Genomic DNA, 72,089 nt, shown 5'->3' on the forward strand with positions numbered 1-72,089 from the left:
GCGTTCAAAATACCAAGTGCGACAGACCCTATGCGTAGCTAGACTGGCAAGTGGTGTGAAGTGGGCTGTCATGGACGTATGTGTACCCTAATGATATGTTATACAATGCTTGCCACATTCGGAAAATAGTTTTTGATGACACTGAACTGAAGTCAATGTATTGGCTTTCATAAACTGATTGGTAAACTTTTATGAACTAATCATGTGTATGGTCAATCTTGACCTTAGTGTGCCACAAAAACCCACAGTTTACGATGATGTAAAATTTGTCTGAAAAGCATAGAGGATTGACCAATTATTCCTTTCTGTCTTTTAGTCAATTCCATATTACATGAAAACATACATAAAGCCAATCCGTGTTCTTTATATAAGCATTGTTTTAATTTAAATACAAAATCTGAAAAATATTATTTCAGATTTGTTTTTAAGAGTTCAATGATTGGTAGAAACATTGTGAGAATCAATTGATATCCACATTTATGTTTCAGATCCAAAATATATGAATTAAATTAGATTATCTTGATTGATTTAACTAATCTTCCAATGCATGATGTCCATGTGAAATTTTAATTAATCATAACTTCCTCATTAGAGAAAGGCTTATATGTTCACCCTTTACGATGCAACTTCATTTATATGCATGCCTAAAAATTAATTTATTTTCTAGAAGTTTCATAACTTCCCCTACAAATTTGAAGCCATCATGAAAATAAAAGACCAAGCATAGTACCACAACTTTCTTTGTTTAAAAAGTGATCTACTTATAATTGTCGCTAGCTCTCCCTTGCAAAAAAATAATTTCTTGTTCCATGTATTCTAAGTCAGAGGTTTTAGACCTTACCCTCCAGATAATAAAAATTTTAATACAGCTTTGAGTATGACATTTATCTCCAAAATTTTCACAAAGTACACAAACAACTGAACATTCCCCTTGGATATTGATGCTAATAAGTGATTAAATGCCTTTGTATTTTTCTCTGTCTTTAAGCCTCTAAGAGCTCCTGATTTGGATCATACGGGTATCCTTGCAAGCGTTACTCTGTGTTCCAAGCACCACCACCTTGTCTATATTGAAGGAGAAATAGATTCAGCTCTAAAGCCCTCACATTATTCAAAGCTCCATTCAAGGGGTGAGTCAAGGAACATATTGTGTAGGACTCTTCTGACCTCCAAGGACTAAATAAATACCACTCTAGTTCCCATTGTTGTACACGAGTTCTTCATTACTTTGTTTCCACATCTTACGTCCAGGTCTTTAAAAGCCAGAACAGTAATAATTAAAGGATAGACTGAGTTTCAAACAAAAGGAAGACATGAAGATTCATTCTTTAAAAAACAATCCATGTACACATTTCCACTTATAAGTTTCATAAGTTTTAAGCATCCACTTCAGTACTTGACCAAGTGATAAAATAGAAAATCATGAAACTTTGGTGACTCAAAAGGATATTAAAGGAGTGATTATCAATCTTCCTTTGAAGAGGAAAAGTTCTTCATTAAATATACATTTGATGAGATAGTTTTTAGGGACTTGTTTATGATATTTGAGAAAACATTGGCAGAAGAAAGTCATGGATTCACAAGAATGACATTTATGGGCTTTTTATACTGAATTTAGTGTGACCGATAGAAAGTGGACATTGGGGTAGTTCAAAAGGGCCAAAATAGATTGTATTAGAAGGCAATCTTGAGGATATAAAATAAACATATCACGGAAAATATAAATAGATAGTTACTGGAAATGTTTGAGGATTAAGTCGGGAAACCTCATTATACTTCTTGTGATCTACCTCTTGATCCTAGTGGGTTGTCATTAGAAAAGATTATTATACTATTTTAAGGAATACTTTGTGATCCACGTCACAGGATTTTTTTAAACATAGCGATCTTATTCAGAAATCTTAATTTAACTTAGGAGAGTTAAAAAAGGGAAACTCAGTGGGCCATTTCTGACATCTCATTGGTATTATGTGAAAATAGGAAGAAATTGTAAGGAATAAATCTAATAGTTGTGATAATTTAATTGAGCTGTTGTCGTAAACTTAAACTTCGCAAAGTTGCAGAGCGAAAGATCGAAAGGAAAATCATAGCCTGGACTTGATTATAGCATAAAATGCTAGTTGAGTAAATTTATTGTTTTGAACTCATATCTTTATATTTGTTTTTGTTTTTTATTTGTTATATAACGTTGAGTGGTTTAAATATAGCATAAAAATTTTGTGTTCTAGGCCAAGGGCCATGCTTTAGAAACCTGTGTGGTCAATAAAAAAATTGTAGTAACCTCATTCATGTTGGCTAAGTGGGGCAAGTGAACTTACCTAAATGGTCCACGGAAGAGGACACTAAATAGATGCATATCACTTGAGGCCAAAGAGAACAAGGACTGAAATTATGTTCATGAACTTTTCTTTTATTTAATATTCTATTGAAATCCCACTAAAAATAAATTGGTTGCGGGTTTTCAGCTCAAAATAGTCGTTTATAGAACTCAAGTCTCGGATGCCCCTGCGATAAGACTAAGGGTCTAGCCCATTGCTCCAGCCTCTACTACCTCCAAAATTACTTTTGAAGACAAAACTAATTATTTAACATGTAATTCGCCGCCTTATTAGGTATAAACATATCCACATAAATCAACACGGCAGATCATATGTTTACCATTGCAAGAAGCAAGTGCTAATTGAGACTTGCCCTGTAAGCAATATATATTTTTCTTATTATTTTTGTTTTAAATATAATACAAATACAAAATTAAATTCTGAAACAGTCTGATGATTTCATAATCAAATCTGAATTTCCCTCCAAATTTGAATATTAATCTAATTTACTTTTGTAGATTAGGATGGAGTGATATTTTCAGCAACCTTTTTTCTAATTTTTAGTGCTCTTTTGCCGGACAAATACTGTATTACAAAGACAGTGATGAACTAATCTGAAAATAGAGCCAAAGACGACACTAGGGTGTAGAATTTTTGGCTTAAGCTTCTCAGCACTACAATGTTCTTTGTGGTTGGTTTGACATCATCCTGTCAAATACTATGAACTGAATAATATAAATTACTTTATGATATTGTGATCTTATAATATTGGTAGTAAGTTTTAGATGATGCTATGGCGGTAGGGTATCTAAGCGCCTAAACTTTTTCTTTGGATAGTCCATAAATAGTTGGAAATGAATAGAAGATATAATGGGATAAACAACGCACAAATAGAACAAAGAATGATCCATCTAAACGCTTGGACCATGGAATTCCCTCACCTAGGAACTTCAATACAACAGACAAATCAACTATTTTGATGTGGTGGGTTAAATTATCATCCACGCCCCAGATTCAAAGAACAAATGTTCACACATTCTTTTAGGAATCTCAGCTTTAACATCTATCACCGAACCACCTTTTTTCTCAGTATGAAAACATATTTATTTTAAACAATAATAGTTGATGATGAATGTAAGGATTTAGAGGAAGGTAAGGAGTTGATAATTCATCTATTTTTTATGTTTTTTTAACATATGGTAATAGAAATTTACCCAAGCTTATAAGCGAACAAAATTCAAACTTATGGATGAAATAAATTGAAAATCAACTGCAGTGGGATAGAATTTGATCCAAGGCCAGCTCTCACTTTAGTAAAATGTATGAAGAAGCACCTAAAAAGGAAAGAGGGGGAGAAAATTAGGAATTTATACACGGCGTTGCACAATTATACTTTTGCCTCTAGGTTTTCCTTAGTTTTATTTATTTCTGGGATTATACTCAACAATCCATCTCTATTGATGGAAAGAGCTAAATCGAACAGCCCTACATTTATATGTCAAAATTAAAATACTATCCTGTTCAATCTTGTGGTCCATTTAAGGAATTCTTTCATAATATTGTTGGGTTATCTCTTGGTGAATTCAACCTCACAAATTTATTTTGGAGTAATATTGGGTTCAAATGTCACGACGATAACTGTATTATTCAAGTAATGAAAAGCAATTTGATAAGGTGTTATCGAAGATGATTAAACATTTTTCAAGTGATAAAGTTAATAAACATTGCATACTTATTTTTTGTATCTGCATAGATTTCATCCATTTCAACCATGCTAGACTCTCACATGGACAACATATACATGTTTTATTCATAATCTGAAAATATTTGCATAAAATTAATTCTCCATAAATCAAAAATTTTACTTTCAGAATCTGCTAGAGTTTCATTCATCACAATTAGATCTTTTAGTTGTATATTGGTATTTCAGACATGCTTTAAAAAATGGCTTTGTATCCTAGAAGAAAGCCACAAAGAAAACTCCATTTTCAAGAACCCTATTGCTAAGACTAAAATTGGGTAAGAAAATTCAGTTAATAATGTCGTTAGAATGAGGCTTATGCAATACAATTTCTACTATTTATCCTTTATCACAATTTTCATAATATAGGATGAGAAAGGGGTCGAACTATAATGAGGCACTTTCACAAGGATTTTTCATTCTATGTTTTCTGAATTTATTTCAAGAATAAGTTGACTGTATACTTAGTGAGCCCTCATTATGCTTAATTTTGTTCTCTAATTACTTAAAGGTACTTAGAATATTTATCTTTGTATTTATATTTTTAGTCAGAACACAGTAAATATGATGATTTTCTTGCCTTTGTTAAAACAATTGAAATACTTGAATGCAATGAAATGTGATTTATCAATAAGCAAATTTTTATGTATTTAATTGGTATTATGCTAAGTTATTGATTTAAAAATTGGATTTCAAGATGGGCAAATATTTTGGTGTATTTTTTGATTTAGGTATTTTAGGCAAGAAACTAAATTTGGCAGGAATTGATTTCCAAATATAGGGAGAGAAAGAAGCATAAAGTGCGGAAAATTGGGGCCAATTAGTTGTAGGTGAAATTCAACTTTGATATGTGGATCTAAAATGTAAGATAATATGTGAAACAGTTTAGAAATAGAAATTTAAACTCGGATTTTGAATCAAAACCAAAATGTAGTGCTAATGAAAATTCAGTTCACCTCCAAGGGCATGTATACTTTGCTGAAGCTTTGGCATTTTCAAATCATTCAAGAAGTTGTTTAAATAGTAAAGAAGAAGCTTACAATTGCGATCCGTGAAACAAGAAATATGGACTTCGGATGCAGTTCATGTGTCCTTACTGGCCAAACAAGTTGGAGAAGACCTTCCTTAGTGTTATTCCTCATTCTCCCAACATCTATTTTATAATCCAACCGTCAATATCCTACACAGTTAAAAGGCAAACCTACCCTCAAAATTTGGGCACAATTAGACGATTAGATCTCAGGATACCATCATTTTCCTGTCGATTAATCTATGCACTTGATTATTTTATCTCTCTTCGACATAGGCGGCAGCAAGGAGAAACAATGTGACCTTTGATGCATACAAGCGCCTTCCTTATTTTCTTTACACTCAAATCACATGCTGTCACATCATTGCTCACTCAAAAAGATGAATTAGCTATCCTAAAAAGAGAAAGAAAATATACCTTGTGCAAAGATGGTAGCATGCCACGTCACCCGATCTGCGTCACCCTGCGTCATTTTTAATAAAAAATATTACTTTTAATATAATGAATGCACGTGTCTACGATTTTCTGGATGAATTTTATGTGCAGAAAAGACAAAGAAGAATCTCCTAAAGCCCACTGCGCCGCACGATAACGAGAACCATTATTGGATAATTATGTCACCGCACGTCATGATGCCATATTTATCTGATTGCAAATGATTGGGAAACCCATTCATTCACCATATTTTTTGGGCGGAATGATATGAAAAACCCACTTGATTTAGCTAAAATCATTGTTAAATGCAAATAAATCATAAAATTTATGCTACTAACTTAAAAAAAAAATCTTGGCTAAATACTGGTTAGACAATTATCAACAAATATGGATAAATTCCAAAACAATTAGTAAATGCCTTAACAGCCTCTAGCCGAGTATATTATGCCCTATAAAAAATAAATATTTACTGCGCTAGGATCAAGATGCCATGTAAAAATACCAAAAATTAAAAACAAATCATGAAACGATATGCCCATTTAGTTTATGTCCAAATCATGAAACTATATGTGCAAGCTATTTATTCCCATATAATTCTGCTAACATGTAAATATGGCCAATAGAATACATATATTTATGTAATATTGATCAATTTTATAGTATAACTTGCAAGTTATTATATCCCCCCCTTAAATCGTTGCTAGTCCCCTTAACAATGTACCATTGTTTTTGTTAGGTTACCTCTTTATCCATCAATCCTAGTGCATTTGCATGAAGTGTTATAGATATGAATAACATGCTTGAAAGGAAACTCCCATTGATATTTTGGATTCCACCTTTTGAGGAATGAAATGAGGTAGAAGGGTGTGCTTCTCTTCAGATTTTACATTATGATCTGAAGGTTCCACACTACACGCTTTACGCGGTGGTCCTTTTACCTCTCATATCAAGGTCACTCTCATGCGGGTAGGGGCTACCTGATGCTAAAATTCTTTACTAACCTTCCTCCTATCTTTATGATAAAATCTAGACATTCTATGCCCCCTCATTTAGCACAGAATATAAAAAATGTGGTGCAAATTAGATATGTGCGATGAGGTTGACTCCAGAAAAGATAGCGTGGGTAAGAGAACAATAGAAAAAAAGGAATGCTCAAAACAAAATGAGATGACGCTGGTTTGTATGGTTTTGTACAGGAGACAACATTTTAGGTTGCCTTTGCCCAATACATAGAAGAACTAGCTGAAAAATAATGATGGTGTACGATGCTCTCACTAGATTCTATGAAAAATCATTTATAGGCAGATTGATACGGTAAACTTCTTATCAAAAATAGAACCCCATATTTCAAATGATGAAAAGTCATTTTTTTAACTCCTCAGATTTTGCCTAAATTGAGCACCCTTTCCCCTTTGTTCTTCATCGTTTTTTTTGTGTGGGGGTAAAGAACATGAAACTAAGTAGGAATGATATTTGAGAAGAGGGTGATAATCAAATATAGCGAGGGCATTAGGCAAACTCAAGGGAGAGAATAGAAGGTGTTGAGAAGTTGATTTGCTAAATTAAACAGTGGTGGTGACAGAGATGGGATATCATCATGATCTCGTAGAAATGGAGATAGAATGACTTGGGGGATAGCTACCATCCATGATAGGCTCTGGTTAGAGAAAGGTTCATTAGAATGGAATGGCAAGTGTATGGCGAATGGAAGTAGGTATATATTTTTTTGAGAAACAAGTAAAGAGGGAAATTATGTGCTACAAAACATGGAGAAAAGCCCATCTTCCACCCCATAGTATGATTCATTTAGGGAGGGAACAGAACATTCAAGTAGGATCGACTCGATGAAATAGCGGCGTAAGGGGGGTCCTTAGATCACTCAGCTCTCTACCTTTTTGATTCATAATAATTCAATCCGTTGATTTTCTTACCCCTACAGACCCACTAGATACCCTAGCCGCTTGGAAATTGACTCCCACATTATTCCAAAATATAGGTGTGTTTCACCTTTTCATGGTAATGTGCGCAATAAAGCCAAAGTCCATATTTGAAAATGGAATTTATGAGACAAAGACCAAAATGATTAGATTAGTACAACATGATTAAAAATGCTTGCGATTCTAAAAAGAACATGAAATCTTCCCTCCCCCCCCCATACTGAAACATGCAATATCCTAAATGAATATATAGGATGATAAACATGATTTAGAGGTTCAGAATTATAAACCCGGGTAGGCGTGATCCTTGATTTTTGCAGAGCTAACTAATGTTGAGCTGCCGTCTCATTGTTGGTAGTAGTTATGTAGAAATTTGTACTTGTTCTCGTTTATTCCTGGAAATAAATGGTGAACGCAAACCCAAAAAAATGGAAAGCTAGGAAAATATATTAGTTTCCATTATATTACGGAAGTAAAATGCTTAATAAAAAATATAATCCAAGTCCTACAATGGTATTTTATGTTCAGTATTTGCGGTTGGATTTTGCAAAGTAATGTTGTAGATGGTGGCAATTTCTCAGATTCTATATAAGTAGCGACATTGTCTATATGGAAACCTTGGATACCTCCACATAGACAGTATGACATAGAAACCTTGAATGACTTAGATGGTGGTACACCACTCATCTTTGGTGAGTCACCTGTCGCCAAACTACTACAAATATGAGTTATCACCTGATCTTAATACAGTTCAGCCCGATTGGGTAAATTTAATCCACCTAGTTGACCAGGTTGATCAACTTTAACGAGTTTAATCAATCGATTGGGTTGAATCAATTGATTTGACTTAAACCGACCAGGTAGAACCCATGTCAGCCAAAGTTGTCGATCTGCACCCTATTGGTCTGGCCACTCAACCGGGATCAAATCAGATCAAACCAATCAATCAATTATTTACTGATCCAGTTGATATGGAGTTGACTGGCCTAGTAGATTGATGTGTAATGTATCAGATTAAATTTATGGATGACGATTAGATCAATCAATCTGACCAAGCTCTAATCGCTCTAATTGATAAGGATACAAAGGTCCCGAGCGATGGTAATCCTTCTAATGCTGTCACCACTGTCATTGTACTTTTGGGTCTTCGTGACTTGACTATAGACTTCTCGCCGACAAGAACCACAACTACTAAGGACAGCATTGCCACACGCGGCTATAGAGTTGACCTTGCTCGCTCACCATATAATGTGCATGCTATCTCACTTGTATGTAAGCCAATGTCTCTGCCGTCAACTTCTACTACCACTTGTCATGTTGATCCCCCATGATGGCTTAGCCCGCAAGAGTCATTGGCTTACCAAGGCCTATAGTTCAGGGATCCCAAAGGATCACACTCCATCATGCTTATTACTTCCATCCTGATGCGTGGTTTTTATGGAATCCGACTAAGTTGACTTTTTCGCATTTTCCAATGAGGATATTACATAGATGGATGTACCTTGAAATATACCTTGGTGGGTAGATTTGCCACCAATCATCCTCCTATGCAGGACACAATGAAGATGAATTTGGCACCTGGTAATTTCAGCAAACCTGTGGTCACAGGTGCCTACCACCAACACAACATTTTTTATCAGATTTTATATCAAGGAGGATTTTGGGAAGGCACGGAGATGCTTTATGTGAATGGTTTTTTATACACCTGATGAGCACCCACACTTTGTCGTAAAATGTATTGGGTTCCCAGGCCTTCGTTCACATCTCTTTACGCCCTCTACACTAAACTATTGTTAAATGCTATTAGCCATTATACGTTGTACAATTATACAAGGAATGAGGACACACACTGTATAGGAAATTACCACTGTTTTGTACACACTACACTCTTCTTTGGTGTGCAGTATATATTTTTCGCCACATGGCACCCTAGGTTGCACAATTTAGGACTCCCCTCTTTCTTCACCCTCGCCCTATGTTATGCATATTGAATAAGCAAGGCGCAAAACACAAGGGCTTTGCCAAAATAAGCGTCTTCAACCTACCACACAATAATATCCTACGCTGAAATGTGCGATGAGCTGCCCACCAGACGCACCCCCTCTACTTTCGCTACAGGTTGTCACTTCCCCTTCCTTACCATCATATGTAGCTCATCAATGGCGAAGAGATATTACCTCCTGGCCCACCCTTGGCTAAGGGCAAATAGATTATGACCCCCACACTAACATCAAGTGAGTTTTCTCTCTTAGACACATCAGACGGATGTCACACTAGTGGATGTATCAACGTAGACAAGGGTCAATATAGTCAAGCATCCCTCCGCCCTGCTAGAGATACTGTTTGCTTCCCCTTTAACCTTCTCACGTCTGTTCAGCTCTTACCCGAACATCCCTTCCAGTCAGCCCCCCCAAGCCATACACACTTGCCTTCACCTATATCTTCTACTTCAATATCATCTCCCGCCCCCACTTGCCTGATACTCCTTACTCTCTATATGTTATCTTTATAGATAGGACAACCTTCTCTACTCCCTTATGCCCTCCACCCTTCTCCACATCTTCCATCACGCCCCACCTCTAACCCAATAACATGACCCCCTCATCTCCTCAATTGATCTTCTAACATCTCTTACTTCCTCAACTAGCAAGGATACTTACGCGGATACTACAAGACTAGAATCCACACATGAAGAAGACGATGATGTATATATATTTGAGCACTCAGATGCTGATATGATCTGCCATATTGGTCATTCCTCACACAGCCCTCCACTATGTCGCATCTACAACACCTGATCACGAGTGCGTCTCTCGATCAGATAGCATAATGATTCCAAACACCTTCTCGGATTGTAGAGGGCTTTGTAACCTTCTCACTCATATCACATATATTTTCATTCATCAATAATTCTAAGCCAGAAATACAGGGGCATGTTGAACCTATGATTACATCAAACACTATCCATTTCATCACGAGGAAACTCACTATGTAAGTCTATGATGAACCTGTTTGACTGCCACTATTCGAATAATATTTAGTTATTCTGGATCACATATTATTCCTTTGAACACCTTAACGAAGAGAATCATATGAAATTGTTACTATACCATGAAGCCCACAGTCGTCCACACTCACAATCATTTGTGCATCACATTGCTACTCGATGTACTAGGCCCTACGGAGGGAATGGACACAACATTTTCAGAAGTACCGTTGGTCGTAGAGCTTCCTTGGGTTTCAGGTATACATTACAATACATCTGTGTAGTCAAAGAACAGCAAGGAGGATAACCCTCTTAGATACAGTCCATGCAGGTGCTCAATGACTTTATCCACCAGACATTGCTAGTTGAGCCGCTTACTCGGAAAACAAATTGGACTTGGTGCAATGAACACGTACCTAGTCCTTGGATCTATGAGAGTATTAATTGTTGTTTTACTAACAACATTACACTATGGTAATGCGCCATCACACTCACAGTTCTTCCATGTCATTACTATCATCAATCTTAGATTGTCCTCATCGACACAAGATCTAGCATTCATATACCTCATTTTTGGTTTTAGACCACGTGGATTCAGCATGAGGCCTTTAAGAACATTCTCAAACACTACTGACATGGGGAGATATCTACCTCACAAACTGAGAACATCAATTATCGGCTAAGGAATCTCAAATTCCTCTTCAAATGATGAAATATTCATCTTTTTAGGGACTTGAATGCATAGGTTGATACGCTAAAGATGGAAATTTATGTGGAAAATCAGCAACTTCAAAATTCATGGACTAACGCATATTTATACCAAAACATCATGACTGAAAAGCAGCTTGCCAAGGCCTTTTGACGATAAAAAATATTTTAGCTCCAGAAATCGTGTACCAAGTAGCTTTGTGCAGGTGGTAGAAACTCAAGTTTCTTTCATGCCTCAATCTGACATAGATCTATGTCGATTTATGCATCCCTACTAGAGACATACAATCAGGTTCTTGACTAATTTGTAGTTAGTGGCATTGACTATTTTCATACTTAGCTCACCACTCAAGTAATAGACCTGACTAAGGATATCCTCTCCTCCATCCCACATTTGTTGAGTGATCAGGAAAACACTATTATTATCATTGTCCCAATTTGAATATAGATCAGGGATGTGGTTTTATTACTCAGTAGGAAGAAGACCCGGGGGAAGACAGATTTTTCGTTAAGTTCTATATAGCTTGCTGTTATATCATTGGCACAGACTAAGTAAAGTTTATCATAGAGGCCTTCATCCATAAAGTCTGTCCTAGAGGTTGGAAATCCACTTTCCTTATGCTTGTTGCAAAAATGGGTAACCTAGCTTATTTTCACAAATTTTTACCCATTCACCTCTGTGCTGTATGCTATAAAGTAGAATCTAAATTCTTTGCAGACCACCTGTGGAACTTTCTTCATATACTCATCTCCTTTGAGTAGTGTGGCTTTGATAAAGACCGTAGGATCTTTGATAATATCATGCTAGTTCAGGAGTTAGCACAGTCATTCGACTATCATATTCCTGCATCGAATGTCATCATCCAACTCAAAATGGTGAAGGCTTTGATAGAGTCAAATGGAATTCCCTTAATAGAGTGTTATGAGTCTTAAGTTTTGGCATTGCCTTCATAGGCCTCTTGAGGCACAGCTTAGAAATAACAATTTCTTGATCTTGATAGATGAGAATCCCACTCTCTTCTTCATTGGTACACACAAATTATCACAGTGTGATCCTAAATAATCGCAGCCTTAGTCTCTCGAGAGTAGTCCCTGATAATGGTGGAAGAGGTCCTTGGTATCTCACTCGCATGAGCAATTGCTTGAGCTCTCATACGACCATTGATGGAGGACCATCCGGAAGACCAAGCCCAAGCATGTCAACAGCTACATCATGGAGCTCAAGCCCACGTGAAGAACCAAAATTTTCAATATCAGGTTTGATGACAGCTTCCTAGTGTTGTTTAGTTCTTGCACATGTAATTTCCCTTTGACTTTATTGAGACCCCCCCCCCCCCCCCCCCCCCCCCCTGATGTGTACGAGCCTCCACACATTTGTGTTTTGTGTGTGTTTGGTTATAATCAGGTCCTTAGGGGGGAATCCTTGTTTGTACATCTCCCCAAGATGGCTTATTAGGGCACCGACATCCCCCCCCCCCACTATAAATGGGAAGAGTGATCGTAGGTTTTCTTTTAGAGATTTAATGGATAAAAACTAAACCTATTGCTTTTCAATGGGTCTTTTCATTTTCCTCCCTTTCAAGGGGGCTATTTATCATTTCTGGTTTACGTTATCACATGAGAAGTGCCAGCATTGTGGCTACCATCTCGGAGGAGGTCTCTGCCACTGGCTCACCGTTGAGCCACCCTCGAAGTTGCCTGACAAGCTGTTGCTGCTACCACTGCCAGGATCCGACCTCGTCCATCCCAAGGACATGAAGCCTGCCACCCACCTCCCCTTGCCCAACCTTATCGACCTAGATTTTGCAGCCCGAGACACCTACATCGAGGCCTTGTCAACTCCCGACGTGAGCACTGCCCTCCCTCTAACAATCTTCTCGCTCTCGCTCATGTTGTCACTCCACGACGCCGGTCAGCTTCCACGTGCATAACTACACCAACTACCATACACTTCTACCTCGACTGCAAATTGTTTCACCATTGACTACGGGTGACCGACTAGCGCTGACTACAACCTGCTAGTCCACCCCATTGCCTGAATCTGTGACCGCTCTGCGGCGATCAGCATGAGACTCTAGAGTCTCTCAAATCACTTGGTCCCATGCCAGCCACCTGCTCCTCCCTTCCTGCCTGAGTAAGCCCTCTAACCCCATTGATCGAAGCATCATGCTTATGTACCTTGTTCTCACTAACTACAACCCTTTCAGCCAAGGTGGTGCTTGCAGTGGCTGGTTGTCTTCTTCCGCCTCCACCTAATCATCTGAACTCAAGTCAACTGCTGATTACGAGCCTTCTCGCCCGACTGGTTGTGGGCTCATCACTATAGAATCACTTCTGATCTTGTACTCATATTCTCGCCTACTCTCAAGCTTCCTTTCTGCCTTGTCGAGCACAACCATTTATGTCAACCTCGTTAACTTGGCATTGGGCAGAAATCACAGATGTTGCAAGCTTCTTGGGGCCTGGCCCACAGGTCACACATCCCTTCCCCTTATATTTAGTTTTACTGTCTTCATTAATGTCATCCTCGTCTACTCCTCTAATATAATTTTCTAGTCGAAGGATTAGCATTGAGCTTGTGTCAACGATTTTATTCTCAGTGTCAGACTTGTATCGCTCTCGGTGACGATCGTGGACGCTCACGGACAGTGGCTGTTCCCCCTCTCGATTATCCATCAAGCTGATCACTCGGGTTATTGGGAGCATGTCTGTTGCCAAGAGCTTTAGTGTCGATGACCTAGACTACAATTTTGAGGAAGTAGTTATTCCGTAGTCCTCTTTTTTTTTTTCCTTCAAACGGCGCATCATATTCTTTAACGTTGGTTTATGCATTATTTCTCACTCCCTATGGTGTGACACGAGTCCTTCGATCATGGCACTTCATGTCACATCAACCATACTTTTTAAAGAGGGGTTACTGGTCATCTCACATTCTCTATTTGCAGATCATGCAATCCTTGATGGCTCAAAAAATTCCATTAACGGTACTTGGTATGTATGAGAGAACACCAGGCGAGCTCATTAATGGCTTAATGATAAGCTTTATGGTAGCTTCATCTACCACTATTAATTTCTCACACATTATTTAAGTGCTCACATATTACATGTTTGTGATGAGTACGGTGAACTTGTCGCAATGAACACAACATGAAATTGGACAAAAAAACACAGAGAATTAAAACACGAGTTCATGTGTCGATGTGTATTACCTAGGATAGAAACCTGGGCATCTTCATAAACGCTTTGCCGTGCTGGTCGGGCTGGACACAATTCGGCGGTGATGCTGATGTCAGGGAGGAGGGCTCCAATGACGTTTCGTCGATGTCATTTTGGAATGCTCCATCGTAATTAGCTTGGATTTAATGGAAAATAGTATTTCCCCTTAATATGTTTCATTTTCAAGTTCATAAGCAAAATAAAAATATCTTTGGTGAGTTTTGGTTTAAGTCATTTAACTATGGGTATTAAATCTATTATTATTCAAAGAGGTTTCTTGACCCCAGGACTGTTAGTCCACAGCTACATCTTGATGCGAGTTCTTATATTTAGGCACTAACTTTTGATGTCACCCGCCGCAATTATTCCTCAAATGGTCTATTTTCATGTGGTGGTCCTTGTATGGTTCAGCAGCTGAAGTAATTTTGGCCAACAGAATTATTTTTTATTATCACATGAGGCTTTGCAAACCTTGTCCTCTAAAGTGTTGCCTTACAGAAAATTGTGATGGAGGAGATTTCAACCATGCAAGAGCGCACTCATATTTCATTGCAATTTTCTCCAAGGGTTAAGTGGAGCTCGTTCTGATATTTTGGATCTAATTTAATGGGCCTGATTATCTTATTCATCTATTTTCCTTAATGTCCTTTATGGCAGAATTTCAAAACCAGCCTTTTCTGAAAGCAAATTTATGGGTGATTCTCATAATTATTTCCTTTATTTGAGGGCCTCTAATGGCTTAAAAATAGGTTTTTCATTTATCCACCCTCTTCCCATGGTGCAGCCTTTGACCCTCATATATTTTGACTCATTCATGCTGTGGGTTAGGATATTATTTATATCCAATTTATTTAAAGGAATCATTATTTTTATTCACCTAATATTTATTTTACATAAAATGAAAAAATTAATGATAAAACTTCTATTTGAATCTAATATTTCAATTAACGTGTCTCTTATTTAAGTTTAAATCGTGAATACTACATATTTCAGTTGACTCACGTTGATGTTTTCAGTACATCCCTACTCTTATCTGTTGCTTTGACTGCCGCAGTATCTACTTATATTATTTTTATCATGTATTTTAAATAATGTGTGTGATTGTTATATAGATTTTGATAGATTAGGTTTTGAAATGATAAACATTTGCAACATTCTTGTACATATCTTTTTTAAAAATGAATTTACTGCAAAAAAGTAAACAATCTTTCAATAAACTAGAATTTCACATTTTCAATTTGTATTATAAATTGATTCTATTATTTCTTTTGCTGTGCATGTAAGGATGTTGATATATATTGTTTCATGAGCAAGAGAAGCGAAAAAATACATTTAACCTCAATTTCAAATCGACGCAATCATAAAAAAATTGGCCATTTATTATGGGGTCCGTACTGGTTAATAATATTATGATTCTCATAGTAATGGAAGCCCACAGACAATACTTTGAGACTTTTATGGCTAAAGGACTGTCAAACCAATTTATTGTAAGATATACACTTATTTATCGCTGGCATGTCCTAAAAGACCACTTCATTGTAATTACGGTACTCTACACACTCGATTATAATTACTATGCTAATTTTATTATCTTAGTCTGATAATGAACATTACAAAATAATGATATTTGTGATTCATGATTGAAATCTTTGTAACGTAACATCATATATTATTTAGTGGATATTAAAAAATTAAAAGTACAATCAGTGACATTGAAAATGTGTACATACCTCGCTGTCATCACAGATTTCAAAATTACTGTATCATTACCGATGACCATTCAACTTACGTAATCCACCAAATAACGAGTTGAGAACAGAGATGGAAAGAGTTAGATGATATGTGACTAAAGCCAAAAAATGATTGGAAACACAGTTTGAATGAAGAAAACAAATGAAACTTTAATGTGGGGCATAGAACATAAAGGGTATGAGATTCATATATGTACGTTTCCTGTTGAGTTCTCCATATTCTTATTACAGATCAACTAGGGTTTGTGAAGAATGGCAAAAATAGGTGTAAACTTAATTTACTCCATAAATTATTAGAATATAATTTACATTGAAACCCAAATTCGCATCAGAATAGCATATCCTCGCTTTATCGAGACTCCATGTGAGTATTCAAGATGAAAAATCTTCATCGACTGGTCTTTCATGACTAAATGACTCACTTCGGGGTTGGTCATTTAATATTTAACACAGATCACAGTTAGGCCATATAACAAAAAAATCCACAACATGCTCCACTCAACGAAAACTCCAATGACTAGAAGACGCAACAAAGTGACATTTAGTGAACAGGTTTCCTTATGTTCTTTCTAAATCGATATCTTTTGATTTTGTAACTTTCAGTGCTTCTGAAAACTTCCTATTTCTCTTTCGTAGAAACAAAAAGGAAGAAGGGTGGGCTTTAGTCTTATTTAAGGCCCATCCGGACGTTGCCCATGTGAACTGGCCTGCATTTTAAACCGCCTTTCTCTTTCCAACATATGGCAGGCTATATTTTTGTTACTTTCAGGGCCAGTCTAGGTGAAAGCTGTTAAAGCACTTAATGCTCAGAATTCTCGAGAGATCCCCACTGTCTCACCTTGAGCGCCTCCCTGTGACAAAGGACATGCTACGAAGACATAAAATCATAATTGGAAACTGACATATTCGTCAGTCGTACAAGTGACGGCTCCCTCGAATGTTGGAACGCCCCCAGGTGTACAGCAAGCGGCTACCACGACATCGATCTCCTGCAATAATTACCGTTGAACCAGCAGGGGGCCTTGGGCAACATCTGACCCAATCCAAGGACCCAACTGAAGGTCCGAGTGCCTCAATCCAAGGAGCTGTTGTGACACAAAATCTAGTGCCTAACTGGTCTTCTCCTCCACCTCGTCAGCATATGGTCACTCCAGTCAACCTTCCTCATCCCGCTCCAGGGATGACCATCAAATTGACGAAGCACAAATATTTTCTATGGAAGATTCAGATCGTGCCGATAATCAAGTCACAAGGCCTTGGGCAACATCTGACGCACCGACCACCGCCTGAAGAAATCGACAATGATGATGAGAATATGCCGTGGAAACGCAATGATCAGCAGGTACTCTCCACTATCATATCCTCAATGAGCACTGAACTTCTGCCCTTAGTCTCAGGCTATCTCACTGCTCGGGAAGCCTAGGAAAAGCTTATGACAGAATTGTCGTCTGCATCGAAATCCCAAATCATGGAATTAACCACACAGTTCCATTATTTTAAAAAGGGAAACTGATCGCTTGATGACTATATATCTGAGTTCAAGACGATAATGGCGGAACTGATCATTGCGGGAGAACATGTGGCTGAACGTACTGCAAAATTCGTGTTCATCCGAGGACTCAGATCCAAATTCCGTTCTTTCAGAACATGTATTACAACCAGAAATGAAAATCCATCCTTTGATGATACAGTGGCTGCTCTCCTCTCTGAAGTCACCTTGGATAATTTTGGAAGTGATGACGAGCGATTGGACCCAGCAACGACACCAATGGCAAATCAAGTATAAACTGCTCCGGTAAATCCAGCTCTGAACTCTAATTCCAATTTCAATTATTATGCTTCCCACAACCGTTGACAATGATACTATGGAAGAACTGTCGATAGGAGGGGCCGCTATGGTCGTGGTGGTCGCTTTGTTCCTAGATGCCAGTTATGCCTTAAGCAAGGCCATCGAGCACCCGAATGTCGATCTGTTCTATAGAATCAACAACTTCACTATCCTGGAGCACCCAAGCAAACACCACCACCATTTTCTCCAGCCATGTCACCTCATCCTCATCCACATCCGCAAGGCTATATGGCTCAACATGGAAGTTTCAGAGGTCCCTTTGCTCCTCCTCAAGCTCATCAGACTCCTATGTCCTGGTATCCTGATAGCGGGCCCACGCATCATGTCACATCCAACATACACAATATCTACAGAACATCTCCATATGCCGGATCCGATCGTCTCTACGTCGGAGACGGTACAGGTTTGGCTATTTCCTCTTTTGGATTTTCTTCTATTTTGTCACATAACAAAAATTGCTCACTTGAGCTTTGTAATGTTCTTCACGTTCCACAAATAGCTAAAAATTTGTTGTCTATTCAAAAACTTACTTCTGATAATCATATCTATGTTGAGTTTCATCGAAATATTTGTTACATTAAGGATCGCATGACGGGGGAGCTTCTTCTCACGGGACAGGGGGGTGATGGTCTCTACTGTATCGAACCTAATCAAGCAAAGGCATTTTTTGGCGAAAGACAAACTGCCGATGTGTGGCATCTTCGATTAGGACATCCAGCATTTCGTGTTTTAAAAGAACAATTGCACGTTTTGGGTTACTTTATCACAAAACTTATCTCTTTCTTCATGTTCTGGATGTTGTTTAAGTAAGGCACACAAGTTGCCCTTTTCTTTACATCAAAACTCTTATGTTCGATCTCTTCAAATCATACATTCTGATTTGCGGGGACCTTCACCGATGAAATCTTATCTCGGATACACATATTATGTTACTTTCATTGACGAGTATAGCAGGTATACATGGCTGTATCCGTTAAAGGCTAAAAGTGACGTCCTGTCTGCATTCATCAACTTCCAATAGTTAGTGGAACGTCAGCATTCTACAAAGATCCAGGTATTTGGCTCAGATTGGGGTAGGGAGTTTCAATCACTTTTAAAATATTTTCAGACATACGGTATTAAGCATGAAGTTTCATGTCCACACACCCCTGAGCAAAATGGAAGCGCGGAGCGTAAGCATTGACATATAATAGAAACTGCGTTATGCATGTTACAACAAGCATCCATCCCTAACAACTATTGGGATAAGGCTGTCGCTACTGCAACTTTTCTTATCGATCGAATGATTTCACCCCTCTTAGGTAACAAGTCACCCTTTGAAAAGCTTCACTCCAAGGTACCTGGTTATAAGTTTCTGAAAGTATTCGGTACCCTTTGTTTTCCAAATCTCCCCTGTTATGCTAAAAATAAGCTTTCACCTCGTTCGGAAAGATGTGTGTTTGTAGGTTATAGTCCCTTGCATAAAGGTCATCGACGTCTCTCCCTAAGCACTAGTTGCCTCTATATTTTGCAAGATGTAATTTTTGATGAAGCAGTGTTTCCGTTCTCCTCAGAGTTCAATTCGTCTCGAGCATCAAATGGAATTCTTGGAGTCAGACCAGTTGAATGCTTGATTATTAATCCACTTAATAGTTCAAAATTAGTCTCAACTAATGAGTCTCTATCATCATCAAATTCTACAGCTGTTTCGACCGAACCCTTGCGAAGGGAAATGTCTCCCCCAATCTCCTTGCCTACTACACCCTTGCTCTCATCACAAGTTGAAGAACCAAATGTCTCCTTCTCGCCTGAATCTTCACCGCAGTGTACTCCTCCTCGCAAAACACGCGCACTCTATGAGCTGCTAGAAGTACCATCAGCATCAAAGGAATGGAAAAGACTTCTCAAAACCATGAATGCATATCAAGCCCAGGTACGACCAGCCTTCTCTGATCACTTGAACCAACATCTGTATCGCAGGCCCTTCGACTGCCCGGGTGGAAGCAGGCCATGGAAGAAGAAACGAGTGCGCTGCATCGGAATCAAACATGGTTGCTAACTACTCCACCACCAAGTGCCAACATTTTCGGCTCAAAATGGGTATTTAAAACTAAACTTCATGCTGATGGCACCATAGAACGATTTAAAGCTCGGGTATTGGCTCAAGGATTTAGTCAATCACCAGGTCTAGATTATCATGATACATTTAGTCATGTCATTAAAATGACTACAATTCATCTTTTATTATCCATCGCTGTCTCTAAAAACTGGGGTATCTACCAATTAGACATCTCCAATGCATTTCTTCATGGTGATATTCTTGAAACAATCTATATGAAACAGCCACCTGGTTTTACTGATTCTAGATATTCCAATCATGTTTGTTTGCTCAAGAAATCCATATACGAGTTAAAGCAAGCACCTAGCATGTGGCATCAAAAAGTTTCGGCCTTTCTAGACACGTTAAATATTCAAAGTTCCAAAACTGATGCTTCATTATTTTATAAAACCACATCGCATTCTCATTTATTTATTCTTGTCTACATTGATGATATTCTCATTTTAGGTTCCAATCAAAGTGAAGTTCATTCAACCATTCATACTTTAAAAGGTGCATTTCCTGTTCGTGACATAGGACCGGCAAAATATATTCTTGGAATTGAACTTGTTAAGTCTCCGAATGGTGTTCAATTATCTCAAAAAAAATATCTTAATCAAATATTAGCTACTGCAAAAATGGACACATGTAATCCCAAAGCTACACCATTTAGCATTTCCTCATCATCATGAAGTTGTTTAGATTCTCCACAGCCTACAATGTATAGGAAAGTAGTTGGTAGTTTACAATACCTCACACTTACTCGTCCGGATATTACATATGCTATTAATCAGGCCTGCCAACATATGCATGCCCCAACAGGTAACCATTGGGTCGCGGTAAAACACCTTCTCAGATACTTAAAGGTACATCTGATCTATCTTTATCTTTTACTAAGTCAACAAATATGAGCCTCAATGTTTTCTCAGATTCTGGCTGGGCTGGAGATTCCACTGATCGTCGTTCGCAACAAGGGTACCTGGTGTATCTTGGACCTAATCTGGTAAGTTGGTCGTCCAAGAAACAAGCTATAGTGTCTCTCTCCAGCACCGAGGCCGAATATAAATCTGTTGCTCATGCTATAGTAGAGTTCATTTGGATCGAATCCTTACTTTCCAAGGTTAATTTACATCCAAAATCATCACCTACCTTGTGATATGATAATCTTGGGGCAGCTTATCTAATAAAAAATCCTGTCTTTCATTCACGCACAATACATATTGAAATTGCCTTTCATTTTGTTCGTGAACGTGTTGCTACTGGCTTACTAAATGTTTCCTTCTTATCTACTCATGATCAACTTGCAGATTTATTGACTAAGCTTTATCCACGCCACGGTTTCAATGGATATGCTCAAAACTGAGTGTGCTTCCCACCTTCGTTTTGCGGGGGGTTGTTGAAGCACTAGTTGCTCAGAATTCTCGAGAGATCCCCACTGTCTCACCTCGAGTGCTTGTCTCACCTCGAGCGCCTCCCTCTGACAAAGGACATGCTACGAAGACACAAAATTTTCATTTGAAACTTACATATCTGTTAGCCGTACAAGTGACGCCTCCCTCGAATGTTGGAATGCTGCTAGGTGTACAGCAAGCGGCTACCACGACATCAATCATCTGCAATGATTATTGTTGAACCAGCAGGCGGCGGAGCAGTCATGATGACATAGCAGCTATGCGTGTCATCATGACTATGGCAGCCATGGTGTCATTAAACGGCTAGCCACCTAACAGCTCTTTTCTTATCTCTATAAATGCCCACCCAATCACTCACTGTATTTTATGGGATTTTCTTCTAGTCCCTCTTCTCTTCAAGTCTATGCTTATCTCTTCTTTCCATAAGTTGTTCCTCTCTTCTCTACTACGTTCTTAAACTTTGTCAATAGCAACCTCATTAGAGGGCCCCTCACGTGTACGATGCGCCCTGAGATACCCCTGAATTACGCAAAATCGGAGTGTCTCTCAGTCATTTTTTCATCTCTCTCTGATCACTTCTCATTACTCTCGTGTTCCTCATCTTTATATCAAACCTCTCATGGCTCACCTCCCCAATTTATTCTCCATCTCTTTCTTCGCTCCCCTTTATCTCATTGCTCGTCTCTATCCGGCGATTTCTCGCCTCACCGCAGAAGGGATTTGACGCGGTCATACTCCGCCACCATCTCTCGGACAAATACAACTTCACTGACACCGCTAAACATTGGAAAATGCAGTGAAACCGCTGCTGTGGCCAAATACGAAGAGTGCTGTGGAGAAAAGCCTGACAGCTATTCCTGTTGGACTTGTCATTGTCTGCATGCCGCATCGCCTATGAAATAAAACCATCTACGCTTTACAGCAGATGGGCAATGATCCCTACGGGGCCCTTTTTCCCTCTCTTAAGAAAATAGGGTAAATATATAATTCTGCACATATAAAAGATTATGAGGATCTTGATAAGGAGTTCTACTCGCCACATCAACACGGGGTTTGGATCTTAATTCTACGCCATCACCACATTAGAACGGGGTTCGAGCTCCACATCAGCAAAATGGGGTCTAGAGGATCAAAGTCACTATTACGTGGCCCAACAGGGACTTTAATAAAGAGTAGCTAGTAATAAATGAACACGTACCCCATATACTCGTTACAGAATTAGATATAGGATTGAATATAAGTTTAAACATTGCATACGATTAAATATATATAGGAATACACATGGATATGATTACACGTAGATAGGAATACACATAGATAGGCCTCACATTGATCGCCAAGTATACATCTGGGACGGGGACGGGACAAAGTTTTTGTCCCGGGACAAAATTTTCGTCCCGTCCAGCGGTCCGGACGAAATCCCGGACGAAATTTCGTCCGGGGTATTGCGGACGAGACAATTTTTCATCCAGTAGGACGGAAAGTTCGTTCGTCCGGGGTGTTCGGACGGTGGACGACCGACCTGGACGATGTTTTTTTTAATTGTGAGAATGACGGTGAAATAATTCAAACATCCTCTTTTTACATCGATGGGTACATCAACAGATAGATAGATAGAAAGATCTTCAGATAGATACATAGATAGATAGAACATTAGACAGACAGATCGATAGAAAAATCCGCAAGAAAGATCGACACATACGTACCTTGCCGGCGGCGCGCTTTTGCTTCTCTGTCACGAGCTCGCTCGAGGTTGAAGACGATGACACCGATTTGGAAGAAAGAAAGAAAACCAAGAGTCCAGCGTGATACTTCAACTCTCCAAGGGAAGAATCGTGCTCCCCCCGATTTGCTTTCAATGGACTAGGGCTGGCGCCGTGTTTCTCTCTTTAATTTCGTCCCTAGGGGACGGAATTTTGTCCCTGAGCCTTTGGACGGGCCGAAACTTCGTCCAGGATATGTTGGACGGGACGGCCCCGGATGACATATCGTCCCGTCCTTCGTCCCGGGGGAATTGCTGGACGTTTGCCGGGACGAAGTTCGTCCCGTCTCGTCCAGCGTCCTCGTCCGGGACGATCCGGATGTATATCGCCAAGTTCCAACCGCTCTTATTTGTTGTAAACTAGCCGTTATAGCTTGTTATAACGGCTACGATTATAACAAACTAACTATATACGTTATAACCATAATCATCTAAAATATAAATACGAACCAACTAATAATGTACTTCTTGAGGATTAAACAACGATCTACCACATTGTGTCTTGCCTGTGTCTTAATCTTCTTCTCTCTCTTTCTCTCTCATTATTTTATCTTCTCTTTGTTGGATAGAGCTCCATGAGACAACACAAGGGCCCCTTCTCACTCACACAGAAAAAAAGAAAGGAAAACACTTGTTGCTGTATTTCATCTTTGATCCACATACGTATTTATACAACTCAGGGGGCTACCACCTTGGTAGGACACTTAACTACCATTCAGTTAGAGTCACATACCTGTGATTATCTCAGCCATCCATTCAGAAACAGAAAACCTATCTTGAAACAGAAACAACAACAAAAACAAACTGTTCTTGTAACAGATTCCTTCTAGATTACCTCCTTCAATCTCCCCCTTAATCTTGAAGACTAATCACATTCTGGACTCCAAGTCTTGTTCTTCTCTGATGGCTTACAAGTGAGCAGATACATGCCCCTGTCCTGTATCCATTAGATTGGCCCTTCCATCTTGCTTGTCTTCGGCGTCATCACTGAGACAGTCCGCCATCTTCGGGTTCTTGTACTCTCGCTTCAACACATGAATGCGAGCTTGCTTTACTCGGTCAACACCGATGTTCATCACTCGAAGAGTCTCCCACGTCTCATTCGAGCTTTTGTCTTCGTCAAGCTGAAGCTGAAGATCTTCGGATATCGTTCCAAAAATGGTCGCCATAGCAAGACGATCCTTCGTTCTTGGCACATCATCCTCGATGACGGCGCTCCACAACCTGTATGCCTCGAGCAATATCTTCATCGTCTTCGCCCATAGAGGATAGTTCGTCCTAGAAAGAGTAGGGAAGGCACTAGAGACACCCACGTACCCGTCGCTCTGGGCACACCCATGTTGACTCCGTCTCCGTCCACACAGGACCCTTCACTAGCCTCTGATACCGGCACCGCTCCTCGTCTCCACATCACCACGCTTCTAGGGCCACGAACCTTGCTCTGATACCACTTGTTGGATAGAACTCCAGGAGACAACACAAGGGCCCCTTGTTGCTATATTTCATCTTTGATCCACACAGGTATTTATACAACTCAGGGGGCTACCACCTTGGTAGGACACTTAACTACCATTCAGTTAGAGTCACATACCTGTGATTATCTCAGCCATCCATTCAGAAACAGAAAACCTATCTTGAAACAGAAACAACAACAAAAACAAACTGTTCTTGTAACAGATTCCTTCTAGATTACCTCCTTCACTCTTCACGGTCAAGAACCATGGATCGTCTTAACAAATCTATGACTGTCAAGGAACAACTAGTCACCTATATTGCAAGGATAAAATGAAGACGGCAAATTCATTTCAAGGAACAATTGGTATTCATTGCACATAAATGTTGACCAAAAGAATAAACGAATAGTGGACGGTACAGTTAACTATATTAGTCCGAAAGAAATTACTCGAGTGCACTGGTACAACAGGCTACTTCTAATCGGTGAGCGATAGAAATGAATCTGAAACATCCCTTGGTCGACGGTATCTTCAACAGAGAAGTCAAGGAGTATTAAGGAGAGACCTTTGGACGACAGTATTGAGTCTCTTTGGGGAAGGAATACACAAGAGATCATTGAAAGTGCTCAATGAATCAACGACCAACGCCTTCGTTTAAAGAGAAATATACACGTAAGCCCTGATAGGCTATGATAAATTAGTTTCCTTGTTTTAGTCAGGGCAGAGTGCGACTCTACATATTTAATATTAATCACCATCCTAATATAAAAATCTTAGTCAAGTGATTAGCGTCGCTAAGTTTCTTTGGGGACGGGATGCAAAAGAGAAAAATAAAAAAGCTTTATGAATCAATGAACAAGGCGCCCGTTTAAAGAAGAATATCGACTTAATCCCGAATAGCCGATTATAAATTAGTTCTATCTTTTTGGTACTCATAGACTGCGCCTCTCCATAGTAATGATAATTGTCATCCTAATAGAAAAGTTTTTGTCCAGTAATTGGGATTACTAGATCTTTCTAGGAATGGTATTTAAATAATACGCTATTTTCGGTACCCATAGAGTTCTAGACACTAATAAGTTAATCTAACAGATCTTTTGCACCCCTTCAGTAGTAAGTAGGTTTTGACCCTATTTTTACTCGGCTAAAATATTATATCCCATTTTGTACAGCGACAATCGCTTCTGACCTCTATCGTCCAACTTTTTGCTACTTTCATTTTTCAAAATTTAACGTCGATCTCGTCCCTCTCTACACGATCGATAAATAGATAGCCGAATCAGCGGAGATTGTTAGATTGATAAGAGTATGTAATGATAAGGGACACATAGTTACATAGATATATAATGATAAGGTAGAAAATATGAAGAGATATAAAAAAAGATGTTTATATGTATATAGCGAGAGATACGTAGATAGAGAGAGACAGAGTAAAAGGAGAGATAGAAGGTGGAGAAAAAGAAAGAGAGACAGAGAATGCGTTGGAGACGGAACCCGTAACAGTTTGTCATTGTGTGAATGGCCGACATAACACTCGTAGGGGAATAAAACTGGGGTGCTTCATCGCCTCCTACCTAGTCAACGTCGGACGACCCGAAATGCCGTTCATTCTCACGGCAAGTGGCTTCGGGCCCACTGAAATACTAACCGAAAATTTTTCCGCTTCTACTACCTAGTTCCCCCCCATTTCACCGATACTTCTTTAATTAGAGACGTAAGATTATTTTGTTTAAAGAGTCTCGTCGAAGTACGTAACAAATACATTCCATGGTACTTAGAGTACGACGGAAATCAGGGTTCAAAATGACGCATTTCTAGTATTCCGCTCTCTTAATACTTGGTCTCCGGTTTCCTTCAGCGACACTTCTTAGCTGCGGTAGCTAGGGAGAGAAATTCCGCCGGATTCGATGAGAAGAACGTCGGAGATGAGATCGTCGTAGTGCTTCTTCACTTCCTCTGCAGACTGACCCTTTACAGCCTGCGCTACCTTCACCCAACGATCAGCGGTCCCCTCGTCGTACAAGGCCAGCGCCTTTTCAAACTGCTTATTCTGTTCCGCCGTCCAGGAAGAGATGCTGCTGCGTTGTCCACGGGATGCCATGGCCGGACAGGAAAGAAAAATATACTGCTTGAAACTTGAGTGCACTGGGATAGTAGCCAAAAGTCGGTTCGAGAGATTGCCGATCCTGTATACAGAAGAACGATAGCTGGAAGTAGAAAATTCAAGCCTTCTTGCTGGGGGGAACTCCACAGAGAAGAGATGGATAGCCTTCTTGGGTCGGCAATAGACTCGATGACTAGAAATAAAACGAGTGCGTTGTGTTTACTTCACTGCAGGGACTAAGCGTTTGGACGATGCCCTCCTTTAAATAGGACGAAGCGCGAAAGTGGGATGGCCCAGTTAGTCAGTGGCCTTAGAACTCGCCGCCAACTGGGCGTAAAATAATAACACTATTGGCCTGTAGAAATTATACATCGCAAAGAGGGAAGCAAGATAAATTATGGCAATTTAATAGCGAACGGTGCTGTATGAGACAGACCAAATTTTGTACTATACATTGCATCATATGTTCGACAAATTTTCCTCCACTTCAAGGCTTATAACGTACGTGGCTTGAAAGCTACAATACAGATTAAGCCAAGAAATAGAATACGAAACAAGTATAAAAAAAATGGGAACACAAAGTACATGTGCCATTCGTCTGTTGGTAAACATTTTTGTTGCCTTGTTTTGTCCTCGGGTTAGCGAAAACCTTAAACCCAAGAAAGATTCCATGAAAAGGATGAAAAACTTCAGACTATCTTGGGGTTAATGTACGCCACCAGTGATGCCGTCGGATTGTAGGATGAAGAGCTCCTTAACGGCAAGTTATTGACCTTTAATGAATCCCCTTCAGGCTATGCGAAATTGTGAAATGACGTACTCATAAAGAAACTTGACTTGACAATCAATAGATACTCCATGGAGAATCCACGAGCCTGAAAAAAGTTAAAGGCACTCGGTCAAACATGGACGGTGGAAGATACATTGTAACCCACAAGAAAGTGACGGCGCATTCAGAAAGCTTAAGCTGACCTAATTCACCTAGTAATAAAGGCGAGAGGAAGCAGAAGGAAGTAGGTGCAGAGATGACCGAAAAGAATCTTCCACAATATCGGTGTTTTTCTATCGTCCACTTTCGTAGAATTGTGAAAGCAAAAGGACATAAAAAACACTTCGTCATATAAAATATAGCCAGATACCCCTCGTCGATAATACGGATGGGTTATCTACACTATATGTCAACAGACTTGATAAACTACGAGGGAAAAAATACTTCTAAGTGACCGCGGCGTTGTTTGTTCTCTCTGAAAGACAAAACGTATTGATCTGTCCGCGAATACTATATTAGATGTTGTCAACCTGGCCTCCCGATGGACTTTATCGTTCTACAGTCTAATTATTTTAAAATAAATAAAGTTGATGAGGGGACATTCGCTACTGTCTTGACTGGCTTTCCCTTAAATAGAAAAATATGGTGGGAGGTGGTTTTTTTCAATCTACAGTTGGTGACAAGAAGGAAAAGAGCGTGAAAATGAAAGAATAATTCACACCGACACTAATGCAACTCCTGTTAACTAGATGTTGCATGGGCTACTTCAACAGCTTGCATTGCTCGAATAAAGTTATAACTTTAATTAGAAGGTAAGCTCCTGGGCTGTGGTTCGGATTACATTGAGTGTGAGTTGCAGTCTAGATGCCACGAACCCATGCTATTTGTGACAACTGAGCTTTCAGGCGTAAGATACTCTTATATGAAAACGCAGATGGCAAGTTTTCTGCATAAGAGAGGATGACGTAACTTCGCGAACTCCTTCGCACGCATGTACCCGTTCGTCATCCTTTCGAACCTTTTCCTTCCATACGATAACTTTCGAGAGGCCACTGATAACGGAGAATGGAGCGTTTGGACATATCTAGACCCACCATGCGACTTACACTGAATCAACATGTCTACCCTTTTCGGTCATCAAAAGGTTTATGCGTGCATCCTTCACCCAAAAATTTGTAAGAGCCACTTGTTGTGGAATGCCATAAAAAAATAAACATGCCAGGCACCGTGACGGGTGATATAGACATGGTTCGTTTTAATTAGTGAGCGCTGGAAAGCGGGAAGCCACTCATAGTTATCTGTTCGCCTGTCTATTTTCAGCTTGTAATGTCAGTTGAATTATGTCTCTTTGTTACGCTTTAAGGTAGTAATGAAAATTTTGACCACCAGACTTTTTCAGCTTGAAAATTTATGCTCCAGGAAAAAAGTATCAGCCCATTAATTTAGATTGAGATCACCCGGAGAATCCTTCCTAAAGAAGTTATAGATCGGCTGCGGTACCGGAGGATCAAATTTGTTTACTCTTTCGCAATTCCAAGAGACGTAGTTTTGGAATCGGGGCCGATCCATGTGACTTTTTCTCATGGATTTGAGCCATTAAACAAACGTTGTTTACAAAGACTAACTTGCGTTTTACTCTTCACGAGTTATGCTCATGGATGCAAAGACGAAAGACCTCAGCTTGTGTGATTATATAGAAGATGCGAAACTTCATCGAACATCAATTTTACATTTGCGGAATTAGTTATATTTTCCAGTCGACATATTGTAGATCATTTTCATCTGAAAAATCCTAGAGATAATAACTGAACGCTTTTTTAACTTCAGAGAAGCCCTAAACAGGTCCATCGTCATAGAAGGTGTAGCAGTTATAAATACACAAAATTTGGTCAAATACAGATCAGGAAATTAAACATAACTTGATGGTTAGGCACCTAAAGTTGCATGTTTACATTTTTTTGTGAGAGGAGATCTGATCCAAAACATTGGAAATATATACTGGAGTCTAAATATTACTATTCTAGTCATGACACTCCTGCTCGCAGTCCATTTAGCGCAGAAAAAACTTATAAGTTACCCTTTGTCAAATATTACAAATAATAACCTTCATTGTACATAGGTTTCACTCTCTTTCTGTACATCTGTTGAATTCAAATGAAATTGTAATATTCAAATTTTACTTGGTTAACCTATAAAGTATGCAAAGATAAAAATCCATTTCTGGTATGGTATTCTGGTGGTGACGACGTCACTGCATCTACACCGGACGCGCCACCAACGTCATCCGACACACCAGGCACGCAGAATCATCAACGACATCAACCAAATAACCGCCACACTTCAGACGTGCCACCACCACCTCTCGAGACGTCCCGCGTCATGACACGTCGTCAACCACAGATCCATAACTGCCCATTGATATGACATGATTACACGTCTCCCACGTTTTATTTTTACGTCATTTCCCATATTTTCTCTTTTCCTCCAAGGCCTATATGAAGGCCAAATCTGTAATAAACCTTTAGGCAAGTTATTTTCAAGAATTGATTTCTCTTCTTGGAAGACTTGTCCCAACCCTAGCCCTACGGAATCTTCGTCTCCGCCGCCGCCACCATCGACGAGGACATATCCCTCCCCGCCACCCGCGTACCCTCCGACCGCCGGTTCGCCGATGCATGCACCGCCAGCGTACGCGCACGCGGGCGCAAGCCGAACGCCGGTCCACCGGCGCCCGCGCACGCTTGCACCCACCGACGCCGGCGCACGCCTACGCCCACCAGCGCCCGCGCACGCCAACGACCGTCAGTGCCTGCACACACCAGCGTACACCGTCGCCCGCGCACACCAGCGCCGCCAGTGCCCGCGCCCCCCAGCTCCCGCTAGCGCTCGCGCACACCAACGCCCGGCGGCGCCTGCACACATCAGCGCACGCCAGGCCCTGCGCACACCAGCGCGGCCTATGCCTGCCCCCGCCAGTGTAGTGGGCGCCCGTGCACACCAGCGCCCGCTGTAGGCCGCGCATGCCAATGCCTGCCGGTGCCCCCGCACGCGAGCGCACACCGATGTCTGCGCATGCCTGCGCCTGCCGGCTGATGGGCGACCATCCAGTTGATGCCAGGACGGGATGAGTCAAACCACGCCAGAATGCTCGCACCGATGCTCGCCATCCGGGGTTTAAATACTCCACGTAAGCATCTTCCCTTTTCGTATTTTATTTTGTCCTGTTGTAATTTTCGTTCGTGGATCTTACGGACGGGGCTGGTGTTTTTAGGGCCTCGTCCATGTTATGTTTTCCTTTCGGTTGTAACCGTTGAATAGAGGTCGAACCACGTCTCACGACGGTTCATCCTCTACATGACATCACTTGGCACCTATCCTCACTATATAAGGGATAGCATGCCCAAGTGAAGGGAGGCTTGTTGAATTGAAAATTGTGTGTTCCTCTACCTTAGTTCTTAGAGAGATAGAGATAGATAGGAGTTAGAGTGTAGAGAGAGGAAGTGGCTACTCTCACCCCACGTGGAGACTACTCCGTGGGCTAGAGCCTCACGTCTTCACGTCGAGATCACTCCGTGAGACATCCTCCATCGCCCTCGTCGAGACTACTCCGAGGTCGCCTTAAGAATTCAAGAATCAACATCTCTTAGGGCTCTCAACGAATTCCTCGTCGAGACTACTCCCGGGTCTCCCTTGAAGAACCAAGATTTGCAAAATCCGCGTTGGCTTCATCTCTCCCTGATCGAGACCACTACCAGGGTGTGTGTTGTCCTTCGTCTTCATCATTCCATCCCGCGGAAGCCGCCCGTTGCTCCACAAGACTCTCCAAGCTTCAAGATCCCTGCATCCTCTTGAGGAGATCTTGGTTGGTTAGAATCAAGAAACCAAGCATCTTGATCACCATCACCGCCTCCAAGACCCTCGAGCTGCGGCCGCCGCCGCCCTGCATCCTCCGCCATTTGCCAACGCCGCCGCCACCATCGCCAGGTGCACCACGCGCCTGCGCGCCATCTACTTGCGCCCACGCGCGCCCCTCACCACGTGCCGCACCCTGCAAGCCGTTGTTCGAGCGCTCAGCCCGTGTGACCGTCCAGTGTGCCTGCGTCGTCCGTCGAGTGCTCGCGCACCCTTTCAGGGGGACTCCGTGCCCGCAGCCTCCCTCATGCTGTGCGCGCTAGCGCCCTCACGCTGCACCCGTGCCTTGCACGCGCTGCAAACTCTCCCCACCGCGTGCGCCAGCGCCTGCGCCCCACATCTGCGCGTCCGTGGTCGTGCCCGTGCACGCACGCCACACGCCGTGTCCCGCGAGCCCTCCCTCCAATTGCTCGACGCCACCGACTGGCTTGACATCATCCCTCGCTTCGGCTCACCGCCTTCAAAGTCGGTCAGCGATCAGATCCCCGAATTGAGTCATGCTACCGTGGAGTAAATACAAATAGGTTCTTACTCATCTCTCCTCCATTAATTTTCAGTATCATTACTTGCTGCAGTAACGTCGTCTCCTATCGCTTCCATTGCCAAGGACAAGACGTAAAGACTTGGAACACATCAAGGCCGTTAGACGCATTTTACACTGTAGTTGTCTTTAATCGGTCCTAAGGGTCATTAGGAGTTTAATTTGATTAATATCTCTTTTAGTGAACATCATCGGTCGTCACTCCTCATCCGTAGATGTCTCTAATTGCCCATTGGGATCTTTCTTCGGCATTCATTCCGTCTAAACAAGCGTATGAACTTAACTCGTTATCTTTTCTATGACGTTATACGAGCTGCCCGATCTCAGCACTTCCTTCATACTACATCACCGGTGCTCGTGAACGTCAGCGCACCCTGGCTCCCTCGCACGCCAGCGACCGCCGGCGCCCGCGCACGCCGGGCACCGCCGGCACCTGCGCGCGCCTGAGCTCGTCGGGGCCTGCAAATGCCTACATCTATAGATGCCCGCACACGCCAACGCACGCCGCTAACCCCAGCCCCATGTGCCCTGGCCACCTGCGCAGGCCGCCACTCCGGCCACCCGCGCAGGTACCTGAGTCGCCCGTGCGGAGAGCCTATCTGGCCGCCCGCACCACCATCAGCCACATAGGCCGCTGTGCGACGTCCGCACTTGGATCGCACGCGCCAGCCACGTCCACTGCTCGTATATCACTTTCACTATTCGTCCCCTTGTCAGGGCCGCTCAATGTCCAAAATTGCCGAGTTATCATCCATGCGGGGCCATACAATGCCTAGTTCGCCGAGCCACGTTACGACCAGAATTCCCCGCAGCCTCAACACGCACTCCGGTGCCGAGGTACGCCTGAACTCTTTGGTGTCGTGTGTTCTTCGTCCAGCATTCAACGAGAATTCTTCCACCGCCGTCGGATTTGTTCTGTACTTCTTGGAGTTTTCCTCGACTAGTGGATTAGGTATTTTCGTGAGTTTTCTCGCGAACGCAAATTCAGAGTTTTTGACTTGGTGCTTTGGCAGTGTTGCGGTGGTTGAAGACAGTACTCCCACCCTCAACGAGGAAAGGGACTGCACCACCATCATTTCATTGGATCGTGGGGATTTGTGGTATGTTTTATCCCTCCAATCCTAAACCATTCTTGTACCCTACACCCATCATCGTCCTTCCCATCTGCTTAGTCGTCTACTCCCGGTCTTCTAGTTGTCGTGCATCAAATTGGTATCAGAGCCTAACCTGTGTCCGCCTGCCTATTCTGCCATCGTAGACGTCGTCTATTCATCATTACCATTGCATGCATCTGTGTTCAGGCAAACGCGTCTCCGCGCCAATGAATGAACCGTCCTTAGATAATCGTGAGATGTGTGTCCCTAACCAAGATTTGTCTCCACCCGCTCCCCCGTCCTCCTCCCATGGGGATGTTGACCGTATGTTAAACACTGTTGAGAATGGTTTTTGTGATGTTAATACACGATTAACCAACATGGACAATGGTCTATCCATTTCTATCGATGCGGTTAGATAGTGAACTTTTGAATTAGAGAATCGAGGTCATGATAGGCATCAGCGTGATCGCGATGAACCATACCTTTTTCAACCTAGATATCGGGAACACGATAGGAATCACCACGCCCCATATGATCCCTATCGACCCGATGTTAGGTTCGGGGGACACAATCAGAATCGTCATGAACGGGACGATCCGATTCCTCCCGAGAATAGAACGTCAATCCAAGATAGGAATCATTGAGACGGTTACTATCCGCCGGAGCCTAGAACCCTAGGCCAAGATAGGAATCGTCCCTCGCGTAATGATACCTATCCACCCGTGGATAGAAACCCGGTACATGATCGAAATTGTCCAACCCGTGACAATAACTATCTAGCGGAGGAGAGGATCCCAGAGCGTGACAGGAATCATCTCCCACCGAAGGATCCCTATCAACCTTATGAGAGACACCAACGGTGAAACGGGAATCCTCCAGAACTGAACAATCCTTATCCACTTAAGGATCGGGCACCTCCTCTTGATCAGCGTCGTGCGGATCACGACAACTAGTGGCAGCAAATTCAGAGAAGTCCCAAAGTCGATGTTCCGTATTATGAGGGACCTAGGGACCCTAGAGACTATCTAGATTCGGAATCTAAGATTAATAGTTATTTTAAATGGTACAACATGCTTGAGCGGCAGAAAGTTCGGTACGCCGAGATGAGACTAGGAGGTCAAGCCAAAATCTTTTGGGAAAATCTTGAATTTTTTATCTTTAACTAACGAGAGGCACCCATCGATACTTGGCCCCAAATGAAGGACAAATTTTGTGAGAAATATGTTCCTATTGCTTAGTTAGATAATCTTCTAGATCAATGGTATAAGTTACGACATGGTAGGTGTCCCATCTCCAACTACATAACTCAGTTTGACGAATTTTACATGAGGTGCCGAGTTGGGGAGAACCCCTAAGTTGTTATTTCCCAATTTAGAACTGGTCTTAATCCATATTTCCCAATGCTGCTACACTTTAGCAGGCCTATCAGATCGTAGAAGACCTTCAACTCTGTCAAACCCTATACAATACTCCCATCATCAGTGGTTGTCCCACTCTTACAGATCGTGGTCATTCATCCAACCCCGCTTATTCTAACAGATTAGCACCGCGTAACCCATTGTTGGCTCTCCCCCCCCCATCGGCACCTGTTTCCACTCGTACCCCTACCCAACATCGTCCTCCAGTCCAGACACCATCATCCACTACACCTAACACCCGCTCGTCATCATCCCTCGATTCCACCGCGAGACCTCCACCTCAAACCAATCCAGCACAAATCAGCCCTTCTGGCATGACCTGCTTTAAGTGTGAAGGACGTGGCCATAGAGCTTGTCAATGCCCTTCACGAGCCCTTCTTATGGAATTGGGACCCTTTGATATTGAGCCTACTATAGACGAGCAACCTATTGACGAAGAGGAATACTGAGTTGACAGTTGTGGTAGATGAGTTTGTGCACGAGGATTGTTTAGTTAGCTTCATTGGCATCACTAATTGCCTCCTTCCCATCCTCGTAGTGATCCATCTATGTCGATTAGAGGAATCATTCAGTGCAACCTTATTCAACCGTCCATTGATAATTCTGCTTTAAGACATTCATATTTTACACTTGGTTTAAGATAGGTGATAAGATGTGTAAAACGATTGAAGAGAGCAGTAGTTGTATCAATGCCGTATCTGATGTCATGACTTCACGTTTGGGATTACCGCTGATTGAGCATCATCACCCTTATTATATATTTTGGATTGATGCTACCTCGATTTCTCTGAAGAATCAATGTCTACTTCCCCTAAAAGTCCAATCGTACGTGGAAGAAGTATTATGCGATGTGTTACCCATGAAGGTAGGAAGCATTATCCTACGTCTCCCTTGGTTATATGATAATGACGTACACATTTTTGGTAGGAGTAATACTTGTTCATTCGTCTATCAGGGTAATAAAAATACATGGCACCTATATACTCACAACCCACATAAATCTTCACCAAAGTCTACGTCATTTGGGTCTATGCATTCTCAACGGGCGCCAATTTCAAAAGGAGATAGATAGTGAGATGTCCACTTGTCTAGCCATGATTCCCTATCATTCCCTTGAGAGTTCCATGCCCTCGCGACTAGAGATTTCCGAATTACTAGCTGAATTTGATTGTGTCTTTCCCGAAGGCTTACCCAATGACCTCCCACACATGCGTGAGATCCAGCACGCCATCGATTTCATCTCTCGATCATCTCTACCGAATCTTCCTCGTTACCGTACGGATCCCACGCAGTACCAGGAACTTTAGCGTCAAGTCCAGAACCTCTTGAACAAGGGATTCATCCAAGAGAGCCTTAGCCCATGCGCCGTACCTGCGTTGTTGGCTCCCAAAAAGGATGGGAGTTGGCGCATGTGCAGTGATAGTAGAGCCATAAAGAAGATCACCATCAAGTATAGGTTTCCTATTCCTCGCATTGATGATATGTTTGACATGATGGCTGGTTCGTGGATTTTCTCAAAAATTGATCTCAAGAGTGGTTATCATCAAGTCTGAATCCGTCCTGGGGATGAGTGGAAAACTGCGTTTAAAATCAAGGATGGATTATATGAATGGAAGGTTATGCCACTTGGTTTGTTGAACGCATCTAGCACCTTCCAGTGGTTAATGAACCACATTCTTAGATCATTCATAGGAAATTTTGTCGTGGTTTATTTTGATAATAGACTCATTTACAACAAATCCAAACCCGACCACATCCATCACCTACGCCTAGTGTGTGAGGTCTTAAAGACCGAGCAATTATATGCCCACCCAAAGAAATGCTCGTTCCTTGTTGATCATATCTCATTCCTAGGTTTTATTCTATCGGCACACGGTGTATCCGTCAATCCAACCAAGATAGAGGCCATAACACAATGGCCGACCACTAGAAATGTCCTGATGGCGAGGACGCCAATGCATCAGCCTGGGACACGTCACCGCAGGCAGTCGGGGTCAACACAGACGTTACGGATCCAAAGATGAAGTCAACAGAAGTCAACCCACCTCGGTCAACAGGAGTCAACGAAGAAGTCAACACGCCACAACCGTCGTCCGCCACGTCACCACCCACGCACGTCTCCACGCGCGTCATGACACGACGCCAAAGGCAGATCCACAACTGCCCTTTGGCGTGACGTGATGCACGTTTTCCCTTGCGTCTTATTTTCTAGTTATTTTCTCTTTCCTCCAAGGCCTATATAAGGTCATTTGTTTCAAGAACTCATTACGCAATCATAATTCAAGAATTGAGTTTTCTTTCTAACTCTTCTTGGAGGATTGCCCTACCCCTCATCTTGCCCTAACCTTCCCGCCGCCGCCGTCGCCGTCATCACCGCTGCCGCCGCCGCCGCCGCCATCGCGCTGCCGCCGCTGCCGTCATCACCGCGCGCGCAGCCGCTGGGTCACACGCCGACCGCGACGCCACCGCGTTATCCTCGCGCGGGTGCGCCTCAGACGCTGGCGGTCGCGCGGCGCTGCGCGCTGCCGGGCGGCGCTGTTGCGCGCAAGGCGCTGCGCTCGCCGCACGCGCGCGCGCGGCGCGAGCGCGCGGAGCGCGCGAGCGCGAGGCGCGAGCGCGAGGCGCGCAGCGCGAGGCGCGCAGCGCCGAGTGCGAGCGCGCGCGCCAGCGCTGCTCAGCTGCTCGCGGCGCTCGCGCACCTTTCGCGCGCAGCGCCGGAGTTCGTCGCGCCCGACCCGGCGTCCCCGCTTCATAACGTCAACCAGGGCCGGACAACGCCCGGAGCGCCCGTTCCAGTATCACGCCGCCTTCGTCGCCACGAGCAGAATTACCTGCAGCCTCTACACGCACTACGGTGCTGAGGTATACCTGAACCCTGTGGTGTCGACGTGTTCTCCACTCAGTATTTTCTCGGGAAGTTTCCACCGCCGTCAGAATTAGACTTGGATTTCCTCTTCTTCTCTCCTTTTCTCGAGTGTTTCTTCGCGACGTGAATTCGAGGTATTGATTTCGGTGCTTAGGCATCGTCGCGGTGGGGGAAGACAGTACTCCCGCCCTCGATAAGGGTCGGAGCTGCACCACCAGATTTCATCGGTTTTAAGTCCGAGAATCGACCGTGATTTCTGTGGATTGTTTTATCCCTTACCCATTCCTACCCATAGCCTCGTCATCCGCCCTAAATCGTCCATCCCATAGTCGTCCTACGTCATGTCCATGATGTTTGTAGCTTCCATGGCTTAGCCACCTTCTATAGACGTTTCATATCTAACTTTAGTACTGATATGGCACCAATGACCGAGTGCCTAAAGGGGACTCACTTTGAGTGGACCGAATTGGCGCAGAAATCCTTTGATGACATAAAGCTTAGAATGACACAAGCCCCCATCTTGCGTTTACCAGATTTTAGTAAAGTATTTGAGATTGCTTGTGATGCATCGGGGTTAGGAATTGGAGGAGTGTTAAGTCAGGAAAATCATTCCATCGCCTTCTTTAGTGAAAAGGTGAACGACGCCAAGCTCAAATATTCCACCTATGACAAAGAGTTCTATGCTATTGTTCAATCCCTACGTCATTGGCGTCATTATTTACTCTCTAAAGAATTCGTTCTCTATTCCGACCATGAGGCATTGAAGTATCTCAACTCTTAGAAAGCTAAATCCTAGACATGTTAGATTGGTCGAATATATACAGTCGTATACTTTTGTCCTTAAACATAAGAGAGGGGTCAAGAACCGAGTGACCGATGCCCTTAGTAGACGCATCCACCTCTTGAATGTAATGAAGATTGAAGTTATTGGTTTTGATCAAATGAAGGACCTTTATCCCGATTGTCCGGACTTTGCACCCATCATCCAGGCCATAGGAAATTACCCGATCCCAAGACCCAGGATTATATCTTAGAAGGGAGATTCTTATTCTACGACCGCCGCCTATGCATCTAGTAGTCTTCCCTTAGGGACTTCCTTGTTTGGGAAACACATACCGCAGGTCTAAGTGGACATTTTGGGAGAGATAAGACGATCGCCACTATAGAGCATAGGTTCGTTTGGCCATCCCTAAAGCAAGATGTAGCTAATATCGTTTCCCAATGCCTTGTAAGTGCTCTCACTAAACAGGTTAAGCAAAACATTGGCGGCTACAGCCCTCTACCAGACCCTCATAAACCTTGGGATGACGTGAGCATCGACTTTGTTCTAGGACTTCCGAGAACTCTCAAATGTCATGATTCTATCTTGGTGGTCGTAGATCGTTTTTCGAAAATGGCTCATTTCGTTCCTTGTTTTAAAACTTCTGATGCTTCGCACGTCGCTTAGCTTTATTTTAATGAAGTTGTTCGTCTACATGGGCTTCCCAAGAGCATAGTATCAGACAGAGATGTCAGATTTACTAGCTTTTTTTGGAAGACTCTTTGGCATCTTTTGGGAACGAAGCTTACATTTTCCACAGCTTTTAATCCGCAAGCTGACAGGCAGACTAAAGTCGTTAATAGAAGCCTCGGCAAGCTATTACAATCTTTGGTTGGGGACAACCTCAAATCTTGGGACACTATCATTTCGCGTGCCGAGTTTGCCTATAACACATGTCAACTGTACCACTGGCACGAATCCTCTTGAAGTCATTCATGGTCATACACCTCGCAAACCTACCGATCTCATACCTATGTTGCCGCATGCTAGGGTCTCAGAACATGGTCATGAATTTGCAAATCATACTAGAAGTCTGCATGAGGACATTTATAAACGCATCATGAGTAGCAACACTGCATGTAAAGAGACCGTAGATTTACACCATCGTTTTCGCAAATTTAAGGAAGGTGACATGGTGATGGTGAGGGTTAGGCTAGAGAGATTCTCTTCCAAGCGGGCTGCTAAGCTTCATGCTCAAACGAGTAGGGGAAAATGCCTATGCCATCAACATACCCTCTGCATGGGGGATAAGCATTACCTTTAATATTTCAGATTTGGTCGAATTTAAAGCCCCACCTCCTTCATCTGTTGACTCTTTTCTACCCATGGACTTTTCGGTGAGCGAGTTTGACTTATCCACTCCTCCCTCACTACCTTCCGATTGGCAAGAGAATATCAAGGCTATACTGGACGAAGTAATCACCTTCACCAGAGGTGGAACGGTGCAAAAGTTTCTTGCTCGTTGGCAGGACAAACCATCGACCGACGACACGTGGATCACGAAGGAGGACCTTGCTCATCTCCGCCCTGACTTGATGATCCCGGTGGAGTCTTCTGACATTCACTCGACGGAGTCGAGTTCTCCTCACCCCGGGAATTGGTGGCGACGACGTCACTGCATCGACAGCGGAGGCGCCACCAATGACATCCAACACGCCAAGCACGAAGAATCATCAACGACATCAACCAAATAACCGCCAGACTTCAGACGTGCCACCACCGCCTCTCGAGACGTCCCACGTCATAACACATTTTCAATGACAGATCCATAACTGCCCATTGACGTGACATGATTACAAGTCTCCCACGTTTTATTTTTACATCATTTCTCACATTTTCCTTTCCTCCAAGGCCTATATGAAGGACAAAGGTGTAAGAAACCTTTAGGCAAGTTATTTTCAAGAATTGATTTATCTTCTTGGGAGATTTGCCCCAACCCTACCCCTACGGTGTCTTCGTCTCCGCAGCCACCGCCATCAACGAGGAGATATCTCTCCCCGCCATCGCACGCCCTCCGGCCGCTAGTTCGTCGACGCCCGCACTACGAGCGCACACGCATGCCGGCCCCAGCCAAACGCCGGTCCACCAGCGCCCGCACATGCCTGCACCAACCAGCACTTGTGCCCGCTTGTGCCCACCGGCGCCCGCGCACGCCAGCGACCACCGCCGCCTGCACACGGTAGCGCACGTCGGTGCCCGCTCACACCAGGGCCACCGATGCCCGCGCGCGCTAGTGCACGCCCACGTCCGCGCACTCCTGTGCATGGCGCCGCCCACACACGTCAGCGTACGCCAGCACCCTTGCACGCCAGCGACCGTTGGTGCCCGTGCACACCAGCCACCGCCAACACCCCCACGCGCCTGTGCCTGCTGGAGCCCGCAGACGCCTGCGTTTGCATGCGCCCGCACACGCCAACGCAGGCCCCTTACCGCGGCCACCTATGCCATGACCACCCGCACAGACCGCCACTTCGGCCGCCCACGCAGGTCCTAGAGTCGCCCGCACAGACAGCCTATTCGGCCGCCCGCGCCAGCATTAGCCGCGTAGGGCGCCGCTTGACACCCGCACTTGGATTGCCCGCGCCAGCCATGTCCATTGCTCGTCTGTCGCTTTCACTGTTGGTATCCTCGCCAGAGCCGCTCAACGCCCAGAATTGCCGAGTTATCATCCAAGCGGGGCCACACAACGCCTGGATCACCGAGCCACGTTATGACCAGGATTCCCCGCAGCCTCAACAGCTGAACTCTTTCGTGTCGTGTGTTCTTTGTCCAGTATTCCATGAGAATTCTTCCACCGCTGTCAGATTTGTTCAGAACTTCTTGGAATTTTCCTCGACTAGTGGATTAGGTCTTTTTGTGAGTTTTCCCACAAATGCAAATTCGGAGTTTTGGATTTGGTGCTTTGGCATCGTCGTGGTGGTTGAAGACAGTACTCCCGCCCTCGGCGAGGAAAGGGGTTGCACCACCATCATTTCATCGGATTTATGTTTACGAAACCGATCGTGTGGATTTGAGGTTTGTTTCATCCCTCCAATCCTAAACCATTCCTGTACCCTACACCCATTGTCGTCATTCCCATCTCCTTAGTCGTCTGCTCCCGTTCTTCTAGTTTTCCTGCATCATATTCTTTTGAGTTTATCTATTTGGGATTATACAGGAGGGTTGTACACTTTATATTTTATATTGTCATGGTTCAGATGTTCCCCTATATGAAATGCATCAGTCTGAGTTTATAAATACTGCGACATATTATTTAATACTGATTAGGCCTGTAATAAAATAGTTTCCAACTAATATATAACTATGATATAAATTATAATGATAATTTTGTTCTAACTTTGTAATTATACCAAGGTACAAATATCATGATTTAGATGTTCAATTGTACAAAACACATAAATTTGATTTGAGGAAGACTTTATATATTTGACCCTTATTTGGCATTTGTAAAAAAGTGTTATCCTAATCTTTTATTGTTCATCACATGAAAACTCATAGTTTTTAATGTCAATATATCATAGAACTATTTTAATCCATTTTCCCGTTATAGAAGTTTTTATCTTATCGTTATGATATAGATAAACAGTTTTACTCGGCTATCCAATAAATAAATGAAACACCGAGATTCATAACCTAGAATCGACATTTGGATAATAACTTATTAATATTATGAGATAGGGGTTTATGTAATAAATGAAAGGAAAATTGAAGATTTTTAGATTGGATTTAATTAGGATGTACAAGTTGTTGTACACAAGAAAAAACAGATAAATGATATGGTTGGCAGTAAAATGATCTTGATCAACTTATAAATGAAAAACGATACACTATATGTAATAAGTATACATTAGACGAGTCAAATGGATAATTCTGGGCAAATATCTGAAACATTGGAATAGTATATCGATACTTGGAACTAAATTTGAAAATCAGGTGCAGTTCAGTAAGAACTATAGTTTTTATGTATTTTACCTTGCAATCAGATATACCACTATTAATCTTAAATAAAACATTATTGAGGGTTATATCGCCTTAAAAAACTATATATATTTTCATGTAGTTAAGGCTTGGTCCGAGTTTGGGGTTGAGCATACTATCAACATAAACATTAGGATATGTAATTCATAGTTCACATGTTTACACTATGATCTCTTTAACACAAAATCTCAACACGCGTTTCTCTTTAAGTTATAAAATAACTGATCGAATCCCTGAAAAGGTAATTTGCCAGTGAACTTCAAAGATCTTATATGGTTTGACTATATAATGTTTACTGCGTGAGTGGGTTTAATTTCATATCAGTTATGAACATAAAATACTTGATTAAGAAGAAACTCCCAATGGGCAGTGCGTGGTACGCGTACGCCACACAAGCTTCTTCCTAAGCTTGTCCTTTATATCCTGAATGCGTCTGATCCCTAGACACCCACTCTTCCATTGCTCGACAAGCTTTTCCCCAAGAAACTCAGTGGTCACTCTCTCCCTCTATGTGCCATGACCATAAAAAACGTGCACATAGTCGCTCCACAAAGCGGAGGAATGTGAGCAATAATGAATGGACCGATAGAGTATGCACCGAGATATTCATGAGGACATGTCGAATAAGTTGGATGCGTCCTCCAATGGACAGAATATGAAGTTTTCATCCATCTAGTTTCTTTCTCAAGTTGGCCAGCAAGGCATCAAAATAATAATGCCAAGCGGGACCGAGAAAGATAGGACATCCAAGATAATCAGAAGGGAGGCATCCTCGTGTGTATAAGGTATAGTGTTAGATAATCTGAGAACGCTTTACAATGGTGGACGAACCGACCATAAAGCTGCTCTTTGAGCCATTGACTAGCTAGCCATAAGCCTGTTATATGTAATGAGAACACTCATGAGTTCCTTAATTGACTTTTTAGATCCATTAAGGAAACGTTTGGCATCATGAGCAAATAAGGAGTACGAGAGGATTGGTCACCCCCTTTCGTTAAATATGGTTGGACAAGGCCGCGGGCAATCGCTCGTGTGAGCGATTGGCTGAAGACCTCCTCCATATATATGACAAGAATGGGTGAGATAGGATCACATTGTCATAGACCCCTTGTGGTTGTGAAGAAGCCAGAGGAGTTTCCGTACACCCTGAGAGAGAAGTGATTATCTCTAATGCAGGCAGCGACAAGAACGATGAATGCATAGGTGAATACTATGAGATGTAACACTTCGGTAGGAAAACTCCACTCGACTCCATCAAAAGCCTTTTCCATGTCCTATTTGATGATGACATTCGAACCAGGAATATGTGTGTTTAGGACTGGGCTAGCTCATGAACTAGCATGATACTGTCATGGATATATCGACACTTGACAAAACCCCACTGTTCAGATGAGATAAGTCTATCAAACAAGGTCCATAGTCGATTTGTAATGATCTTAAATGCCACTTTATAGCATACATTAAAAAGAGTGATAGGAGAAAAGTGTCTAAATGATGTTGGATTGTCCACTTTTCGGATAAGCGCCAAGACAGTGGATTTCCAGCTTCAAGCTAAGACTTTACGTTTGATGATCTCCTTGATAGCAAGCACCAATTCCGTGCCTAAAATATCCCAACATGCTGTTGAGAATGCAGTAATTTTTATCAAAGCTTGCAGCTTTTGAGTGAGACACCAGTATCCGTTATCTTCATTTTTCCAATTCCTTACATTTATCTTCTTCCATATTCCCATAATAGTAGTTTGTCTACACATTTCTGTAAGATAGGTGCTTTACTTTGTTTGGATTTATGTCTCCTTTTCCTTATCAACCATTCAACTTGGCAAGCGTAAATTGTTAGTATCATACCACTTATGCTTTAGCTAAATCCAAAGATATCCAGCCCATGAACCTACAAATAAAATGTGATCTCTACCCTCTTTTCAAGGATTCCACAAGCAACGTGAACCCAAAATTTCACTATTATCTTGGCCACGGGCAAGACATCAATGAGAAAATCTCACACACAAACTTAACCTTAGTATGCATGCTAACTTTCCATACTATTGTATTTAGGATGTCTTGGGGCTTCTTGCTGCAGAAGTATTAACATGATGACATTTTAATCAATTCCTAGTGTGTATTAAGTGTCCAAACTGTTAAATCGAGAACATTGGACAAGTCTACTCCCTTGTTTTAATGCGTGTGAATTCTCATTCAGAAATACCATGCATTACAAGGTAAAATTCCAACCCATGGGGGATTAGATCTTTAACTTTTAGTATTGACTCTTGCTTGGTGCAGCACGGAAACTGTTCAACCTGACACAATGCATTCCAGCTCTTAGTCCACTTTGACATTTTCGTGACATGGATTCCCTAGCAAGGCATCCCCCATCGTTTTCCATATGATCTTGAGGTTTTGTAATGTTAGGGGCAGATGTTGGCTAGATTGCATCATCCCCTTGCTTCCAAACGTAGCGCTAATAAGCCTGGCTGGAAAATAAATATTTTTATGAAAGACCCTTGCCTGTTTCATATGAAATGTATGAATTATGTTATCTAATAAACATATGCCAAGTACATTCTCATTCATTGTCTGTTCCTGGCTCTCTCATTGCTTGACCATAATAACTATGCTACAGTCATACTGATCATTACAATAAACTTTTGGATAAAATCATATACAGAGAGTGTGTTAATAGGAATGTTGTTTTGTACTGGCCTTAACAAAGTAAGCTGTCCTCCAAGCGATAGCCATTTACCTCTCCACACCTCTAACACTCTTATGATATTTTGTTAGTATATCATCAAATATATGCTTTTAGCTTGACCTGTAAATATTGGACAACCACAATAGACCAAAAGAAAACAAAAAACATAAAAAGAAATATTTGTTTTTTATTTTACTTTTGCCAAGTAAAGATGTTTTTTTAGCAATATACATGCTTTTTTTGTTCTATTAATTATCTGCCTTGAGCTCATCAAAGTCTAATAGATACATCATATTTATCGATGATTTTCTTTTCTCCTTGAGGAATATGGCAGAATCATCTGCAAATAACGCAACGAGATATGAGTGGTGCTCCGCATTTCGTAAAAAAATGACCAACCTGATTAGTAGCCATACCTTTTTTTTAATATTGTGACAAATAAAGCTTCTGCAAGTATGAAAAACTATGTGAAATTGGATCACATTGTCAAAGGCGTCACAATGCTTGAAACAATTGGGTGGAATTCCCACCAACAAGCACTGAGAAATTATTATGTTCTACACAAGATTTAATCATATCCATCCATGCCTCACTGAATCCAATTTATACAAAACTTAAAACAGAAAGCTCCATTCAAGTGTATCATTTGCTATTTTGATATGTAGTTTCATAACCACATTTTTTCCGTGTATTTTGTGATGTATGGATTGAGAAAGTTTTTCTACACGTGCAACAATGTCATAGATCAATGTAGACTTGACCATGCCAAATTGTTTTTTGAAGATGACTTTTGGGAGTATGTGCTCAACCTTTGATTTAAAAGTTTTGTGTTTATTCGATAGGCTGCATTGCATAAACTCGTCCATCTTAAATCACAGAATGAATCAAGCATTTTGGTTTTGAGTATCAGGGATAGACATGTTCCCCTCTATGATCTCAGAAATAAGATTCAAACAATAAAAGAATGTATTGCGGCAAATACATGATTTTTAATAATAAAATAGTAGAAAATGAAAAGTATAAAGTAAAGGCATCTGGACCTAGTGCACTTTTGGGTTTCATGGATGTAATGTATCTAGAGATGGTCGTGCGGTGCGGTGCAAAAATTCGCACCGAGTGTGCAAATTTTCGCAAACACAAAATGCCCTGCGCAGTGTGCGGTGCGCTTTTGTGTGGAAAAGCGCATCGCACGGCGCACTAAATTTGCACATTTAGAAGGATTTATGATGAAAGGCGAAAATGGGGTTTAAATCGTCGTTGTTATTTTCGCTTTCAATCAAATAAAATTTTTAATAGTAGACTTACTCAGATATGTATAGAGGTGAGTAAGGTCGTCTCCACAGGGATTGGGTTCTTAGAGTTAGACTTAACTAATGAGTATCACGGCTAACAAACACGACTAGGTGTTTATTATAATCTCAACGGGAAAGTAAGGAAAGATTAAATGGAGATTATAAAGGAAGATATCTTTAATGATTTTATTTCGACCTCCAAATTTACAGATGGATATAGGAAGCATAATAGTGATTTTAGCAAACTTTTCTAGAATTTTTAGAGGTGGAATTATAAGAGAAAATGCAGGAGTAAATTCTGGAATTTAAGTGTTTGATGAAATGTCTAAAAGAGGATTCCATATTTTTATGATTTCTTTTATAAAGAACTAGATCGATTTCATTGTATTTTACTTCAAGATGGATTTGTAATACGAAGCATATCTTTCCAAATTGTATTACATATTTTTGGGGATTTTTTTAATAGGTTTAAAAAGTAGTTAAAAGATCATTGAAAGTTTGAATTAAAAGACTGCACACAAGGTGTTTAAAGAATTGCCTCAGAGGCGATTTGGGATAGTTTGGGTTTTTGTTCAAAATCGATTCCATTCAATTTCGAGGAAAATTGATAAAAGATTTTTTTTTATCTATTATGCTAAAATATAAGTGATTGAACTTAATCCTGGAATGATTGAAATGCTTACTGGATTTTTGCGCCGATTCGGGATCGCCGGAGGCTCCTGATCCTTCCTTGGCTGCGTCGTCCTTCAGGTAAGCTTGTCTGCTCCGTCTTCTTAATTTCTCTCTTCTAATCTCCCTTCAGGTCGCGGCTCTGTCACCGCCGTCGACCGAAACACCGAGGAGATTGATAAGCAGGCGGAGGAGCTTCTCCTCCGGTGACGAAAATTAAAAAATGTTCAATTCAATACTCTAGTGGCAAAAGATATTGTTTTCAGTGATTCATGATCCTTTTATAGGTCTGGAATGGTCGGACGACCTTCCTGACCTGTATGGGATTATTCCGGCAAACTTTCTGGCGGCGAATCAGCAGAAATCCGCCTTCTCGTCGCCAGATTGACTTCGTCGGCGACGGAGGTGGTGATCTGAAGAAGGGGATGATTGGCGGTCATTTTGACCGTCCGATCTCCCGTTTAGTGGGTCCAACGGCTACGATTAAATTGTAGCCGTGGACCACTTTATTTTCGGTGGACCCTTGCTCCGTGAGCGATTCCATGTCAGCGTCAACTGCCTGCTTGTTCGCCCCCGATTCGTCCAGGATGGAGTGCGGCGCTGAGCTGTCAACCTGTAATAAAAGAAAACAAATACAAAATATAAGGACGATCTTGACCGTTCGATCTTCAGAAGAAAGATCGACGGTCAAGATTAAGACATGGCTTATAAGTAAAGCCTGAACTGACACGGGCTTCGGGCCAGGTCAGCTCGAAGCCCGTTCAATATTTTAATGTCATTCCCCTTAGATTGCGGCCCGATGGGGCGCCATCGTTCTCTTCCCATATTGGCCCAGCCCGATCGCATGTGAGATATGGGATTTTGCAATCCCATATTGACGGTTTTGAAAATACAGATTGGTTTATGAACCCTGCACTTCCTATAAAAATGAACTTAATCCCGCAATAACCCTTGGGCGCTGGCGGCTGACTTGCTTTGAGGCGTGGCCGTTGGCTAGGCTTGTGCTGCGCGTACTGTCCGGTCGCTGCGAGCAGTGCGTGCAATGCGCTTGGTTAAGGTTGCGCCTTGGCTACGGCCCATCTTTTATTTTTATTTTTTTGTTTTTACATTTCTGTTATTAATATTTTTTTCTTTTATAATTTTTATTCTTTTATTTAACCGTCAAATTCCTTAATATGCTTATAAACGCAAAAAGCACACCAATGTGAAGTTTTACACCATGAATGGATCTTTGCATAAAAGTGGGATTTTAACCTAAAAGGCATGTTCATTTCATTTAAAATGACTTCATAACCCCTTATTACATGTTGTTTTACTACATGTAATAAAAAGAATAACTATATTTAATTCTTAATATAAGTGGTATAATTACTATATTTAATTATTAATATAATGAATCATTAATAATAAAAAAGAATATGACGTGGCGCCATCAGACGACGGGCCAGGGTGGCACAGCCCGCCGCCCAGACGACGGGCCAAGGGGAAGGGGGGCGGCGCGGCGGAGCAGGAGAGGGGACGAGGGCGAGGACGACCGGAGCGGGCTATAGGGGGAGGCTGGAGGAGGCGCGGGGCGGGGTAGAGGGGGAAGCTGGCGGTGCGGCGCGGGCTGGGGGGGGGGGGGGGGGGGAGGCAGTGACAGTGAAAATTCGCACAACGGCGAATTTTCGCACCGCACCGACCCCTGTGCAGTGTGCGGTGCGTTGTGCTAAAATCCTGTGCCATTGACCGCAGAATCGCACCGCACATGCGCCCAACCGCACGAGCGGGATTCGCTCGCACGGTTTATACCATGTCTAAATGTATCAAAATTTTCTTTCATATCAGGTGGTTTACGTAACATAATATTGTCTTCCACCAATATGTTGCTTGTTATAAGCTCCTGTAACATAGGTTTCTCCGTATTGATTCTAAAGTTAGAATATTTTGGTAGAAGTTCATAGGTGCACAGTCTCATTGTTGTGGGCCATTGTCATGAGTGTCTCTTTTGTGGGACTGGTAATCTCATTTTTCTCAAGAGTTTACAGTAAAATGGAAATATGTTCTATTCTGGTTTCCCTTTGCTAACCACTTTTTGTTTGCCCTTTGCTTCAGAAACATTTCATATTGTTCCTCTTGCAGGGACAACTTGTCTTGATTAGTTCCATGGAACTCTTTTTTGTTCATCCCATTGGATTTAGAGTCCAATTTCAAGGCTATGTATTTCGTCTTTTCTCAAGACAAATGTTACCAAATTGATTTAGTATTCCAATTTATAAGAGATTGTTTTGTTACTCTTAGTCGGGTACTCAAATTAGGCATATGCTCCACTTCACTCACCATGATCCTATATTTTTTCTACGAGTGCGCAATAACTAGGATGTTCGATCCAAATAGCTAGAAATCTGAAATGGGGTCTTCTTTCCTTGGGTTGTAGTTGTTGAAGTGTTAATATCATGGGTCCATGGTCCAAAAGTTATTTTGGAATGTATTGTATTGTATATGGTTGAAATAAATTTGCATGCATATTCATCACATTTTTATCAACCCGTCCATAAATTTGATATAATCTGTACCTCCTATTGCCCCATGTCAGATGGTAGCCTGCATGGTGAGGTTCCAAAAGGTCCAACTGCTTGATAGTATAATTGATTTACTCCATACCTTAGGATTCATAGCATTTCTTCCTTTTTTTTCTAACAGGTTGTGTACCATATTGAAGTCTCCCTCTATGATTCATGGTAATGGTCTACCACTGAATTTATGCAATAAATTCTACCATAGTTTGTTTTTTAATTTCACTATGATAAGATGCATAAATGATGGTAAAATTATAATGTCCATCCTTTTGGAGCCTATATTGTGATACTTTCTGCAAAGTTACCTATAATATGAAGACAAGTGTCCTCATTCCAAAAAACCCACTGTATTCCCTTTAGAGTGGGTCAAACATTGATATAGTCCTCTTCTTATCTTATAGCTACTAACCTTGTTTGGGCTAGGTATGTTGATGATAGCTACAATTTCCAAGTGATTTTCTTGAGTAAGTAGCTTTATTCTAACTCACAAGTCTGCTTTTGCTATGTATCCACAGTTTAAAAACAGAGTGTTAATCATTATCCTCGATCAAATATAGCCATTGAACTTCAAATGGGTTAAATTATGTTCTTCTAGTGGATATGCAATATTCCTCATTTAATACTGATGTCATCCTTGTATATTGAAATGGTTTTATACTTGTGCAAGATAAACTGTCAAGGGATATAATTCTCCTAAATTAGTATTTCTCTTCCCTCCTTTAGTTGTTAGTTTCCTTTTTCCACTTTCTTTCACTCGCATCAGGTTGATACTCCTTGTTTTTCCCTTGTTCCTTCATGACGTATGTCACTTCTTGGGGTTTACTCAGTAGCTGAAACATATTTTAAATTTCAACGTATATCTTTTGGAGCTGGTAGTCTGACTTTATGCTGTTGTTGTATACTACTGTTGTTTTGTATTTGTGGTAGTTTTTCTTGGCTGGATGTTGATCTGATTCTTTACGATAAATCCATAGAGGGAAGGTATTTTTTTACTAAGCATGTCATTGGTGTCTCCTAAAAGCTTATGTTTATCCTCTCTTTTCCTATAGTCATCCTGGTTATTTCCAATCCTTGAGCAATCCGAGCAAAACATTATCCATATCTCTAAAAGTATATTTTTTAAAATAATTTATTTTAAGCCCTTCAAGAACAATGTGCAATCTGGAATCGACTTTGAGATGTCAACTTCAACACAAATTCGAGCTTATTGTAGTCCAGTAATTTTTTTTACGCCATCGTCAATAACATAGATGCTATGGATCAAAAAGGTTATGGGTTGATTCTTTGTGACTAAAGACCAGGAAATCTCACCTACATGGGGACCAATGTGGACTCTTTCTCTCGGGAAACATGTGGTGTCAAATGAAAAGTTCGTACAATCATGTAATCTAGGTGCAAAAAATTATGACTCCAAGCTATTACAAATTCATGCGGTTCTTGAGCAGCAATATCACATGCATTTCATGTATAGTTTCTATTAAGAACTTGACCATAAAATTATTTAACTACTCTAATGTCTCCATTAAAAACTTTAATATGGGGCCACACATATGTAAATTTTCTAACGATGGTATCCACAAATGATTTTCCAATTCACGTAACTTTTTTTCTGTGAAGGTTACCATTTAAATCCCCTATGCATTGTGTACACTCTTATTGGGATCTCAGTCATGAATTTGGTAATAATCAAACTTACTATATCTAAAACGGAGTGATGTATCCCCTCCTTAATTCTGTGTTTTGTGCAAATATCTGGGTTAGTCTGTTCTACTTTGTTGCTATGATTTAGTTCTTTTTTAAAGGGTTTCACAAATGGTGATATAAGCCCTGCCCTTTATTACTTTTTAAGCGGACAAAACTTTAGATCTTAATGTCCGTACCATATTGCTAATTTTGTTTATCGCCTAACCATTGATGGGAAAGTATTGTAAACATAAAAGGCAAAACTCTTGGACTGTTAGGTTAATATATCCTTAAAAGCCGCCTAGTTTTCTATGCTTTGCTCCCTTGCTTTAGTACTTGTCGCACATATTTTTCTTTTGCCGAAAATTTTATAGTGCAGGGATCTTATTGAATTTTGTATGTTGATATGCTTTCCTTGCATGCACAAACCTAGACCCCTTAAGTGTCCTATTTATCACCACATTGTCCTTGTTTGGTCTCTTAACCACATCTTTTCCACTTTCATCTGATGTGGGGTAATCCTGCTGAACACACTCGTTTAATAGCCGCATCACCTCTTCTATATTTTATTAAAAATAAGTACATCATACTCATCACCTCTTCACTTTTATTTTCCATACTCACCACTTGCTAAATATAGAAAGTTCATGTTTTTATATTTATTAAGTAATATCAAATGCAAACAATAAGTTAAAACCCTGATATTGAGACTATCCATTGGTGTCATTGCCAGGAGATGGTAGCCACTAAGGATTGTATATCTTTATTTTATATGATTGTGGTACCACAACTTATCTTGATTAAAGAACTCCTATCAGCTCCATGATATGACGGATATAAAGAGAGAAGGTGAAGTTCTTTTCTTGATCCCTCTATAATTTATATATTTTCTATAACATCTCTTATTATGAGTGGTAGACGACCACATAAGCAACATGAAAATAAAAGTGGAGGATATAAAGGGGAGTCTTCAAATAATAAAGTTGATCACCCTAAATATTTTATATAAATAAAATGGCCGAAATGGACAATCAAGATTAAAAAAGTATTTACTTCACCTAGGACAAGAGCCAGTTAATAAGATGAATGCTCATATAGGCGAGGGATTAAATTTCAGACTTAATTATAATATGACTCATTGTCTCCATAGCTTTCATGGTTTATCTCCCACGGAACAATATAAACACTTGGTTGGATTTACATCCATTTCTAAAATATTCAAGTTCTGTAGGGTTACAAGTGCGGTATGTATCCAATTATTTCCCTTCAGTATGAACGATAAATCTAGAAAATGGTTTACATCTCTATAGGTGTACTTTGATTCATAGAAGGAAATCAAAATCACAATCCTGAATAAAATGTATTCTATTGGACAAACAACTTTATATCATAGAATGATAGTAAACTTATTTTGAAGGGCCTGATGATTCCCTAGGTAACCCATGAGAATAACTAAATACGTTAACTTGAGAACTTCCACACCATCGGACAGGCTATTGGGAAAATGTTTAAAAGGTTTTATGCAGAATTAACAGATAAATAGATAAATATAATACACACAGCGTGGAGGTATATTGATGCATGCATATTTGGGAGAAGCACTTGGCCTTTTAGACACATTAGCAGATAAGGACGCTCATTATGTTGCTCTTAATCATAATGGGCAAATGAAAATTCTAAGAAAGGTGGGATAACTGATGTGATGGCTATTGAGCCAGATAGGTCAGTTGAACAATCAGTAAAAGTTGCTTCTCGTTTAACTAGACACAATTATAATTTAAATAATCAGATTCTTTAGATCCTTCTGGAAAAGACACTTCACCTTCGTATTATTAATCCAGCACTGATCATGTACAAGTCGATTGTCCATTCCGTGAGCAAGTTATGTCTATTGATTGGTCTATGATGAATGGAACTATAGCTCAAAATTCTATGGATCCTAGAGGTAGTGGATACCCTAGGAATAACATGCAAATAAACACATATAATAGCCCTCCGCCTTTCCAACAAGAACAAGGAACAGTTTATTCAAGGGCCAATTACAGTAACTTTCATCAACCTCGCAACCCTTTGTATGATTAGTTCAGTAGGAATGTGCAAGAGACTCAAGATAAAATAAGCAAATGCAAGCTCAAATGGTCAGATTGCTTCAAGACCCTCAGAGGGACATGAAGCAAATCAGATAAGAATGTCAGTCAAGGCAGACCTCAAACACAAAAGGCAAAATGGATGATAATTGATTAGCTGTCCATGAAACATGTTGACTCACAACTCAACCTAAAATTAATCCAAGGAACTAACAAGTGATTCAAACTCATAATTTTTTTTATGAGTAATCACGAAACCATGCATACAATATCTAAATTGATAAATGAAATAAATGTTCCTGATTTTTTTAAAGTTCAAAGAGAAAAAGTAGATGTATGTCACAAAGAAATAGATGATTATACAAAAGTAGAGCCTAATCCAAAATATTATGCTCCACCTATTACTTGCCCTAGTCCTTCCAAAAATTCCCACCTTAAACCATACCCTGCTAATGAACGTTTTGTATAGATTTTTCAGCAAGTAACTATTAATATTCGAGTTACTAAAGCAATACAACATATTTCCATATGTGTGGATTTTCAAAAAAAAATTGCACACCTAGTTCAAATGACAAAAGAATTCAATCATCTGAAAATGTTAGTTATTCTATAACAAAGATTCTTGAGCAGTTGGATTTCAAGAAATCAATTTTCTTGAATCCCCGCTAGTGCCGTCTTGAGCATGCCACCACCATCTATTCATAGTCAGCAATGCTCGCTCCCTCCCTATGGCACAGATTTCCCACCATCGCCACCATGCCTCTGCGCAGATTCGTCTCTTGTTGATGCGGCAGCGCATCTGCTTGCCCACCCACGCTGCATTCCAACTCACATGCGCCAGCACTCATGCGCCAGCGCTGCATGCCAACACCAGCGTGCTAGTGCCCACACATCGTTGCTGCCCGCTAGCGCCCCTGCACGAGCATTTGCACATCAGCTCCGTGTGCTCGTGCTCATGCACCAACATCTGCATGCTAGCGATCACGCGCTAACCTTTGTGTCGTCATTTGCACGCCAACCTCGTACGTCCTCCCCCTGCAAACGTGCTCCTCCGTGCCGGCTATGCACGCCGAGCAGGCCGCAGCCTCCGTGCACTTGTCGTATCCTTGCCATTCATCACGGATTACTACATCGATCTTCAATCATGTTCCATCAACTCCTTTACGTATGCAGTCAAATCACTTATCTAAGTGCTGTTGTTTATGTGTTCCTACGCCTAAAAATGAGACGTTGTTGTAGGATTAGCCACCATTTGTGGGGAGATAGGACATTATTGTGATACACCTAGACATTAACAGCAGAGGACGTGGACGCCTCTGGGTATTAAACTGGCCCGCATTGCTTAGATGTTTAGTAGGTCCAAAGGGACGTATAGAAGTCTGAGTTTCATTAGTCACACTTTCATGTCTTTAACTGGTCTACCGAGCAATTAGCAATGCCGCTTATTTCCTTATCAAATTTACTTGCATCATCTATTTGTCATTTTGAATTTGATGCGAAACGACTACGGCCGGGATCGAGCGGCGCGTCTCGCGTCACAAGTGAGAATGATGATATGATATGACTTGTCGAAATTTGGAATTGAATTTATAAACGAGCAGATAAGACGCGGGTGAGTAAGCGTCGTAGATTGGGACGATCTACGGGGTAGAACGATCCAGAGATCGGACTCCCGTTGACCCGCAGAATCTACTAGACGACTAGGACGGGAGGGGCGTCTAACGGCCCTAGAGAGTTTGATATTTAATCAATCAGAGACAATCCGTTTACCTCCAAAGAGTCCTGCTCTCGACGTCGGTGGCTAGGCCTATTTCGATGTTCGTTCCGGAGATCTTGGCAGAGGACGCGATAGCGGACGACGGGACTGCAAGCAGTAATGATACTGGATTAAGAGGGAGAGGAGACGAGATTTGACCTTGAGTCGTGTAGTCCACGGCGGTTCGGCAGGGCGGTGATGACCGAGCGTGGGATTGGTGAGGCCACGGCGCGCGGTCGGATCACGGCGGCGCGCGAGCATTCACGGTGCTGGCGGAGTTGCGGCGCGGCGAGGGACCACGGCGTGGACGGGCAGCGGGGATGCGGGGCCACGGCGCGGGTTGGACCTGTAATGCGAGGCGGGTCGGCGGTGCAGAGAGGATTCACGGTGAGTGGACAGGGCCGCGGTGTAGGATTGGCCGCGGTGCCTAGCAGGGGCCGCGGGGCGGCGCGAACCCGCGCCACAGGCGGGGCGGCGCGAACCTGCGCCAGAGGCGGGGCGGCAGCGCGGGACGAGGTCGCGGCGTGGGCAGGGCCAGATTGGTGCGGGACGGCGGTGCGGCACAGTACCGCAAGACGAGGCAGATTTGCGGCGCGAGCTCGTTGTAGCGGTGCGAGACGGGGGCCTCGGCGCGGCGGTGCGGCCGTGCGGGACCGAGTCGCGACGGTGATGCGGGCGCGGTGATGGGGTCGGGGGGCGGAGATAGGTGATCGGAAAGAGGAGCTGCGCAGCAGCGTTGGGGCGTGGTTGGGAGGTGCAAGAAGCAGTAGGGCGAGGAATGGGGAATCAAGAAGGACGAGAGTATGGTTTAAGACAATGGAGGATGGAGGGGAATGGTCAAGAACGTTGAGGGTGAAGAAGAAGATTCAAGAAACGATGGAGAAGGGTGGGGGATGGTCAAGAACGATGAGGGTGAAGGAGAAGGTTCAAGAAACGATGGAAAAGGGTGGGGGATGGTCAAGAACGTGGCAGAAGATGATCAATATGGAGGGGAAGGAAGGGGGGGGAATGGAAGGGGCAATGGCAAGAGAAATCAAGAACCTTGCGGGGCCGGTTCTTGATGGTCGCGGGCGTTCCTTCCCAACGGAGGCAGATGTCCCGATGCAGCGCGGCGCCGTCGTCGTCTCGAACCTTGAGGGCGCCCAGAGTGATCTCGATGGGTGCTCTCTCGATTCTTGATCACGACAGCTTCTTGAAAATCTTTAACGTACCGGAGTGATCTCAACGGCACGGTTGAACACGCAACGCCCGGAGTGATCTCGACGGACAGGACGTGGGCTCTACTCTTCGGAGTGGTCTCGACGAAGAGATGGGGCTAGCCAAACCCCCTACGCTACAACTACGATAAGGGGGAAGATTCTTGAAACACTTTTCAATTCAAAAACTTCCAAGTAGTCCCTTGGGCATGCCCTCCCCTTATATAGGGAGGAGGGGTGCCAAGGAGACGTGGGGAGAGGTTGAACCGTCATGAGACGTGGTTCGACCTCTCCTTACAAATTCAAAATACAATCTTAAAATAAAAGAAAAGACGAGGATGGGCCCTACGATATTGGCCCAATCCCATAATTCGAAATGAAAAGAAATACACATAAGAAAAGCGTAAATTATTCGAACCTACCCGGAGTACTTAAACCCCGGGTTGCGGACGTCGGCACGAGCTGTCCGACGTGGCTGTTGGCGTGTCATCGTCAGTCGTCCGGCAGGTGTCGTTATCATCGTCAGGCTGTCGTCGGCAAGATGGTCCTCCATCATCCTCCCGGGGTGGGAGGAGCTCGACTCCGGCGAGCAAAGCTCCGCAAGGTCCTCCAGCGGCTGCAGCAGGTCCGGCCGAAGTTGTCGCAAGTCGTCATCGGAGATCCATGTATCGTCGGAAGATGGGCGCCCCTGCCAATGGACTAGAAAAGTGCGGCCAACTCGCTCCCCCTCAGCGTTAAGTACCTCCTGCAGTACCATTTCTATCGCGTCGTGCCGTACAAGGGTTGGAAACGGGGAGGTAGCGGGTGAACTCTCACTCTCTTTGCTACTAAGGCTCGACTAGCTGTGAGGCTCGATGATGGGTGGCGAGGGTTGGTAGCGGGATAAGTCACTGACATTAAACGTTGAACTAATCCCCCAAGTTGGCGGGATGCTCACGACATAGGCATTGTCGTTGATCCGTTGGGCTATCGGGAAAGGCCCGGCGCTACGAGCATGGAGCTTCGTAGGGACCCCAGGAGAGTACCTCTCGGGCCTCAATCTGACCAGGACCAGTTCTCCCTCGGAGAACGTCACAGACCTACGACTCTTATCTGCCTTAGACTTATACTGCTCGTTCATAGATGATATGCATGAATGAATGTCATGATGCATGTTTCTAATATACTCGGCAAATTCTAATGCATAATCTGAAATTCTATGTTTTTCGTGCAATGGTATGAGGTCAAGGGGCCTACGCGGTAGTTGACCATAGATGATCTCGAATGGCGCCTTGCCCGTAGTGCAGTTCACCGAGTAATTGTAAGCAAATTCTGCACGAGGCAGAACCTGATCCCATGCAACGACATGGTCGCCAACAATGGATCTCAATAAGTTACCAAGGCTGCGATTCACAACCTCGGTCTGACCATCCGTCTGAGGATGATAGGCTGATGAGAATTTAAGTTGTGTGCCCATGAGAACCCACAACGTCTTCCAAAAGTAACTAGTGAATTTAACCTCTCAGTCAGAGACGATAGTCTTTGGTACGCCATGTAGCTTGACGACGTGGTGAAAGAAGAGTCGGGCGACCCTCGATGCATCGAAGGTTTTCGAGCACGGAAGGAAATGAGCCATCTTCGAAAAATGATCGACCACGACCATGATGGAGTCGTGACGCCGGATTGTCTTAGGTAACCCTAAGACAAAATCTAAGCTGACATCTTCCCAAGGCTGATCGGGAACTGGAAGGGGAGTATATAACCCGGTATTTTGCTTCGTGAGTTTGGCACGAGAACACGTAAGGCACCGTGATACGAATCTCCCGACATCTCGCTTGAGAGATGGCCAGTAGAACTTCTCTTCAAGGGCTTGGATGGTCTTCATGACTCCAAAGTGGCCACTTAGCCCTCCCGCGTGGACTTCATGAATCAAGAAGTCTCTGAGAGACGTGCGTGGGATGCATATTCTCTTCCCGTCGAAGAGGTAGCCGTCCTCGAGGAAGTAATCTCTCGACCGATTAGGCGAGGCATCTGTGATGGAGGAATAGAGGGATGAGAAATCGGGGCAGTCCGTGTAATCCTCCTTCATCTTTTCAAAACCTAAGACCTGGGTCGTCATGATGCTTAGTATGGTGGGCCGCCGACTAAGGGCGTCGGCGACTACGTTGTCCTTGCCCTTCTTGTGGCGGATGATGAAGGTGAAGTCTTGTAGGTAAGCGATCCACCGTGCGTGGCGATCGCTGACCTTCTTCTGGTCGTGTAAGTGACGTAGAGCTTCGTGATCCGAGAAGAGGAAAAATTCCTTTGGCAGCAGGTAGTGGCGCCAGTGGCGGAGTGTCTGTACTAAGGCTTAGAACTCCCGATCGTAATTGTCATAACGCTTCCTCGTGTCATTCAGCTTCTCGCTGAAATACTCAATCGGGTGGCCTCGTTGACTAAGGACACCGCCAATGCCAACTCCTGACGCGTCGCAGGTGACCTCGAAGACGTCACTAAAATCCGGTAATTTCAGGACCGGGGCCTCCGTCATGAGTTTCTTCAAAAGTTCAAAAGCCTGGTCGGCCATGCCGGTCCACTCGAATTTGTCGCTCTTGAGGATGTCCGTAATGGGGGCGGTGATGCCACTAAAACCTAGTATGAAACGTCGATAAAAGGTCGCCAATCCGATGAAGCTCCGTACATCGTGTATGCTCTTCAGCTTAGGCCACGCGACTATGGCATCGACTTTGGCTGGGTCGACGGCCACTCCTTGTGCTGTTAGGATAAAACCGAGGAAGGAGACCTCGGTCGTGAAGAATGAGCACTTCTTTGGGTGTGCGTATAACTTCTCATGACGTAGTGACTCGCACACGTGCCTAAGGTGCTGGGCGTGCTCCGTCCTAGTCTTACTATAGACTAGGATGTCGTCAAAATAGACGCATTTACAAATCGTCCGATGAATGGCCTAAGCACCTCATTCATCAATCTCTGGAAGGTGCTTGGTGCATTGGACAACCCAAAGGGCATCATGTTCCACTCAAATAGTCCGTCTTTGATCTTGAATGCCGTCTTCCACTCGTCTCCTGGTCGGATTCGGACCTGATGATAGCCACTCCGTAAGTCTATCTTGGAGAAGATAGACGCGCTGACCATCTCGTCGAATAAATCCTGTACTCGCGGGATCGGAAAACGGTATTTTACCGTGATTTTGTTGATGGCCCGTGAGTCACAACACATCCTCCAAGTGCCATCCTTCTTGGGAGCGAGCAGTGCCGGAACGGCGCAAGGGCTGAGGCTCTCCCTGATCAGGCCCTTCGCTAGGAGCTCTTTCACCTGCGAATATAACTCCTCGTACTTAACCGGGTCCATCCGGTAGTGTGGCAGGTTTGGGAGGGTAGCTCCGGGAACTAAATCAATGGCATGCTGGATATGTCGGAGAGGTGGGAGCTCGCTAGGGAGCTCTGCCGGAAACACATCACCATACTCCTCAAGGAGTTGGACGACTTCCGAGGGCGGAACGTCATGATCTGGCATGGTGGGTCCGTCGGCTAAGGCGACTGCATAACAAACCGCTGGCGGGTCGTCGCCGTCCTCCAGCTCCCGTCGGAAGATCAAGCCATTGGTGACAATGGCAGAAGGAGTGGGGCACGGGGCCGCGGTTGCCGATTGCGTGGGTAACGAGGGAATCCGCACCGAGGGATACCAAACGAGTCGGCGTCCACCGTAGATGAACGAGCAAGTGTTTGCTCGTCCGGATAGCTGCACGTCGTGGTCAAATAGCCACGGTCTGCCCAAGATGATGCTACCAATTTTCATTGGTAGGACATCGCACAGGACCCTCTCGTCGTAAGTACTCATCTTCAGCGGCACATAGCATTGCATCTTGACCGGTATGGTCGATGCGTCAATCCACGAAACCTGGTACGGCGTCGGATGAGGAATCAAGGGTGATCCTAGGCGGGTCGCCGTATCCTCTGAAATCCCGTTGATGCAGCTCCCACTGTCGACCATCAGTTTGTAGGTACGTCCTCCAATCTTGACGTATGTGTGAAAGATCGACGTTCGCTGCGCAACGTCGACTGGTCGAGTAGCCACAGTGGTAGCGGAGGAAGTGGAACCCACTCGCGGTGTGCTAGTGGATCCCCCAATCTCTCGAGTGTCCACGGAGGCGACGGGGTAGGTAACGGTAGAGCGATCAGCGTGATCTGGATGTACCCTAGGGGATCATCCAGCTCATCACCATCGGGGTCATCGCCCGGATACTCGTCGACCTCAAGGTAGTCGTCCTGTTGGTCTTCGGCGGGTTGCCCGTGCATGTCCATGATCATAAGTGACGGGCAATCACTACGTCGGTGTCCGAACCCCTTGCACTTAAAGCACTGCATGGGCTCTCTGGGGGCGGTCGGAGCTCGAGCCGTAGATAGGGCCGACGAGGTGGCCGTGTCGGGCGGTAGTTGGCAACGCCGGCCGGTGCGGTTGGAGTCGGGGTGGTACTGGTCGTCCTGGGCGCAGATCCCGAGTTCCGAGTCCAAGTGGTGCGTGACGGGGCTGCTGAGATCACTGATGATGCTGGTTGAGGAGTAGGTAGCGCGGCGGCGGCGATACTCTCGGTGCTAAACTCGTTGCTTTCAACGAGACTGTATGCTAAGTCGACCGTAGCCGGGTTCTGTTCCAAGACTCAGGTGCCCAAGTCCTGCCGTAACCCGTGAATAAAGAAGGCGATCTGGATTTGTGGGCTGTCCACAAATTTGCATCGCATTCTGTACTCCTCGAACTCTACGATGTACTCGGAGACCTTGCGTTTTCCTTGACACAAGTTCATCCAGCACAGCATCAGATGCGTCATGTACAGCTTAGGGACGTATTTGTCCGTAAGCTTACGTGACATCTCAGCCCAAGTGAAGGGCGGATCTCGGCGCTGTCGTGCAGATTCCTTCTCGTTCTTCCAAAAGATTTTGGCCTGCCCTCCAAGCCGTGCTTCGGCGTACTCAACACATAGATCGTCGTCCATCTTGTACCACTGGAAGTAACTCTCCAAGTCCGACTCCCAATCAGTGTAATCTTTCGGGTTTCGGGACCCATCGAAAATGGGGACTTCCAAGCGGACGCTCTTCTGTATCATCGCTCGGTGTGCCTCACGTCGTCGTTCATGCTCATCGTCGTGACGGCGTGCAGGAAGGTGGTGGGGAGCACCTCGGGGATGATCATAGTCATGTTGATCCTCATAACGGTAGTCGTCTCGTCGGGGCGGGGCAGGTCGGTGTCGTCTCTCATCGTGGTACTCATCACGATGGTGGTGTCTCGGGGGAGATGCATATCGTGGTGGGTATCCATCATCCTGATGATGTGTATGATCAGGATATCGGGGATATCGATGATCATCATCCGAGTATGGGTCTCGTCGAGGTAGTGGGTCATACTCGGTGCCGTGCCTCGATGGAGCTCGGGGAGGATCTGGGGCATCCCGGTAACGATCCGGCATGTGGACGGGTGCGGCACTATGGTGCGGTGGATAGGCGGAGTTACCACCGTAAGCGACGGCGTCCGGACGTCGGACGGGTGGTGGGTCCTGCGGACTCCCCGGGCGGGATGAGTAATGAGGTGCATTGCGCACCGGGATGCGGTTGGGGTTGTGGGCCCCAACGATACGAGGGTCGCGCTGCTGTCTGCCGTGGCCTCCTACGGGAAAAGCGCGCCTATTCTGAGGATAGGGATAATCATCATGATGTCCAGGGTCTCGCCTCTCATCCGGTAGTGGGGAGCGGCGTCGGTCGTTGCGGTGTTCATCATAACCCCGGACTGGGCTTCTCCGGCGGTCTCCACGGTAGTGATCCCTAGGTGGGGATCGTCGGCGGTCCACTCGTTCCTCCGGGTAGGCGTAGGCAGTCGGTGGTGCCTCGGGATAACGCAGCGGCTGCTCCTGGACAGGAGGGTCCCTCATGGGAGCCTTACCCGGTCGTTGGTTCACCTCACGAGCCATGGGCTCGTCATAATGCTCAGTCGCCGTGACCCTACGGATAGGGACAGCAACGGAGGAATGCCGGTCTTCGGAAGATCGGTGCGCTGCGGGTGCCGGTTCAGCTCCGTCGTTCGAGTCCCAAGGGGCGGGACCTCGAGATAGGGGAGGAGGAACATATGCCTCCTCCGGATCCAGGGGTTCATCTGGTGATTGTTCGCTAAAGGGATTCTCGAGGCGAGGATCAACCATGACGGGATCGTATTCACGATCCTCGTCTCTATCAAGGTATTCAGTGTCCCGACATTGGGCTCGCGTGCGAACCATTCTATGATCAACCATTCACGTCCTAAAAATGTTCTAGGGGTGTGCACGTGATGGATGAGATGCTATGACGTGTAATATGCGAATGGATTTTCAAAGTATGATGTGCGCAATATATCAAAGCGTAAAAAATATTCAACCGACCGTGTTAAGCAAGAGCTAACACGACCGGCTCTGATACCAATATGATGCAAAACGACTACGGCCGGGATCGAGCGGCGCGTCTCGCGTCACAAGTGAGAATGATGATATGATATGACTTGTCGAAATTTGGAATTGAATTTATAAACGAGCAGATAAGACGCGGGTGAGTAAGCGTCGTAGATTGGGACGATCTACGGGGTAGAACGATCCAGAGATCGGACTCCCGTTGACCCGCAGAATCTACTAGACGACTAGGACGGGAGGGGCGTCTAACGGCCCTGGAGAGTTCGATATTTAATCAATCAGAGACAATCCGTTTACCTCCAAAGAGTCCTGCTCTCGACGTCGGTGGCTAGGCCTATTTCGATGTTCGTTCCGGAGATCTTGGCAGAGGACGCGATAGCGGACGACGGGACTGCAAGCAGTAATGATACTGGATTAAGAGGGAGAGGAGACGAGATTTGACCTTGAGTCGTGTAGTCCACGGCGGTTCGGCAGGGCGGTGATGACCGAGCGTGGGATTGGTGAGGCCACGGCGCGCGGTCGGATCACGGCGGCGCGCGAGCATTCACGGTGCTGGCGGAGTTGCGGCGCGGCGAGGACCACGGCGTGGGCGGGCAGCGGGATGCGGGCCACGGCGCGGTTGGACCTGTAATGCGAGGCGGTCGGCGGTGCAGAGGATTCACGGTGAGTGGAAAGGGCCGCGTGTAGGATTGGCCACGGTGCGTAGCAGGCCGCGGGCGCGCGAACCCGCGCCACAGGCGGGGCGGCAGCGCGGGACGAGGTCGCGGCGTGGGCAGGGCCAGATTGGTGCGGGACGGCGGTGCGGCACAGTACCGCAAGACGAAGCAGATTTGCGGCGCGAGCTCGTTGTAGCGGTGCGAGACGGGGGCCGCGGCGCAGCGGTGCGGCGGCACCGATCGGTGCGGCCGTGCGGGACCGAGTCGCGATGGTGATGCGGGCGCGGTGATGGGGTCGGGGGGGCGGAGATAGGTGATCGGAAAGAGGAGCTGCGAAGCAGCGTTGGGGTGTGGTTGGGAGGTGCAAGAAGCAGTAGGGCGAGGAATGGGGAATCAAGAAGGACGAGAGTATGGTTCAAGACAATGGAGGATGGAGGGGAATGGTCAAGAAAGTTGAGGGTGAAGAAGAAGATTCAAGAAACGATGGAGAAGGGTGGGGGATGGTCAAGAACGATGAGGGTGAAGGAGAAGGTTCAAGAAACGATGGAAAAGGGTGGGGGATGGTCAAGAACGTGGCAGAAGATGATCAATAAGGAGGGGAAGGAAGGGGGGGGGGGAATGGAAGGGGCAATGGCAAGAGAAATCAAGAACCTTGCGAGGCCGATTCTTGATGGTCGCGGGCGTTCCTTTCCAACGGAGGCAGATGTCCCGATGCAGCGCGGTGCCGTCGTCGTCTCGAACCTTGAGGGCACCTAGAGTGATCTCGATGGGTGCTCTCTCGATTCTTGATCACGACAGCTTCTTGAAAATCTTTAACGTACCGGAGTGATCTCGACGGCACGGTTGAACACGCAACGCCCGGAGTGATCTCGACGGACAGGACGTGGGCTCTACTCTTCGGAGTGGTCTCGACGAAGAGATGGGGCTAGCCAAACCCCCTACGCTACAACTACGATAAGGGGGAAGATTCTTGAAACACTTTTCAATTCAAAAACTTCCAAGTAGTCCCTTGGGCATGCCCTCCCCTTATATAGGGAGGAGGGGTGCCAAGGAGACGTGGGGAGAGGTTGAACCGTCATGAGACGTGGTTCGACCTCTCCTTACAAATTCAAAATACAATCTTAAAATAAAAGAAAAGACGAGGATGGGCCCTACGATATTGGCCCAATCCCATAATTCGAAATGAAAAGAAATACACATAAGAAAAGCGTAAATTATTCGAACCTACCCGGAGTACTTAAACCCCGGGTTGCGGACGTCGGCACGAGCTGTCCGACGTGGCTGTTGGCGTGTCATCGTCAGTCGTCCGGCAGGTGTCGTTATCGTCGTCAGGCTGTCGTCGGCAAGATGGTCCTCCATCAGAATTGCTAGAGTAGAATCATATAGTGTCATTATATTGTAAAATGAGCCGACGGATCCTGGTGTTCTCCGTGTTACATCATATTGGTATTAGAGCTGGTTGTGTTAGTTGTTGCTTAACACGCTCAGTAGCATCATTTCTCAAAGTTCATATGCATCCATATATCACGTCATCTCATTTATATAGAATCTGTAGTTTCTAGATCCGATAGTTGACCATACAATGGCGAGAAAACGTTCTCAGCTACAGTCTCCCGTATGCGACAATTACGTTAAAGAGCATCCAATATATCATCCCAGTATTATGGATCTTCCACCTGAAGATCCCCAAAATGAACATTACCGTGATAAGCATCCCGTTGACACCGAGGCTGAACTTCCTCCGTGATTCATTAGGGACACCGCACAAGGGGTCCCTACTCCGGCTAGTGGGTCCTCTATGCCCATTCCCCCTACCCGGTTCGAAGACAAGATTTCAGCCGCCTCGGCTCCCATACCCAGGCCACACTCCAACGGTCCGCACGTGTTGCCTCCGGTGCACGAAGTTCCCTGAAAGGCGGGCAAGGCCCCGATGAGGAGTAGCCCAACACCTCTCCAGCACGCGAAGCACCACTTCTGCTGCGTCAAAATTTGTCTCCAACATTTCATCAGCAATATCAACGCAAGCAGCATTGGGAGAATCATCGGCGTAGATTGTCACCACCTGATCAGTATCGCAATCAGCGATATATGACGAACGTGCCCATTTATCGGATAGGAATTGATGTCAACCAGAAGTGAGACATTCCGCTCTAATGGATAGACCCGTCCCACCGGGTATGATTTGACGGAACCCTGACATAACTCTCAAGGGTATCTTTGTGGAGTGATGCCCGCTCCATATGAGCGTCCCATCCTGCCTGATACGCATTGCACGCAGACTTACTCGATGGAACTAGGTGGACCGCCTTATTCCACTGGGATGCCTTCCCGATTGGACCAATACGGTCCACCTCATGGACATGCGCAGAATTATGGACCACCGCCTACTCCTATGCTGACTACGTACGGAGATATGCTGGACCCAACGATGGCACCACCGCCGTATGATATGGACTTACCTCTGGTACAGGAGCATACATACCAGCCGATACACACTACCATGCCGGCACCACACGCATCATACTCGCCACCAACTTATAGTACTGTACATTGTACGGTATATCCATTGTTATTATCAATGTTATTTATCCCCTTTGATATGGTTCAATTATGTTTGGGATTAAGACATCACTCACATTGCTATGGTTGCATATAATTGCAGAAAGTGGGTCAGTTACATAACCATAATGGGTGGTTTTATAAAATGATAAACCCATTAACGCATATAAAATAATGGTTGTGGTCAGTGTACATCAACTATTTTATATCCAAACTTAGTTTTAGATAAAAAGACAATGATTGAAACATTTCGCATATGAAATATGATTGATTTCAGATATGGGAATCTATCTGTAATTGATTGGAGGTTACAGCTCTGGCCTACAAAAAGTATGAACGCATATAAATGAAGCCTTGCATTACATAATTCACTACTTAACTAAAATAAAAAAAACTATAAACTAATACAGATTCGTAAAAACTATAAAATATACACTAATTCACTACTTAAGTACTAACCAATTCGTAATTTTTTTTTTCACCACGCGATCTTTTTAGAAAAAAATCAAATCTTTGTCCGAATGAGAACTGATGAAATTTAAAGATACTTCTGATATTGGATACAATTAAGTACTTACAGGTGAAAGTTTTTATAACCTATATATTAATAGGGTATTCTGCAGTAGAAGAATAGAAAATAATAAAAAGGTTACAATAAACAAAGTGGGAAAGCATATGCTCATTACAAGGAGAGCATTTAACAGAAAAAGTCGGACGGCTTTTTCTCATCTTTTACCAGTCGTACTTCAGCAAAACAAGTATGGAAAAACTATTTTAAACACGTGAACTATTAAAGAGTTAAACACGTGAAATATCATTAGTTCCAACAATAAATAACTTGAAAATATGAATGAGTACCATAACGGCTGACACGAGCAAAAATCTCCTAGAGTAGACACAATTCTGGAAGACGAAATAATGGTGCTACGTCCAAAACATTTTTTTCAGTTACAAAGAGAAAACGTGGTATTTCGGGATTTCGTTCATAAGCTTCCTCAGATATAAACCATACAAGCATAAAATTTATCAAGAAATTACACTCATTAATTTATGTAACGCGTTTCAAAAGTTCAAAAAAACATAGGAAAATAAAATCAGCATACATAGAGTTAAATTATAATGTCATTCATGAATGACTGTTCTCAAGCCGGGAAATGTCCAAACCTAACAAATATCCATGCGACCATCGAGACGTAGCAATAACATTAAATCTTAAAATGCAAAATACATGAAGATTATAGGCAGTACGCAATTTCCTAACGGGTGTCTATGTTGATGATGTGATGGCGACAATACCATGGGGCTGTCATCAAGAGGCGTTCAACAAACATGCTAATCCTGTTTGAGATCAGTGTTATGGATTCCATAGCTCTTTTTTGGACTACATGGCTCTTGTTTTAGATTCCATCTATTATATGATTCACATATTCACAAAGTCTCTCAGAAGTTCGAAGGTCTTGGAGGTGCGTATAAAGCTGGAAATTTGAATATATTAAGGGTGACCTGTTTTGCACTTCGTATCCACCATTAAATAAGATATGACTGTCAAGATTCGTTTCTTGAAATCGGTCCCACAAATATTTACGGTGCTCTGCCCGTAAATATCTGAGACGTTCTGCTCTACCCTCTCATTCTGTAGGTGATGGCGAGGACGCCAACACATCGTCACCGGACGCGTCGCCGCCGTCAACCGAAGTCAACGATGCCACTACGGACACACCGCCACAGTCAACCGAAGTCAACACCTCCGCCATCGACACGACGCAACCATCATCAGACAACTTCAACACACTGGCGTTACGCACGTCCCCACGCACGCACGCTCCTTCGCGCATCATGACACATCGCCAATGGCAGATCAACAACTGTCCCTTGGCGTGACACGAAGCACGTCTCTCGTCTTTAATTTCTCGTCGTTAAGTTGTGTTTTCTCTTTCCTCCAAGGCCTATAAACATAGGCCATTATTTCAAGAAACGGTTAGGCAGTCATTATTCAAGAATTGAGTATGTTTCAACTCTTCGTGGAGGACTGCCCAGCCTCCCCTATCCTTCCTCTAACCCTAGCATCGCCTCCGTCGCCGCCGCCGTTGCCTTCCGTGGCCAGCCTCCCTCCACTCTGTCCATCTTTCTCTTTCTTGGACCTCGCCAGCCCTAGGCCGCCCAGGGCCGCCAACCCCAAGCACCCAGGGCCGCTAACCCCAGCCCGCCCAGGGACGCCACCCCTAGGCCACCCAAGGCGCTACCCCAGGCCGGCAGGGCACAACCCCCAGGCCGCCCAGGGTCGCCAATCTCAGGCCAAGGGCCCCACCTCCTGGCCACCTAGGGTCGCCAACCCCAGGCCGCCCAGATGATGACGAACAGAACATACGAATGCAGGAGATGACAATGCTGTGTCATCAGTTGGTGTGCAGAAAATAGGAAAGGACATTCCACATTTACGAGTACATCACACCCACAGCCATAGTCACAACTAGCAGAATTCAGGCTCTGGCAACCACAAATCTTGCAAAAAGTTTCGAATCTTAGCACTTTCACCACTACCCTCTTAATATATAGGTTATAAAAACTTTCACCACTAAGTACTTAATTGTAACCAATATCAGAAGTATCTTTAAATTTTATCAGTTCTCATTCAAACAAAGATTTGATTTTTTTCTAAAAAGATCGCTCCGGTGAAAAACAAAATTACGAATTGGTTAGTACTTAAGTAGTGAATTAGTGTATATTTTATAGTTTTTACGAATCTGTATTAGTTTATAGTTTTTTATTTTACTTAAGTAGTGAATTATGTAATGGAAGGCTTTATTTATACGTAGTGTATATTTTATAGTCTTTTTGTAGGCCAGAGCCGTAACCTCCAATCAATTACAGATAGATTCCCATATCTGATATCAATCATATTCCATATTTGAAATGTTTCAATCATTGTCTTTGTATGTAAAACTAAGTTTGCATATAAAATAGTTGATGTACAGTTTAAATTAATTTATTTTCTCTTTTTCTAAGAAATAATATTTTTACTAATACTTCTTTATCTTTTATCAACTTGAATTTGTATTCAACTATTTTCATAGTTTTCTAGTCTTACTTACGTGTATGTAGACATTCCAAATGATTCAAGATGACAATGAGTGAGATGTATTGCGGTTGTCTCGAGCCGAAAGGTCCCAGTAGTAAATTATACATTTTAACCATTCACTAACACAAATATATGCATTTCAAAGAAACAAAGGGAACATTCATATTTTATGAGCATGTCCCTCTAGATATGCATATAAATATTTGCCAATGGGACTTTTAATTGTGTTAGCAGATAAAAATATAAAATCATTCGATTGTGATCACCAAAGTAATATTTGTGAATGATCACATATTAAATTACATTCATGTGATGAAGAATCATATAGTATGTTCACTTCTTATAATTTCCCCAAAATAAAAAACAAGTTATCTGATAAACTAAAATTTGCGTTATATCACACATCCCAATTGATCAAAGAAAAGCCAACTCAAACTTTCAATTTTTATTCTTCACCCTTTTTCATCTAGTTCTGAGTTACTTTATTCTGTGATGGTATGCTTGAATCTATGGGTGCAATATAGTTAATAGCGTATCTTTTATGCAAAAGCCATTTCATGTTATTGAAATTTCATTGAAAGACACTATCATTATTATCTTGGACTGGAAATCATCATAAATATATGTTCACCACCTTCAGTAGCCTAAGCTCTTACATTAATGTCCTAAATCATAATCAATAAACTTCAATCTATATGATCTATGTCTAATAACTGAATATTATGTCTGCTGCATTCAACATATTGATCAAGTTCTTAATCCATCTCTTTGATTTTTTAAGTAAACTCATTGGAGGAATTTGTATCATCTCTACTACTATAATAAGACTTGGTGTACCTTCTGGACTCTGATTGACTGGAAAGAGAGTGAGAGAGAAGAGAGAGAGTGAGAGAGAAGAGGGGGCCCACGTAACCCAAACTTGACTCCTCTGTTTCTTCATTCTCTCCCTCTCTCTCTCTACCTCTACTCTCTATCTCTCTCTCTCTCTAGCAAGCTGCTCTGGCCATGGCGCGGGATGATGTGAAGGTGAACAGAGTTAGGTAGGAGGCCGAGCTCGAGAAGGCGGTGGAGGGTGTGGAGGTCGATGGCGGAGATGTCACCATGTGGGAGGATTGTCGGCGGTGGATTTAGACTCGTGCTGATGAACAAGGAAGAAAGATAAGATTGATCTCGATCGGTGGTAAGATCTGGTGTGAGTTGTCTGGGTTGTTATGCGTTTTGGAGTTTGTTCCTCATTTTCGTATGGTTGAGTTGTTGCGTTTGGTTGCATAAATCCGAGACCTGGAATTTATCGCTAGGGAGAGAACTGGATCGCGGGTAGAAGGAGAGTTTTGTTGGTGGACTCTGCTAGGATGAGGAGTTTGAAGGCCGGGGAAACCCTAGATCTTGGGCCCGAAGGTTGTCAAAGACCAATATAAGCCTAGAGAACTACGGGGAACGTATGTTTCACCTGTCTCATATCATTTTTTTTTCCCATAAAACTTCGCTTATGCTATGTCCTTTTGTCAACTATAGTGATTACAGGCCAACGCCTATGACATACAAAGGTCTTAAAAGACATACAACTGTTGTTGATCGTGTCGATCTGACAATAGATGTGAACAATAGCCTATGCATCAAATTTATTATTCGTCGTACCCATAGACTTGAGGTAGTTATCTATTTGTGTTGGTTATATTTTCGTTGTAGCTGTAGTTTCTGCTTTATGTTTCCCGGTGAATGTAGGTTGGAGACAAATTTAGCATCAGACACAAGCAGAAGGGAGTTTGTTGTACCATTGCTCAGCAGCAAGACTTTCCATTTCTGGAACGTGGAATCTGCCCTGATTTGATCATGAATCCCCATTGATACCCTAGTTAGATAATTTATATCTGTATCTTGTACAAGCCTAACATCTACCAATGCTAATTCCATAATTTTCATTTCAGTAATTCACTTTATACATAAATTATATATGTATCTTTTCCATTGGGTGGGAGATCCTTGCAAAGGGAGAGGGGATAGTTGCTGATCCCGTCCAATTGACATTTTTATAACTTCTTTATTTTTCTCTATCCTTCTCTACCCTTCTAATGTCATATCTGATGGAGACCTTCTTTATCCATCAATTTCTTATTGTTGGTCATTATAAAATGATGAATTTGGGATGATGGCTGGAGTTTGCAGCCAACATACCCCATTATCTTTCAATCCATTAGTTGCTTTCTATTTGAACGTATATTTCACCACTTATAATTGGTTTGCATCCATCTATCCCACTGGGTTCTACTTAAACATATCAGTCAGTACTAGTCATTAATGTACTCTAATATCATTATGATGAACTTACTAGTACAAGAGGGTTGTTTTCTAGATCAAGCATGTACTGTTTAAAAGTTGAGATGATTATAAATTTATTTGACTCTTTGAACTTTTGATTTGCAGTCGGATGACAATTGGAAAGATGATTGAGCTTCTTAGTGGCAAAGCTGGAGTTTTGTTGATGGAATCTGCTAGGATGAGGAGTTTGGAGGCCTATGCGGTGCAGTACGGAGGAAGATAGAGTGCGATGCGGAGGGGCGTCACCCACGGCAAAGAGAAGGCGCTGCAGAGTAATTATCATATTATAGATTATTCTCGAGGCTGCCAGGGAGCCGGTCTTGGAGGCATGGAGAAAAGAGATTCAGGCCTGCATCGACTCGCTTGGTGAGTGCGATCCTGTCCTTGGAATTGTTGGTGTTTTTTATTTTTTCTTCCCTGTTCTGTAATTTTAGATATGATTATCTGTTCTTTAAATTCAATCTCGATTTCATTCGATTCTGAATTTTAGATCTACCGAAATCTACATAATTTTTTATGTATGGAAATTTACGAAATTCTTCAAAATCAACGTCTATGAATACACAATCAATAATCATGTATTCGAAAGTCAAATATGAAATCAAAAATTGAAACCTATTTTTGATTTTAGAAAAGCTTCAAAATATAATGAAATCGATTGTCTATTGGATTCAAGATTTTCAATTCATCTGTTATACTCACTATTGGATTCAAAATGTATGAAACAAAATCAATGGAAATTCAAATTCGAATATGAAATCTAAAATTGATCAAACTTTGTGTATTGGATTTAAAATCAATAAATGAGTCAATGGGAATCATATTGAAATATGGAATCTAAAATAGATCAAAAATTTTGTATTCGAAATCGAATAAGAAATCGAAAAGCTACACAAATTTTCACGATTCCGTAGATTTCAAAAATCTAAAATCTACAATCGTGGATGACGATATGCA

The 72,089-nt window shown here is 43.1% G+C and overlaps 1 protein-coding gene and 1 pseudogene across 1 annotated transcript; both read right to left on the bottom strand.

The window, feature by feature from the left end:
* Positions 1 to 26,136: 26,136 nt before the first annotated feature.
* On the bottom strand, positions 26,137 to 27,081 carry LOC144703237 (protein RADIALIS-like 6 pseudogene; annotated as a pseudogene).
* Positions 27,082 to 47,269: 20,188 nt separating this feature from the next.
* On the bottom strand, positions 47,270 to 60,082 carry LOC144703384 (uncharacterized). Its single transcript, XM_078575564.1, has 4 exons — positions 59,383 to 60,082; positions 58,551 to 58,723; positions 57,909 to 58,430; positions 47,270 to 47,446 (listed from the first exon to the last, which is right to left on the bottom strand). Exons 1-4 carry the CDS (start codon positions 60,080 to 60,082, stop codon positions 47,270 to 47,272), a joined length of 1,572 nt encoding a protein of 523 aa, XP_078431690.1.
* Between the last annotated feature and the right edge of the window lie 12,007 nt (positions 60,083 to 72,089).

The sequence above is a fragment of the Wolffia australiana genome, chromosome 5, assembly GCF_029677425.1.
Source record: "Wolffia australiana isolate 7733 chromosome 5, ASM2967742v1".
NCBI classification, from domain to species: Eukaryota; Viridiplantae; Streptophyta; class Magnoliopsida; order Alismatales; family Araceae; genus Wolffia; species Wolffia australiana.

What these genes read in the sequence shown, in the direction of transcription:
- LOC144703384 (XM_078575564.1), bottom strand. Translation starts at nt 60,082, where the DNA reads ATGGTCGACAGTGGGAGCTGCATCAACGGGATTTCAGAGGATACGGCG. An exon ending in GAAAGAGCTCCTAGCGAAGG is followed by an intron (nt 58,724 to 59,382) that starts GCCTGATCAGGG and finishes GTTTCATACTAG; the next exon opens with GTTTTAGTGGCATCACCGCC. An exon ending in AGCGAGATGTCGGGAGATTC is followed by an intron (nt 47,447 to 57,908) that starts GTATCACGGTGC and finishes CTTTTATTACAG; the next exon opens with GTTGACAGCTCAGCGCCGCA.